General features: G+C 45.6%; 2 protein-coding genes across 3 annotated transcripts; one reads left to right on the top strand and one right to left on the bottom strand.

The window, feature by feature from the left end:
• Positions 1 to 15,991: 15,991 nt before the first annotated feature.
• LOC102569472 (b(0,+)-type amino acid transporter 1) lies at positions 15,992 to 38,119 on the top strand. Its single transcript, XM_006269354.4, has 6 exons — positions 15,992 to 16,750; positions 21,144 to 21,277; positions 29,012 to 29,141; positions 31,163 to 31,287; positions 31,763 to 31,850; positions 36,201 to 38,119. The coding sequence occupies exons 1-6, from the start codon at positions 16,007 to 16,009 to the stop codon at positions 36,432 to 36,434; spliced, it is 1,455 nt and encodes a 484-aa protein (XP_006269416.1). The 5' UTR covers positions 15,992 to 16,006; the 3' UTR covers positions 36,435 to 38,119.
• A 17,489-nt stretch (positions 38,120 to 55,608) lies between these two features.
• Positions 55,609 to 59,462, bottom strand: LOC102569103 (ras-like GTP-binding protein RHO). 2 transcript variants are annotated; one of them, XM_006269352.3, is made up of 3 exons: positions 58,153 to 59,462; positions 56,885 to 57,716; positions 55,609 to 55,904 (listed from the first exon to the last, which is right to left on the bottom strand). In XM_006269352.3, the coding sequence occupies exon 2, from the start codon at positions 57,614 to 57,616 to the stop codon at positions 56,930 to 56,932; it is 687 nt and encodes a 228-aa protein (XP_006269414.1). In that variant the 5' UTR covers positions 57,617 to 57,716; positions 58,153 to 59,462; the 3' UTR covers positions 55,609 to 55,904; positions 56,885 to 56,929. The 2 variants fall into 2 exon arrangements, with proteins under 2 accessions (XP_006269414.1, XP_006269415.1); XM_006269353.3 differs by having other exon boundaries at positions 56,885 to 57,593.
• Positions 59,463 to 67,245: the final 7,783 nt, after the last annotated feature.

Genomic DNA, 67,245 nt, shown 5'->3' with positions numbered 1-67,245 from the left:
TTGTGTCCATCCCCCTGCTATCACAGGCAACCATATTGCATAATCCTCTTCGTACATTTATCAAACTTCATCTTAAAAAAAACAGTTAGGTTTTGTGCATCCACTACTTTTCCTGAAAGGCTAATGTTGTATCTTGGCTCTCCCCTTTATTTTATATTTTAAGTTTTTATAGATTCTGGTAATTAAACTCGAGAGAGATTATTACCTTCACAAGATGATTTATTTAGTGCAGAAACTCCTTGTCTTTTGGTGTATTAACTTTAAGTACTTACTGGTAGCCAATTTAGCTTAAGTTGGTTACTTGTGTAACATAGAACTACTAGGAAGGGTACCTTGTGCCAAAAAGCTTGGCTAAGATCTCTCCTAATTGTACAGCTGGTCCAGTAAGATATCACCCAAAAAACCCCTCCCTCTCACAGACAGAAGAAACAATTCTTTTGCTTTAAATTGTATGTGCCTAAATAAAGATTTGCTTATTCATACATTTTTATATTTTGATAAAAGACAGGTATGTTGTTTGGCAACCTCTACCAGTTATTATCTTGTTATGTTTGTTTAGTGTGGAACAGCAAGTCTGTTTGTCTCTTCAGTTATTTCTTCCAAGACTCCTGCCTAATCCCATAGTTCGCAAATGGTTTTTTTTAAACAGTTTCTCTGCAGGCCTAGTAACATGAGAACAACAATTTAAGGTTTTCTGTCTTCTCCCTCACAATCTGTATTGCAAGCTGCTTTGGAGAAAAAAAGATTTCTTTTAGTTTCAAACTTTCTTCACGCTTGATAATGTGTGTAAAATAGATTGCCAGCAAGACAATCTTTGTATCTTGTATCTTGTACAATGCCTGTGTTCGGCATTATAATACTAAAATATAAAAGTTCTCTAAACATATCCAAAACTTTTATGCAAGCTCTAACACTTCATCACTTCTTTTCAGTCTGTGTTAAAGTTGGGTGTGTTCAGCAGTTGAACAAGACCTTAAAAAGTTGTGGTTTTGTACTTTTTATCTAAACTTGTGATTGTTGATATACACTAGTTTATTTTAGAGAAGCATTCCTTGTTACATGTCTTTATTAGGATTATATAATTTTGGTGGATATTCTTGTTTTTAATCAAAACCCTTTGGGTATTTGCCTTTGGCTTAATACATTGAAGGTATGAACAGGCTAATAAATTACACAGTTACAAGAAAGGGGATTTTCCCACAGAGTAGGTGACACATGGTTAGAAATGGACGTGTGAAACAGTTTCAAAAGACCGCCTGGTAAGAGCCCCCTTTTCAACTTAGTATAATTTGTTTGCTTATCCATAAATAAAATATCTACACTTATCCTTTTGGGTTACACTAAATGAATACTATGCCTTAAGAGTCACTGGTATCCAGTTAGTTTAGGTTTATAATACTACTTTTCAAACTGTCAAAATGGGGTTATACATCACCTTTTTAGTTTACTTTGGGATCTGTGATGCTGATTTTAATCCTGTTTTTTAATGATATACATAGTGTTTGGTTCTTAGTTACTAATATTAGAAGTTGTGTTCAATTTCCTTTTCACATATAGTTCTTGTTTGTTTGCACAGTGGCACAGCTTCAACAGGAGGGATGGATTGTGCCCTACCTTCCTAGCCTAGCCAAGACACTGATTCCCAGGGCATTTTTCTGAAAGATGAGCATTTCTGGATGTTAACCCCCTTAAACTGAGAGGGGCATTAAACCTAGGTCTCCCACTTCCAGGAAAAGCTCCAACTCCTGAGCTGCTATACAAGATGTGGACACCACTACTTCCTCCTCTGCATTTTTAAGAGAAAATACCAAGCCCATGTTAGTTAATTGAAAGAAGGATTATAGGTCCCTATTCTCCAGAGGGGGCTCCAGGCTCTGGATCCCAAGTGATTGGAGATACCTCCCTGTAGCCCTGACTCAGGCACCTATGCTCCCGGACGAGGCAGGATGACAGACACCCTACTGCTTAGCTTTGCCGGTCAGCTAGCTCTCGGTATGTGGACTCTAAACAATAGACATGTGCAAACAGTGTCATAAACATGGACTTTTATTAGAGCCAACACTTTTCTTTAACACTGAAGGATACTCACAGGCTAAAGCTAATATCCAGGCAGTAATATCACAGAAATATGTTGTGTGCATACGGGAGATGCACAAAGGACCTAATAACTTTCACCCAACCATCGAAGGGAAAATGTTTATTGCTGAAATAAGACATAGGCAGTATGGCAGTGTGGATTTTGCTACGTCTGATTTGGGAATTAAGCAAATGCATATCAGCACAAGTGAGAATAACATCAAAACCATCACATTTAGCTTCAAGAACGTCATTATAACATCTTTAAACAAACCACCATATAGTACTTTCCGGGGGAACAATCTACCTGACTGTGGCAGTCCCATGCCTCAGTCACCATGCTGCCGGGATCCAGCTCTGTTGTCTGCAGGCAGCTGGGCTGGCATCATGTGGTTGGAAGAGAGACTGCAGATTGCCCAGCTCCTGAAGGCTCCAAGGATAAGAGGAGCTCGCTGGTGGTATCTGGCGGGAGAGGAAAGAAGGAGGCATCACACGCACCTCCAAAAGCCTTCCCCACTCTGGAGACAGACCCAGAGTGACAGCAGCAGTGTCAGTTGCTGGGCAGCAAGGGCATTCAGACCACAGAGGGGAAAACTTTGTGGCAACTGAGTGCTTACTCACCTGCATCATTGGAGCTGAAGACTTGTCCTTGGGCAGGGAGACCTTGTGAGCCAGAGGACACCATGAACAACCAGATGCCAGAGTGAGAGGACCCAGGTATTTGCAAGGGAGCAGCCACAGAGGGACCAAGGGACCTAACCATGCCCCCACCTGCACAAAACCTCGCCAGCAGATGCACCCAGGGCAGCTGGGATGGGACCTGGGGAGCCCAAGGGGCATCGATGGGACCCATCCAAGGAAAGAACCCATCTGAGAGCCCATTGATTTGAGCTGCTATGTTTGAGCAGTTGGGGGCTCAAATTCCCCAGCAGGCAAGCATCAGGAGCTCAAGGGTTGCAGAGGCATGAGAAAATAGCCCTTAGAACATTATAGCACATGGCCAGGTGCCAGCCAACCCACAGCATCTGCCCCAAGGGGCCAACTGACAATGTGGGATCATGCAGGAGGTTGAACAAGTTGTACCATACGTGGACTGATGAAAAGCACCTGGTGCAGTGAGCATCGTTGCCCTGCTTACTGGCAGCATCTACATGATTTCAATTTGAGTCTAGTTATCCGTTTACCAATCAGGCACACCATAACCATGTTCCTGTCCAAAACTAAAGGCACGCTTTCCATGGAAATAGATGGTCCCTGTGATACCATTGAAACTGAGTCAGACCACCCAAGTGAAAAGGGGTGAGGTGTAGGGGAGGAGGAGCCTCACAGAAGAAGCACAAGCCAGGGCACCCAAGGTCACACAAAAATACTGGACAACCCCTTCCAGTAGAAATTCAGGTAACATCAAGTTATGGCAGGAGAGTTGACCCTGGTGCAGCACACCCAAGTAGGCAAGGCACTAGCAGCAGCGCTGTGAGTGTGGGTCTGCCACATTGACAGTAGCACATGTAAGTATAGCACTGTGATCGGTGATTTTAACTCCCATAATACAGCAAGGGATATGATAACAACAACAATGTTGGCATCCTAGTAGAACAATGGGCAGAGACCAATAACCTGACACTGGTACATGACATTAAACAACCCAAGTCATTTAACAGCAGCCACTGAAGACGAGAAGAGGATACAATCCAGACATCAGCTTTGTGAGCAATGGAATCAGCCAGCTGTGCAAGAAAGCAGTTCTGGAGCCAATACCTCACACCCAAAACTTCCCTCTAAGTATCAAGCTAGGGTCCCCAATAATGGTGCAAAACATTACCTTCCACAGACCTTTCAACCTCAAGAAAGCTAATTGGGCAGCCTTCACAGAGGCAATGGAGGAATCAGTCAGGGACATTATACATACCCATGAGAATTATAATAATTTTGTGAGGGCTGTGAAGAGAAGTGCCTGCTGCTCCATCCCAAGGGGCTGCCACATAAGATATATCCCAGGTATGTTGAACTCAGCATCTGACCTGTACACTCTCTATGAGAAAGAATATCACCTTGACCCCTTGTCAGAATCTACCACTATGCCAGGAGAAATCCTAGTAGACAATATAGGAGTAGAGACCTGCAATGTCTGGAAAGAAATGATCAAGAACACCAATTTGGCACATAACACCAAGAAAGCATGGGTGACTAAGAAAACTAGGAGGTGACAATATTACACTTCCAGCTATATCAAATGTTACTGCCAACCAGGTTGCATAACAACTGCTCGACAATGTGAAGCACTCTCATAGAAGAAATACTGGAGAACACCATCACTGCATTATACCATCTGACAAGCAACCATTTAAAGACCTAACATCCATTTACTATGGAGGAACTGACAGTTGGCACAGGCCTACTGAAACATGGGAAGGCAGCAGGAGTAGATGACATACTGGTTGAGATGATACAACACCTAGGACCCCTTGCAAGGCAGTGGCTCCTTGATCTTTTCAACGCACGTATGATGAGTAAACAAATACATTAGTATGGGGGCAGGCAAGAGTCATAGCTCTGCCCAAACCAGGGAAAGGCTTTTCATCACCAAAAAAGTTATAGAGTGATCTCCCTCCTCAGCATCACCTACAAACACTACAAACATCTGCAATGAATCTCACTCTTGGTAGATTCTAAACTTACACGAGACCAAAAGGGCTTTACACCAGGTCAGTCCTATGCAGGCCAACTATTAAACCTTATACAGCAGATTGAAGATGGTTTCCAACAGAAGTTGATCACCTGCTCAGTATTTGCTGATATATCTGTTGCATATGATACTGTCCAACACTGCATCATTAGCCACAAACTGTACCTCATGACTGGCAACTTAGATCTAAGCCAGACCATTCATAGCCTCTTGGAGAACAGGCATTTCTATGTAGAACTAAATGGCTGGAAAAGTAGATAATGCTCCCAAAAGAATGATTTACCATAAGGCAGTGTGCTTGCCCCACTTTTATTCAATATCTACATTAACGATCAGCTGCTTCCTGCCGAAAGTCAGTGTTTCATCTATGCTGACAATCTCTGCATTGCCACACAGCAGAAGAAGTGTGAGGACACAGAGAAGACTCCGGAGAGGGCACTGAATAAGATGTCAGATTACTACCTAAACAATTATATCAAACCCAACCCTAGCAAAACTCAACTTTGTGCTTTTCTTCTGAGAAACCAGGATGTGGAAGACACGTGAAAGTCACCTGGGGTGACCACAGTCTCAAACACCAGAAACACCCAGTCTACTTAGATGTAACACTGAATCCTACACTTAGTTACAAAAAGCACATATTAAGGACCAAAGTGAAGGTCATTCTGCATAAGCTCGCAGATTCCAAGTGAGGACCGCATCCATCCCCCTACACACTACTGCTTTTGCACTTTGTTTCTCGGTGGCTGAATAGGCCTGCACCACCTGGGGATGCTCAAGTCACAGTAAACATATTGACACAGCCCTGAATGATACATGTAGAATTATAACAGGCCGATTAAAACCCACCCTGTTTGTGGCCTATAGGCACTATCTGGCATAGCATCCTCCTTTCAGGAGGAAAGTAACAGGCAACATTGACCAGCGGTATAAGAATCAAATGACTGACACCTGCTATATGGACATCAACCAGCGCACTGTCGTCTCTCATCGAGAAATAGCTTTTTGTCCTCTACCATTCATCACATCACTGGAATCAGCCAAAACTACTTTATGGCAAAAAGAATAGGATAAACTAGGCAACAAAGCTGTTGAGTGGAGCCAGCGAGGAATTACCCCCAGTGGGAATTTAGCATCCAGCTCCAATTACAAATGGCACACATAGTAGAGCCTGAACAGGTTGAGAGTGGGTCTCAGCAGATGCAACTTTTCATTAAATCATGGGGCCTCTACGCAACTGATCAATGCGTTTGTCAGAAAAAGCAAACAATGGATCATCTTTTGAGATATCCTGTAGCACCGCAAGGCACCCCACAAGATTTGGCAACACTAAAACCAGAAGCAGTGGTCTGTGCAGAATATGGGGAGCAGATAATATAGAAAGGGTGGACAGGAGACATGATGAAGAAGAATTAGAGCTCTGGGTTGCACCTAAAAAGTTAGGCATTGTTTTTTGGTTAGATGTCATATCTTTTATTAGACCAACTGAGTAGTTGGAAAAAAGTTCTTAGCAGGCTTTCGAGAACAGTCAACCTTCATCAGGAATAGGGAGTCTCTGCTGGTCTGAGACTCCAAGGAATGAGAGACGCTAATAGTGTGGTAGGATGTCAATGAAAATGTAAATTCTACCTATGTATGGTCTCACTCACATCTTGCCACACTTTTAGCATCTCTCATTCCTCAGACTAGCAGAGACTCCTTATGCCTGATGAAAGGTGACTGTGTCCAAAAACTTGCTAAGAACTTTTTTCCAACTACTCAGTTGGTCTAATAAAAGATATCGCATCTCACCAAAGAAGCTTGCCTACCTATGTCCTTAGACCAACATGGCTACAACCAAAAACTTACCTAAAAAGTTAAGCATTGCAGCACTTAATTTTTAAGTGCTCAGGTTCTTTATTAGACCTAGTCTCTTGTGTCAGCATTGTCCCTTAATTTATTCAGGACATTTTCCTTCCTATTGTTCACTGCCTCTGAGATGTAATTATGGAGAACGATCATACTCCCCCTAACCCCCACCTTTATTTTGCTAGACTAAACAAGCCAAGCTGTTAGGCTCTTTCCCCTTCCCACTTATCTTCCTGTAGCCCTTTCCTGCACTTGTTCCAGCCTGAGTCTATCTGTCTTGAATATGGATGAACAAAATGGCATATAATATTCCGGATGTCATCTTACCAGTGTTGTGTACAATGGCATTAATAATTCTCTCTGTGTACTGAAAATCCCTCTCCCCATATATCCAGAGTTGCATTTGCTGGTTTGCAGCCATTCCGTGATATGGTAGTTCATCCAGTCATTTACAATGAATGAGCTTCCAGCCTAGAACAGAAACTATTGCTTTAAATCTCTAAGTACGAGACCTTTCACTTGGTGCAACTGAATTTCATTCTATTCCTATTGGTGTATTTTCATTCATGCACCCAGCGTGCATGCCTACAGGCTTATGTCTCCTCACTTCAGGCAGTGTAAAATTAGGCAATGTAGAAGACACACAATAGCAAAAACCACAACAACAAACAACCTCTCCCCTCCCACCCCACAAAAAACCCAGAAAAAAACAAAAACAGATTTAGGAAACACCATAAGTTCTATGACAAAGTTGTTCTACCATTAGAGTTACCAGTAGATGGCAACAGCTCACAGAGATACTGGACCAGGTAGATTATAGTAGGCCTTAAGATGCTTAATGCTAAGAGTTATTTGCTTCTGCATAACCATCATTTTCCTAATAGAGGAACATGCAAAATAAATGGTCAGCTGAGAGAATGTCACAAGGTGTGAAACCATTTTATAGAACTTGAGTAAAATGCATAAACAAAACTGGAATAGAGGTTGCAAGGACTCCGTGAGTACATTTGTTGGCTGGGTGATAGACAAAGCTAATTTTAGACAAATTACATCTTATATAGGAAAGAAGAATAGCCTTAAGAATATTAATAAAAGTAGCACCTATTAGGAACACTTTTATTTTTTTTTTACCTGATTTCATGAGCTTTTTTGATATTTTAGCCAAGCCAAAAAATATAAAAATCTAGTTTCATCTCACAATCTTTGGTTTTCAGCCTTGAACTACTGTTCTTGAAGAATACCTATTATGGAGCTGAACTAAAATAAGAGCTGTTTTAAAATTTAATTTGACACCTAGACAGAAAGGTCCTTTTCCTAATAGTTTGGCCACCTGTTAGAAGCTTTTTAAGACTTTAAGGCTTAGAAATTTGAAAATTAAATTGCTTTCAAATATTGATAAAATTGTTAGGCTTTGAGATAAATGTGCATTTTATATGTTTTATAAGTTTTAATGATTTACTTGATATGCCTTATCTGCACTAGTATGTCATTTATATCTTTTCCATAGTTTGTTATTGAATTTACTATTAAAAATCTAGATAATCTTATGTTGTGAGTATTTAAATTTGGCGGGACTGGCTTTTCAAACCTTTCTTGGTTTTTAGAATCCATCTGAGGGCCAATAAATATCAAAGGTAAATGAAAGCAAATAGGACTATGTTGTCCAGATACTAGTTTTATTAATTACCAGCTTGACTAACAGTTTTGCAAGAACCTCCTAATCCCTAAAGAAGAAAAGAATAATCTGACTCTCTTTTACTACAGGTTTTTAAAAGCAGAACAATGAAGTAGCAGATCTTTTTAAACTTCGTTTTTCACGAAGTAGGTTAATAATTGTTGGTTAATACATAGACACAGATTTCATGGTCCTGATTCTCCATTGCTCTGCACACAGAGAAAGCCTCTTGAAAAAACAAGAGTAAAAATTCCAAGACAGTTTTTACACCTACATTGCAGAGGTGGAAATAGTTGATTGCTTTTCCACCTGAGACAACTATCAGGCCCCACATTATTAGCACTGCTAGATACCTTAATTAATCACTTATCATGGGAATGCAAATAGACCTCAATTTAGGTACTGTGAAAACAATTAATATACTAGGTAATTCATATTTTGGTACCCAGTGCTTTTACAGAAAAGTGTTTAATAAACTCGAATTTCAAGATTTGATTCTGTCTCTCTCATTTGAGGTGGGGGGGTGGTAACATATTTTTAATAAACTTCAATAATTTGAAAGGTTGGCAATGGAGATCTCTGACAAAGAAAAAATGTTTCTCATTTCATCCTTAAGGCCTTAAATCTCCAACACAAAGCAGGAAAGAAGGAGACAAGTACAAAAAGAAAATCCCCATGAATTGCACACCATTAGTTATGACATACCCCACTTCCCTGGGACCTATACAGAAGATCCTTAAACAATTGCAACCCATACTAGAAGAAGACCCAATTCTTAAAGAGCTCTTTCCAGAACCACCCACTCCAGCTTTTAAACAGGCACTGAACCTCACCAACCTCATCAGCAGAAACAAACTTCCTATAGCCTAAAGCACGCTGAACAGATCTAGCCCAGGGGTAGGCAAAATATGGCCCACGGGCTGGATTCGGCCAGCCAAGCAATTCCCTCTGGCCTGCAGGACCCATCTGTAAACTGAAAGAATTATCACAGGTCCTAGCGGTGAGCCACCCCTCTGAAAGCCAGTGCCTCCATGCAGGAGATGTGGCTCTGGTTGTTAAACAACCAACCCCCACCCCGGCCTGGCAGAGTTTTTTGCTTGGAAACCCTGTAGTTGTTTCCCAGCCTCCCTCCATGCTTCACAACCTTCCCTGTGAGTATGAAAATTCAGGTGGGGGCCCTCCTGGGTTGGGGGCCAGGGAGTCCCGTTATGGGAAAGGGAGTCCAGAGTGCAGGGACCTGCATGCTATGGGGCTGGGTCAGGCGGGCCCTGCACACTGCCACTGCGTACAGCCGGGCACTCGGGCGGGAGTGTGGGAGCTGCACCCTATGGGGCCAGGTGGGGGTCACCCCACATGCTGCTGCCATGTGTGGCTGGGGACTTAGGTCAGAGCGCTATGGGGCTGTGTCAGGCTGGGCCCACATGCTCCTGCCATGTGTGACCAGGGATTTGGGCACACACATGGAAATGCATGCTACGGGGCTGGGTTGGGCTCGTCCTGCTTGCTGCCACCACGTGCAGCCAGGGACTTGGGCAGGAGTGCTATAAGGCTAGTATGGGCTGGTTCTGCTTGTTGCCGCTACATGTAGCTGAGGACTCAGGCAAGAACATGGGAGCTGTGCACTATGTGGTGGGTCGGTTAGTCTCACTCACTGCTACCACATGCAGCTCTGGGGACTTGCACACTCCAGGGACTCCACGGGCCCATTTCCTGACACACATGTATACCCTCCCACACCCCTCACCATACCCCCTCTACACACACTCCCACCACCCACCATACCCACGCACACATCTCCCACTCCAGCCACATGTCCCATTCCCACACCCCCCACACTGACACTAACACCCTCCCCCCCACACACACCCCACACCTCCATCCTTCCCCCACACACTCATGCACACACCGCACACACCATACCCACCCCCGACACACACCCCACATACACACACCCCAACCACACCCTCACATTCCCCTCACATACACCCCTTTAGTCTTCCCTGCCCCCCCCCCACACGATATACAAGAGTAAGACTGTATTTTGAGCTACTATGCAGTGGCCTCTATATACACTATGGAAATAACACATAAATCAGGACATATTTTTTTTAATAAAATGAAATTAAGTTATAGTAGATGTTTGATTTTTTTAGTATATGATTTGGTTTTCTTTTCCAGTTCCAAGATGGTAACCTCCTCCCCCAAACGAGTACTTCTGGGGTAAGGGGTAGGACTTCAGGTGGCAAAGGTCAGGGGTTAGGAGCAGGACTTCTGTCCCAAAATGGCATCCAGGGGGTCGGGCACCTGTCAAGGGGTGGGGCTATCTGTGTGGCCCTCAACAGCTCAGCAAAACTCATTAAGCAGCCCTCCAGCTGAAATAATTTCCCAGCCCTGATCTAGACCATGCCAAGACAAGAAATGTAAAACCTACCAGCACATCTCCACCATCAGCACAATAACTATGCCCCACAACAGAATCATCATCCTGAATCTTACACCTGCACCTCCAGAAATGCTATATATCTCATTCATTGCACTAGTGGATGGAAACTATGCTAGAGAAAACAAGCAACTGTGTACCAGAATGAACACACATCAGAAATCTATAAAAGATAAAAATACCCAGTTACCTCTGGGTGCACGTTTCTCACAAGATAACCACTCTCTCCAATCTCTCAGTTCTAATCCTCAAAGGGAATTTACAAAGCACCTTTTGTAGATGAGCCTATGAATTTCACTTCATAAATCCACTAAATACAAAAAATCATGGACTAAATATAGACATTGGATTTATGGCACATTATAACCTGTTGGCCATCTGATAACCCCAGGCAACCTCTATATTTCTCAGCTGCATTTTAGCACCTGTCAACATTTCCCTCTTCTGTTTCCCCACCTCACCAAGCTAGCTGTCTCATACCTATTAACTCCTATTCCCTCAGATCTTCCCTAAGCATGTATTTGCATTTTCACTGATGCATTTTGCATATTGACTTAAGCTTCTATTCAGACCTTAGAGAGAAGACAAAGAGCAGCAGACTTCCTTTGCCTGAAGAAGGGTGCCTGTGCCCAAAAGTTTGCAAAGAACAATTTTTCCAATTATTTAGGTGGTCTAATAAAAAATATCACATTTATCCAAAAAAACTGGTCTGCCTATATCTTTAGACCAACCAATACCCTCCTCCCTTTGGGTATTTGCCTTCATAGACAACCAATACCTCCCCCCATTTTCCCTGAGACAAGAAGTTAGCACTTCCAAAGGGAAGTGACAAGCCTATGGATACCTGTTGCATAACAGAGTTACAAGTCGCTGGACGCGATGCTATTCACATTGCTTCCCGGTGCAACAGTATTGGTTGTGTAAGCTGGCATGCTTTGACCATGCCTTCTTGATATACTTTTTATACTCAAGTGGATTGTGCCTCTATGACTGATGTTCTACCTTCCCACCAAACTCCTTAATTATATGCAGATATATATGTCATCATCTAGATGATTTTCAGAAAAAATTCAGAAAATTAAATACAATTTAAATAATAGCCTTTATTATTGCTTTACATATAACTTGATGCCTAAAATTTGTGGCATGGCCACATTCTATAATAAAATGATTAATAAACATCTGATGCAGGAATTGTGATCTATTAGTTAGAGCAGGTGTTGTATATACTTGATTATGCCCCTACTTTATTGAGTGGTCTAAGGGAAATACATTTTCTACCTCTTGATTCACTTGAGTAATGACTTACATTTTTCATCTCACAGAGGCAGTAGGAAGCTAACTTAATGTTTGTGATGTACTTCTATGAGTATATGGAAAAGGCCTGCAGGAGTTTATAATAAACAAATACTCATGCTGAATTTGGCAAACTCTGGGACTTTGGCCAAGTCACTTAGTCTCTCTAGGCCAGATTTTTAATGATAATTAGGTACATGAAAGTACAGACTACCATGCTATACCTTGAAACAAACATGGGTGCCAAATCCTACGTCCATAATTGCAGACACCTAACCCTGGAAGTGCCTAAAGTTCCTAAGTGCCTTCCTGTTTCATTTGAGATTTCCCTAGATGCCTGTGGTGAAGCCCATCTCTTGCTTCAGCCCAGTCAGCCGCAGTATGCGAGAGGAAGTAGTGCAGGGGCACCCCCAGGGCATCTTTAGTGCCTCATTTCTAGGTTTGGTGCATGTGAGCAGGAGTAGGTTGTGCAGGGTGTGCTCAGAGCATCCCTTCCCAAAGGGTCTGGGGACATAGGGTAGACATACTCTAAGAGTCCCAATCTGGTAGGCATGCCCTGAGTGCACACACACACACTGGTGGGACTGGAAAGTTCACCAGATGCCATTGTGACCACTTTCTTTTCAAAACACAGTGGGAGAAGGAGGGGATAGTGTCCAGCTTTTATACATTATCTTAGTGGTTAGAGCACTCATCCAGGAAGTGAGAGGCCTGAGTTCTAGTGCTTGTACAGCTTGAGTGTGTTTTTACCCTGTTCCTGCCTCCTAGAAAAGGGCCCTAAGTACCAGGCTAGAGGCTAGGCTTGGTGTGGTCCCCTCCATCTCTCTTGTTGAAGCTGATCTACTCTGCAAAACTGAACGCAGGAATGGAGGGGGGCCAGAGATAGAAAGCACAAGAGAGTGCATGCTTAAGATACAAGACAATATGGGCCCCAGAAGAAATTAATATAAACTGGCTAAAGTCAGGATAGAAATGAGGGCAGCAAGGCCATGGAACTGTATTCCAGTCAGAACCATGGGGTCAGACAGCCTAAAAACTTTTAAGTTAAGAGTTCAGAATATTTATGAGTGAGATTATATGATGCAGCGCCTGGAGCAGCAGGTGACTTGGTTTCATGACTCAGGAGGTTACTTTCAGCCCTGTCACTCTCTATGACCTGCTAATTAAGGCACTTAGCTAAGGAGATGAGCATTCTGGGTTCTGTTCCCAGGTGTAATAGTAGGGCTCTTTTACTTTCAGGAAGAAACAGCCCTGGGGATTCCCCAGGTACAGGGGGAACGTTGCACCTAATGAGCTGGCTGCAAGGAAATAGGCAGCTGTGGGCCAGAGACTATGAGGAACGGTATATATGCAGCTGTTCTCCACACTACTAATTTGCAGCATAGGTGGGGAGGGGAGTTGACACTAGGAAATTCTGGTGTCAAAAACACTTGTGCTAGAAAAAAGCAGGGTAGTGCACACGGTGGTAGTATGCAGTGCCCAAAACTGGAGCCTGGCTGGCCAGAGCCAAACTTCAGCTGCTGGCCAGGGTCCTTGCTGCTAGGTTGGCATCACTGGGGCCTCAGGAGGCTTCTAGGAACCCAAGTAAGGCTGCTGGGGCCAGCCTAGCTGCTGGGGCCAGCCTAGTTGCTGGTCCCAGCCTCCCCTATCCCATCTAAGGCAACTTGCTGCACACCAGAGTGTAAATGTAGGGGTGTTCCCTGAGGATAAGCAGCAGTGGTACATATTTGTCCCTGGAGAAATGCCCATGATAGCTCAGCTGGATGAGTCCTGAGTGCCTATTGTGGAGCCAGCTGCTCTGCAGTAGGACAATAAGACAGAGCCGGCCTGAGCAGCAGAATACTTATTGCAGAGCTCTGCAATAGTACCATAGGGCAGAATCTTGCTTGAGGCAAGGGAGGCACTGCTACAGACATTCCAACACAGTGGCGACAAATAGGGGGTGCATGGGGGTGCATGTGCACCCCCTGAGAGCGCTGGTACATCCTCTGTCTGGCCGCACTCACTACTTAGGTAATGGAGGGCGGGAGGCATGCAGGAGTGCCGGTGCTCGCCCTGCGAGCACTGGCTGATTGCTGCAGCCGATCACAGAAGCAGCCACAGCCACTCCAGGAAGTGCCTGCAGCAATCGGCGGCAGCAATTGACTGTCGCAAGATCAGGTGTGGGGGACCCCCGCACAAGTTGGTGGGATTGGCTATGGGGGGCACCCTCCAGTCAGTAGGACTGGCCACATGGGGGGGCATGTGCCCCCCCCCCCTGACTAAGGTGGCACCGATCGCCCATGATTCAGTAGCTGTAGGTTGCCTTGAGGGCTAGCCAGCAAACCTAAGCAGAACCAGCTGTGGAAGCTGGGGGGGGGGGAGTCACATGATCCAGAGGGGCTGGGCTTAAGTATCAGATAAACTCAGGGTTTGAGGTGAGGAGGTGGTTGGACTCTGTGGGTTGCTGGGGAAGGAATTACTCTGTGCTGATTGTGGTTGAGAGGCTACCTGGGGATCTCACTGCTTTGTAGGCTAAAAGTAGGGAATTGAGAGCTTGTAGACTTGCTAAAGATTGGTGTGGAGCCAGAGTGCTTCTAGTTTTAGTTACAGCCAGATGGTTTACCCTTTTAGTATAATTTAATCTGATGGACTGGATTAAATTATATTAAGGGTTTTCATAAGTGGAGATGGAGGTCCTATTAGTGCTAGGAAGGCACAAGGAAGCTTGAACCTGCTGGGACAGGGTACAAGCTACAGTATGTCCCAAGAGGGACAAAGATTAGGGAGGGCCGGTGAGCCCACAGCCCAGAAGGGGCAGAGATTTTAGAGGGTTAGCCCACAGAGAGTAGAGAGAAGGCCAGGGGCTCACAGTCCTAGAGGGGTGGGACTGGAGACCTAAAGCCACAATGGCATGATGGCACAAAAGAAGAGCTACCCTGGCTTGTAGGGTAAGGAAGCTGCTAGATTTGTTTTCATCTGTTCCATGTACTGAACACCTCAAGAGCCCTGGATCAGTGCCTTTTTATATACTGCATGTGTTGAAGCAAATAAGATATACAATGAATGTGTTATATGAGAAACCCACTAGTCCTTCCTCGGGCAACATTCCTATTAAACCCAAGAAGGTGTTGCAGGAGTTGGTTGTTCAAGGGACCGTAGCGGTGCCTGGAGGCAGGCAGAATGGCCCCAGGAATTCCAGGTGAGCAGAGGCAGCCGGTGTTGCCGTACCTTTTACAAGAGCTTCAGCTTTATGGAAAATGATGGCTACCCTTGCAAACGCTCCCTCCTCCGCCTTGTAAACTCAGGGGGAGCTAGAATATATCTCTGATGGTGGATGTGTGTGGAATTTACCCATGATGTGTGTGGCCTCTGTTGGAAGCTTCCGCCATTTCCCTCACTCCTGTATTGAGAAACTGAGCCCAGTGCTTGTCTGAGTAAAACCATAACATGGGAGAAAAGCTTACTCAACATCTCCCTGGGATGATAGGAAACACCGAGTCAGCAGATCCAGCAATGCTCAGGGTCTGTGGTACCAGTTCTGTAAACTGCTGGAATATTGAATTTTAATCGGCCTCAAAGAATAAAGTACAGATTATTTTTTTATGGGAAACTTGCTTATCTGCAGTTTGTCCCCAATTCCACTTGAAGCATAAAATGCACTGCTGTTAGGTAATCTGGTGCACAATCCTGCGAAGTGCTGAGTCTCTTCTGTAAGAGGTGAAGTGCTACCAATACCTCTTATTTGTAATGGGAATAGAAGGTGATCAGCACCTGACTGGATCTGAGCCCTGATGAAACAGGCTAACCTGATTTTCTGCTTTAATAAGATAAGCTAGTAATAAAAAAATAAAGTCCGGAACAAAAAAAGGTAGTATCTTCCAGTCCATAAACTACTGAACAATGACACTTCAAGTGACTTGTGATTGCTATAATTATTAACTTAATAAAAGAAGCCAGAACCTCACAGTCTTTCTCTGCAAACACCTCTACTACCAGCACTAGCATGTCTGAAAGGAGGACAGCTGGCTCATCTGGTTTGGCTGCAGAGCGAAACAAAGGGATGGAGACTTTAAGGTTGAAGCGTGAGGTTGGACTGATTAGTGCTGTGTCATTGATTGCAGGCACCATGATTGGCTCTGGGATCTTTATGTCTCCAGAGTGGGTGCTGTACCATATGGGTAGCCCTGCCGGCAGTCTCATCATCTGGGCTGCTTGTGGTCTGCTGGTGATGTTTGCAGCACTGTCTTATGCTGAGCTTGGGACCATAATTAAAGAGTCCGGAGGAGAATACATTTACATTTTGAGGAATTTTGGTTCTTTTCCTGCTTTCCTTTTTGCGTACACCTCTGTCATTATGGTGAGGCCTGCTAGTGTGGCAGGTGTCTCTCTAAGCTTTGCTGAATATGCTGTTGCTCCATTTTATCCAGGATGCTCCCCACCTCAGGTACTGGTCAAATGTACTGCTGCTACCTGTATCCTGCTGTTGACCGTTATCAACTGTCTCAATGTGAAGTTGGCTACCTCTGTTATGAATGTATTTACAGCTGCCAAACTCCTGGTTTTACTGGTCATTGCAGTGGGCGGAATAGTGTTGCTCATCAATGGACAAACTCAAAGTTTCCAGAATGCCTTTCAAAACACAACAGCAGGTATTGGGCCGGTTGGAGTGGCATTTTATCAGGGACTCTGGTCTTATGATGGATGGAACAACCTGAATTATGTGACTGAAGAGCTTAAGAAGCCTGAAGTGAGTGAACAATGCTGGTTTTCAATGTGGCTTCTTTATTTAACTTTTCAGTAATTCACATAATTTTATATACAATATGTCATGAGAGGGGCAGTGATTCTAGTGGCTGGAGTAAGAGGTCTATTCTTAGTTTGCTTTGTGATCTGGGGTAAGTTCTTGAACCTCTCTGTGCCTCATGCTTGCCCTTTCTAATTTAGGATGATAATACTGACCAAACCTCAGCAGCCCAGAGCCGTGAGAATGCAGAGCATGCTTCATACAAATGTCTAACAGAACATGACTGAAATATAGGTAGCAGTCACGCTGAATAGCAGCCTTTCCGAAACATCATGACTATTCAGCTGCATCAGGCTGTAGGATGGAGGGTGATACTCTTATGGAAATGCAGCACATCATTCAGTCAGGAGAAAGTAGACGTGCTAATTGCCACTTTCTTAGGACACATTTTGTATTCCAGCTAAATTGTGATAATCATTATTTAGTCAATCCTTAACTTTCTTAATCTTTCAGCTCTGAAAAGATAAGGGTTGCTCATAAGCACTCTGTAGATGGCCAAGATATTAGCAACAGAAAATCCCTTTCCTGAGCAAATCTCCCTTATGCTTTCTAAATATTTACTTGAATGTGATTGAATCCTTTGCCTTGTTGAGTGTGCTGTGCCACAGACTGCTATTTCATCAAATTCAGTGGAAAGTCCAGGAGATGGTCCAGCAATAACAATCAAGAATCAGGCAAGAGGTAATAATCCAAGACACTAGAACCTCAAAGTCCTTTGAACACATTTTCTTTACAAAGCTCTCATTTGAAATGCAGTTTCAACCTTTGGTTTACAATATTTTTATGCCGCATAGTGCTTTCTGCTAGCAAATACGAGTTGGTAATCTTAAAGATTGGGGTCTAAATAGAACCTTGAAAACTTATTTTTTGTTTGTAATTGGGCCTTTGATACAGGCAATAAGAAAATGCTTTATGATAATGAAAATGCATTGAGCAGTAGTATTGGCCAAGGTATCTGAAGATCTGGATTTTGTTCCTAGCAGCCTTTGGGAAGTCGTTTCACCTTCCTTGTCCTCAAATGCCCTCCTATCCTCTGTCTCTTTCCTCTATTTATCTTCTCTAATGTCTTTCAGGGCATGGACTAGTTCTAACTGGGTGCATGTATGCAGAGTTAATTAGTTTAGTGTGCCCCAATAACGTTGCATTTGTAGACTGATGTTTTACTGCAGAGCCAATTGGCCAACTCCTGCAGTAAAGTGCATGTGTAGATGTACCCAGTGTGTTTGACAATAGTTCCCTGACTTCAGTTGATATTTCCAGCCCATATTGTGATCCAAGTATAACTGTAATGCACTGGCATCCTGTGATCAGCTCGGGGCCCTGCCTTAAGGTCATGCTGGGTACCAGCAACAAATGAGCCCCTGAACCCTGTTTTGCTTCAGACAGACCCAAGGGTGCAAAAGATGCGTTGTGCAGAAGTGTAGTAGTACTAGCTGCAAAAAAACCTGCACAACAAACCCTGGAGGCAAGCAGTGTTTGTATAGCTATACAACCATGTGGCTGTCTGATGCGTTGGTGGGTTCCCTCCCTGAGGAGTCAGAGGTCTATAGTCTTAGTCTGGCAGGCAGGCAGGGAAGGAAAGTCATGAGTTAGTGGGAACGTGGGGTGATTCAGGGAAAGGCATTACACAAAAGTGAATAACGCTAACCAGTGGTCCCGCTAACTCCTTGCTGTTGTCCAGTCATAACTGACATTGGCCCCCATGCTTCTTTGGACATATCACAGACATTCTTCCAAAACTGGGCTTGCGCGTGCTGCAGAGGCCTCTCCTCTTTGTCCTCCACATACCCCCTTCCCTGATACGAGTCTCCCAATGATTCACTCCTTTCACAGCAGACTTGAATTCAGCACCACCAGAAGTTCCAGGAGAACGAATGGCTTGTCAGCTTTGAGGCTGCTGCTGTTGTACCCATGTGAGCAGAGCTGGGGTGGTAGGGCCCACTAGTAGAAATGGGGCTTTTCTGTTAACATAACCACACCAGCAGCTCCAGTGACCAAAGCCGAGCCAGCAGAAGCCCTCTTTGTCTCATAGCTGCTTCCAGACTGGGGCTTTCACCAAATCTGGACTGGAGGTTTTGCTGTGTTACCTGAGGGAAATGATCTTTTCCCCACACCACAGCCAACAAAGCTACGTTGGCAAAGCTTGGAGGTGCCAACAAAACCTCAGCCCTCCCTCTTCAGCCTTGACCTGATGTGGCCTAGCTCCCTGTGCTGTGACCTGGCTCCGCAGCAAGGGGATGGCTCATAAAATGGGCTCTTTGCAGCTCTGTTTCCAGGCTGCAGGTCCCTTTCCTACATACTAACGTTGTTTAAATAAGAACAACTCTAAACAATTAAAAAGCACGTCTAGTACAAAAAGGAGAGAGGCTGCTATTCTTATATGTATCAGTATTCATACAGTCTATTTATGAGGCCATAGACAGATAAGAATGACTATACCAGTGGAGGCATTGTGGGGTAGGTACTAACAGTGCAAACAGAGCTGCCCCAACCATCACTTTCCTCTGTTCCCTCAACTCCACTGCTGTCTCTTCTTTGACATCTCCTAGCACTCACACTTGAATTGTGAGCACAGGGTTGGGGAAGAAAACAGTATATTCTTGTAACCTGTACCTGCACACTAGGCTGAGTGATGTGCTGGACTGTGGAGCCTCAGGGTGCCAGTAACCCTGGGAACCCCCTCGAGCAGGTCTGCTGACTGGAGGTGTCCCATACAAGGGCATGTGCCTCGCCCTCACCACCCAAGAATTTACTCCAAACCCAGTAAACACATTGGTTTACTTATTATGTACAGTTATATACAGAAAAAGGGAAGTGATTAAATCAAGAGAAGAAGTAATATATATAAATAACAGACATCAATAGTTAATAATACAGCGAACAACTTGAATAACATTTACAACTGCAACATTAGGTGAATAATTCCACTGCACTGGTTGTCTGATGCAAGTGGGACCACCCTCAGTGGATTATATTCATCTGGTTATAATCCTTTAAAACAGTTTCCTCCCATAACCCAGGTTGATTTCCCTCTGGTCACAATCCCCTTCCCATAACAATAAATGGCAACACAGCATTAACTAGGATTCACCACTAGATGGCAGAGGCTTCTGCTGCTCCAGGGAAGGTGGACTCCTTGCTGCTTCTTGGTAACTCAGCAAAAACAAGTCTCTGATCAGCCATTGCAGGTAACAGGCTTCTTTTCTTTAGTTTCCTTCTGAAAAATACACCTCCTGCAAACACTAGGGGTTAAGTATCCCCTCACATACCCATACAGATTTGGGATTCTCACAGCCCACTCCCTCTCTGGGCTCTCTCTCTCTCCCCCAGCACCTTCACATGCAGACAGGGGATTCCCTCTACAGGTCTGTTCCTGCAGTACAAGTCTTTTCAGCCCAAAAAGAGGACTTTCCTCTGCAGGTCCTTGACCAAGCAGCTTCTCCCAGCTCCCAGTTAGTTTGCCAACCCCTCTCCACTCTTTCCCTGGGTACCTGTGTCCCTGATTGCACAGCTCTGCCCCAGGTGGGGAATCAGCTTCTCCTGTGATGACTCAAGCTCTCCTCCATCCTGATGTCTGCTTCCCAGCAAGCCTCATCTTTGTTCCCTCTGCCAGGAGGGAAGGGAAAGGGGCGCTACCCCTTCCTTCAGAGCAGTGCTACTCTCCTCCAGCTTCTTTCCACTCCCTCAGCTTTTTATGCTCCACAGTAGCCAGTCGGAGCCCAGGGTTTGCAGTGGGGCCTCTGGTCACAGTTCAAATGCTCCAGTAACAAGTGTGCATTGTGCACAGCGTAGCCTCAGTTTGGAAAAGCTATTATAACATCTGCAAACTTTTGCTGCTTTTCTTGCAAAGTTCTTAGGCACAGCTCACCCACTCAGCTTGTAGCGAAGCAAGCCTTTGCAGCTGTTACATTCTGAATAGGCTGAGTTGAGGGCCTATGTCTTGCTCAAACTGCCTAGCCTGTGGGAATGTGGAGTCGGGGAAAGTGATTTGCCAGATATCCTCCCACCACAGATCTTTCATCACCTCCAGCCTGAGCAAGAAAAGACCTGTAAAATGGTGGACAACTACAGTTATACTGAACTTATGCCTTCAAGGCCTGGCCTACACACAGGCAAAGCACACTCAAGCACAAAGGGCCCAAAGAGGCCCAGGTCCTCAGAAGTACTTAGGGGCATGATTCCCACTGAAATCAATAGGAGTACGGTACCAAAAGGTCCTTGAGGATTTGGGTCTGAGTCCATCCTCCAGAGAGAGCTGGGCAGCAGTGGGAGAGCTGTAAATATACTTTGTGAAGGTGATGCTCTTATCCTTAACCCTTCTTTCCCCTTTTCCTAGGTGACCCTTCCCAGAGCTGTGATGATTGCCATTCCTTTGGTAACATGCCTGTATTTGCTGGTAAATGTGAGCTACTTTGCAGCCATGACACCAGCTGAACTTCTTTCTTCAGGTGCTGTGGCCGTCACCTGGGGGTAAGTTACCTCTCTATTAACATAGCCAGTATGTCTCACTCTATCAAGTGCCAAGCTGGAATTCATGAGGCCTCAGTTCTGGTTTCAGATCAGGTCAGCTGATTGATCTAAGGTAGGCTCTCTTGCCTCTGTTTTGCCACCTGTAAAATGGGGATAATGGTATTGATCCTCTCTGTAAAAAGCTTTGGTATGTATAGGTGGAAAAGGATTTTATTATTTATATTAGCCAATTGCCTGGCATGAATGACAGAGTATTTCAGAGAGCTCTTACATGCCCCCCACCACTCACCCTTTGGGGCTGGCCATATAAACTAGGAGCGGGCAATTATTCCAGGTGAAGGGCCATTTACCAAGTTTTGGCAAGCTGTCGAGGGCTGCATGGGTAGCTTCGCCCCTTGGCAGGTGCCTCACTCCCTGGTTGCTATCTTGTGATCAGAAGTCCTGCCCCTAACCCTGACCGTTTCCACCAGAAGTCCATCCCTTGCCCCCAGAAGTACTCCTTTCAGCAAGGGCTTGTGCCATCTTGGAACCAGAAAAATACTAAATTATATTCTAAAAAGGAGACATCTACAGCGTTCATTAACTTGATTTCAAAAAATATTTTTGTCGCAATTTACATGCGTTTGTGTAGTGCACGTAGAAGTGATTGCACAATAGTTTAAAATGAAGTTTTACTCTTGTATATTGTGGGGGTGGGGTATAGGTTTGTGGGGGGGCTGTGGGTGTGTGGGGTGAGGGAGCATTCAGGTATGTGTGTGTATATGTCAGGCATGGGTGGGTAGGGGATGTGTGGGGGGGGAGGGTGCCTGGGCTGTGTGAGGGTGTGTAGATGTGGGGCCTGCGTATATGGCAGTGCAAGGGGAGTGTGGGTGAATGTGTATGGTGGGGCGGGTGTTTGGGACTCATCCTATGAACACACACACACTGCCCCTGGCTGCATACCCACCCAAGCACTCTGTCCCTGGCTGCACCTCCACTCCCACCCATCCACTGTGCTCTTGGCTGCACAATCATGCCCACCCACCCAGCTAGTCCCTGACTGCACACTCACAACCATCCTCCCACTCTGCCCCAGGCTGCACAGCCACATTTACCAACCCACCCAGCCACTGGCTGAACAACCATAGCCACCAACCCATTCTGCCCCTGGCTCCACAACTGCACCCACCCACCCACTCTGCTCCTGGCTGCACACCCACACCCACCCTCCCATTCTGCCTTTGGCTGCACACCTACCCACCCACCCACTCTGCCCCTGGCTGCACACACAACACACACACACATACATGCTCACACTGTACACCTCCACACACCCCCATGACACACACTCACACCAGACCCACACACACACCCTACCAGTGGCTTCATGCTCCCCACTCTGGCTATGCAGCCAGGCCACATGGTGCCCACTGTGCTGGCAAGCAGAGAGTGCAATTGCCAGGGGTGGGCAGTTGGGCTGCTAAGTTCTGCTGAGGCTCACCCTGGGTCCTACTGTCCCTTTCATCTGTCAGCTTTGACAGGAGCCAGGCAAGTCAATACAGTTTTAAAGCCTAAGGCTCCTTCTGCCTCTGGCTCCCTGCCTGAGGGGGCGGGGCCCATGTAGCCAATTGCTTCCTGCCCTCTCCAGGGTGCATGCATAGTTGCCCCCCACCGTTAGGGACAGATGGATACAGACTGAAATACTAAGCCTTTTATTATATTAGAATGTTTATCTCAGTGCAAAGATTTCCAGACTATCTCACAAGCGCAGAACCAGTTACGTGCAGTCAGTTCTCGGTTTGGATGGTGCCACCTACCATGGTACAAAACAGATTTTATGGCAAGAAAGGGCCATTTTGATAAGCTATTCTGGTCCCTTCATACACTGCCCATGTAGATCCACCAAGTGATTCCTACATCCAGATTATGATTTCCAGCTGAGCCAGCACATCTGGTTTTGAAAGACATCCAGCCTTAATTTGGAGCCTTTACGGACAGAGACTTCACCACAGGTAAGTTGTTCATGGGACAGGATGACAAATTTTGGTCTGAGGCAACCTCTGCTCTAATTAAAAATGCACCAGGCCCTTGACCTTCCACGAATATTAGACAAATATTAAACTTCAGGTTTTCAGAACTAGTTTAGACACTGGTATTTCTGATAATAGCCCTTCATCTGATTATAAGGAGGAGTTTAAAGGACCAGTGAACACAAGTTACCAAACCCAATTTTGCGATCATGTCATAAACTTTTGTCTACACTTCCTTTCTCATTGCTCTGGATTAATGACTTATTTCTGAGTTTCCTCCTTTTTCACTTGCTTCCCTTTCCTTTCTGATTAACCTTTTCACCCCTGAGAACACAGCCTGGGAAGAAGGACAGCTCAAGCAACCAGGATGTAGGTCAGAGGAGGCATCCCCAGCAAATGGCAGGAAGCCTGTGGCAACCGGGAGATGATGAAAGCAAGATCCCTGAAGGGTAGAAGTGAGGCCTCTAGCGACTAGAGTAGCCCACCCATTGTCACTCATGGTGCTTTGCAGGAAGCATGATGAGTTAGTGATCCCCTGGACCCAACAGAAGTAGGCTGTTGAGTCGCTGGAGCTGGGTAATCCAGCTGCTGACTGTGCGCCTGCAGTCATTTTCCCCTAGCAATACCCCTCCTCCCCCCAGCCTTGGTGCTGATCTCAGAATGGGAGGGGGGAAAGGGAGCAGACAGAGCTCCTCTGCGGGTTCCCTCGCTGTGCTGGAGGGTGGGGTGGGTGGATTGGAGCCCCCCACCTCATGGGGCTCCAATATACCTGTTCCACCCTCCAGTGCTGGCTGAAAACCCCCAGACCAAGCTCCCTCTGCCCCTTTACCCCCCTCCCATTCTGAAAACAGTGCCGGGGTTGAGAGGCAGTGAAGACAGAAGTTGCTGAAATTGCTCTGTTTTGGAGCGTTTTGATCTGAACCCAAGATTTTTGCAGAATTGGGCCCTTTTAAAGTGCTCTGCAGCTGTGCATTTCTGTTTTGTCGTTGTCTGGCCACTTTTAGGGGCCAGATTGGCAAAATCTTTCTTCTCTTTGTCTCTCGAGAGCCTCTGCAAGCCCTTCTGCCAGCTGTGGATGTAACTGCCTGGGGGTAATGTTAACTGTGACAGAGAGGCATTGTCTAGTGTCAGTGTGGACTGGAGGGTCACGCGCTCCTGAGGTTCTGATCCTGGCTGTGACAATTAGGAGTGAATGCCAGAAATGTGGCATAATTTGCAATCACAAAATCTGCCTCAGGGATTCAACATCCAGTGCAGGTGGGAGAAGCTGTGCCTGTAGGAAGCAACTCAGTTCGTACCTGCAGCTTATTTGCTGGGCCCAAACACTCAGGTGCCAATTCTGCAGGTACAAAACAAGCAGCATTGCTACTTCTTGTGATCGTATTGCCAGTCTGAAGTCATACAGTTATGTAAAAAAGGACTTACTAGCCCCCCTGATTACAGAGACAAAGCTGAAAACAATTTGGAGCCTAGAGGCTCCAAAACCCAGAAGCCAAATTAGAAAATAGTAAATTTATTAATGTTTGAAAACTCATGATGTGAATGCAATCCCACGGTGTTGGAGAGGGAAGGTGTCCGAGTCCTAAGCTTTAAATTGCTACTGCTAAAATAAGGGCACTGAGCCTTTAGCGGGCAGAAAATGGTTCTTAATCTGGCCATTTCCAGGCTTGTATTTTTGGACCTGTCTCCCAGAATAATGAACTGCTATGTGAATTGCCCCCCCAAGCCCCCGCCCACCTCTGCCCATTCCCTCACACCCTGTTCTGCCACAGCTGCTGCCACCTTTCCATTTTGTGTCCTGTTTTTTTCTTATCCTTCTGTTACACAGCAGTAGAGATGGGCATAAAACATAAGATACAGATCAGGTCTTCAAGTATCCTGAACTCCAAGGTGGTTTGGATCTGGGGTGCTGGTCCATTAAGATGCATATGCTCACACATTCATTTCCTTGTGAGGCTAATGTTATTACCTCAAATGTCGTGCTGTTGATTTCACGCTCTGTTTCCTCCTCAGTCTCCTCTCAAAACATAGAATTTGATTTTAAGTACCATTTTGCAGGTGGGAAAAATAAGACATCCTGCCAGTATCTGTCCACAGACACACATCTGCCAGCCTGACTTTTTGGGAGGGTGGAATAGAGCCGCAATGTCTAGACCCAGTCCAGATCCAAAATTCCATTAATTTGACTTCAGATCCATTAGTTCAAGCCTGCCTGTGTTTTCCTGGTTCTGACTTTCCTCTGGCTCGTTTCAAATCAGGATACTCCTATCGGCAGATGCGGAATCACTCCTGATTTACCGTGGTGAGACAGGAGAATCAGGTCCATTGTGTCTAGTAGCCTTTCTTGGGCAAGGCTCCATATGCTGTTTCCTGGACTCAAAGCACTGAAACTATCAGATGTCTTTGTAGAACTTATTCTGTTTTAGCAGGACGGTTGTACCTAAGGCTGTTTCTACACTCAGAACATATCACTGTTCCACCATACTGTAGCTGAAAAGCACTGGTAAGGTGGAAACAGCTATATCATAAAAGGCGTGTTTTGTAACAGTATAGTAAACCCACCTACTGCAAGCAGAACAAGCTATTACAGTAAAAGCATATTGTTGCCTGGTAGAACTGCATTGACGCAAATGACTTCCATCAGCCCAGTGCGTCAGTCGGGGATCACACCGGCACAGCTATGAGGGAAAACATCTGCATCACGCCGCCTGTTACTGAGGGGCTGATAAATGTATGTTGATATAAATTTGATATAGTATAAATTATATGTAGCAGACTTGCCTTTTGAGCTCTGGATGAGTCCTGGGTTCAAGATACTGCAATTCCAGTTGGTGGAGCCCATCTGCTAATCAGAAGCAAGCCTGGGAAAGCAAGGCCACACCCTTTCCCTGAAGGGAGGGGGCAAGGAGCAGTCTAGACCTGGTTCCAGCCTGCACCCTGCCAGGTCTGGAGAACTTCGGGGGTGGAGCCCCTTAAGTGTATAAAAGGGGAGCGTGCTTGGCATGCTGAGAGGAGGACACGCGGCGAGGGATGATGAGCTCTGGAGACAACTCTCCTCAGGACCCTGCCTCAGCCTCGACAGCGCACAGATTGGTGCACAGACTATAGGAGCCACTCGAGGCAGCTTGAGCCTGTGAATCTGGCAAGCGGCTGGGTAGGCAGCGCATGGATCGGCGCATGGAGGGCTGGCCCTGGGAGCAGCTTGAGGCTGCTTGGGCCCCACACAATGTATGGGTCAGCGCATGGAGAGTCGGCTCTGGGAGCAGCTTGAGGCTGCTCAAGTTAGCCCCCACTCTAGGCCAAGTAACTGGAGCCCCGCAGTGTGGCTCTACATTAAACTAAAAGACCCCCCGGTGCCCAAAGCAAGGCCCAGGAAAGGGAAGGACCCCTGGTGTGAGGCCAGGGAACCGGAGCCAGGAAGGGTTTGGTTCCTGTGGGAGTGCCTTGGGTGTCCAGTGCAAGGCACCAGGCCATCAAGAGGAGTGGGAGGCACTGCCGGAGAGAGGCCCTTGTGGGACTGGCCGCCAGGGGACAAGCCTTGGCTGCTTCAGAGAGGAATCACGAGCTGCTGGGAAATTCGCTCCCACAGGGGAGATGGGCTGGGGGGAGGAGGGTCCGCCGCCTCCACCCTCCTCCATTGTGGGAGGGGGCATGTCCACATCCTGGGGCCCTGAAGAGGGGGAGCACCCCAGGAGATGAGATACTGAGTGCACCCCCTTATTTTGTGATTGTTGTTTCATATTGTGGAGGTTAATATAGTTATGGGTACTCCTTAAGGGAGTTTATATGCGTTTATCTGTCTTCATTGCCCCTAAGTGTTTATTGCCTATTATCGGAACATACCTGTATTGTTGCCTGTGTACATCTATGGTATTGCTACCTCAGCGTACCTGGGTTATCTAAGTTGATGCTCATATGTGTTTATTGTGTTGATGCCTTGACTTACCTGTTCCAAAATGTTAATGCTTATTCTGTGCAGAGGGGTTAATTATTGTATATGCTGTGAATCGCTCGGTTTATGTTTTTGCAGTGGTACAATATGTTGATTGCAGGTTATTGTATATGGTGTCACATAGTAATTTTACTGTAAATATTTAATGTTTCTTATACAAATTTATTGCTACAATAAGTAAATATGAATATAGTTAAGTGCTTGGTCTTGGCCTGGCTCTGCAGAGAGGAGAGGGAACTGCTCCCAGGTGGCAGGCCCCTCTCTCAGCGCTCTTGCCTGACCTCCCCATCCCTTCCACTGGCAGACAGGGCACACCCCTGGGTGTACCCGGGTTACATAAAATATAAATATTTATCCAGAAGCATGCATTTTAGTCCTGGGATGTCATTCATGGTGTTCCTTGCATAGATATAGTCTCATATGCAATCTTTTTCTTGAAAGGAATGGTTTACCATTGCTTGTGGAAGGCTCTGAACTTGACCACCTCTGTTTGATATAGGGTTGAATCCTTGCTTAAAGATGAATTAAAGAAGGGAGGGTGTTGCAGTGTATGGAAAGAGGGTATTACAATGGAAATTACCACATTTGAGGTGGAAGCAACACTCAAAGAAGGCCTGAATAATCTCTATCCCAGTATACTGAAAGAATCAGCATGTAAATCCATTAGCGAGGATCTTTAATAAATAAGGTGCAACTGGTACCATCGTCTTGGAAATCAGCAAATGTAGTACCTCCTCTAGCAGACCTAGGCCTCATGGGCGGCATTGAAATCCCCTGGTGGCCAAGTAATTCCCGCACAACTCCGGTTCCTTGGAGTACCCTCCCTTTTTACCTCTCCTGCTACATCTTGATGGAACTTTTATGATGTTTAGGAAGGCTACCCCAGGGTCCCACAGTGAGCCCCAGTTCAGTTTGGGCAGCTGGTCTTGCCCCTTGGGGCACTAAGTTATGGCCCACAGCCAGAATAAGATGAATTGAGGCTGGGGTAGGTGCAGAGAATGGAGATGCGAATGATAGGGTGCAGAGAGGGTTGGTCTTGCAAGAAAACGCTGGAAGAGTTTGGCTTGTGCAGCTTGGGAAAACAAAGGGTGAGAGAGGCTATCATTGGCCTCTTACAAATACATTGGGATGAAATGCTGAGGAGGAAGAAAAACTGTTTAAGCAAAAGAAAATATCACAGGAATAAATAGAAATAAACTGGCCGTAACTTGTTTTCAGCTGGAAGTTAGACAGTTTCTAACCAACAGAGAAGCAAGGATGTGGAGCAGCCTTCCAGGGGGAGCACCTGGGGCAAAAAATATAACTACTGCTAAGACAGAACATGTTCGCCTTATGAACAGTTATCTGACGTAGTTGCCTGCAACAGCAAGGGACTGAATTTAATGGCCTAGAAAACCCTTCCAGTCCTCTGCGCCTCTGTGATTGTTTCTTCTAACTCAGGGGTGGCTAACTCACAGCCCATGTGCCATAAGTGGCACAGGCAACCTCTGTGTGTGGCACATGGCAGCTGGGGAGGAAACAGGCAGCACAGTGTCAGACAGGGTAAGAAGCAGAAAACAGCAGCAGATTGGCAACACAAGGAGGAAACAGATAGCAGAGCAGCAGATTGGGCAGGGGAAGGGGATCAGTGGCACATGGGGAGGGTGCGGGGCTACTTTGTGGCAGGCCTACCAGAAAGGTTGGTGCCCACTTTTCAAAATCACACTTAAAATTCTTTGCTCTCACATGACCTGTGGCCGCACTGTTATATTTCTCTATCATTTTTCTTCCCAGGAACAAAGTCCTGGGCAGCTGGGCCTGGCTGATCTCCTTGGCAGTTGCCATGTCTACATTTGGGTCTGCAAACGGCACGTTCTTCAGCGGAGGCCGCATGTGCTACATTGCTGCCAGAGAAGGTCACATGGTAAGGGAGTGGAAACCGTCTGCTTAGCTTTGCCTTTTACCCTTTCTGGTGCCACAGGAAGCAGAAAGGAAGACACTGCAGGTTTGTCTGAGCCCTTTGCTGGCATATCAGTGCACCCTTGTTACTTGATGGTTCCCCTGAAGAATTTTTTTCCTGCTCATTTTCACACGAGAGATGTTTGCTCCCAACAACCCCTCCTTTCACACCCATCTGTAGTGGGAGGTGACACCAGGTGGCACAAGGAGATACCTTGCCTGCCTGGCTCATTTACTGATTCCTGGATTTAAAGCAAGGTAGGCACAGTCGTGTAGTGCTGCACACCGCCCCAGGTGCTCTGCTGCGTGGCCTTGCCTAGCCCCACACACGTACAGTTACTCTGCTTCTGGTCTGCATGGGACAGCACAGCATGTGTTAGCATGGTGGTGCCTTGCACAGTATCCTTGTACTCACTGAGCCTTAACTAGTGCATCGTCTCTCCCAATGAGTCTGCTCCCAATTGGCATTTGGCACTTCCAGGAGTGTGAGAGATGCGATTCCACATGTAGCTGGCAATGCGTGCAAGAGGCAGTAGCACAGGCGCAGCATGGGCTTTTGTACTCCATGTCACTACCAGGGGTGAAGATATCTGTGCCCTGGCTCTATCTGGGCTCCTTCTCCACTTGCTGGTGCTGTACATAGATTGATTGGGGAATATCATCACAAATGCTTAGCACAGATGTAGCCTCCATGTCTTTCACTTGTAAGAGCTTGTCCAGTGATTCTAGTGGACTGAGACAGGCTGAGACAGAGGACCGGGTCGCCCAGGAAGAAGACGGGGAGCTCTTCCTTTGCCTTCAGCAGAAAGATATTCTTCAAATTGCTCACATAGAAAATCACTTATCCTATCAAAGACAGATATCAGGCTAGTCTGTCATAGTCTACCTTTGGTAAACCCATGAGAAAAGGCTGAAAGAACTAGTGTTATTTAGTCTGGAGAAGAGAAGTTTAAGGAGGGATTTAATAACAGTCCTCAAATACCTGAAAGGTGATTACAGAGAGGATGGAGATGGGTTTTTCTCTGTGGCCATAGGGAACAGGACTAAAAGCAATGGTCTCAGGCTTCAGCAAGGGGAAATTTCAGCTCCTATCTGTTCTCTCCCCCACTTTCCATTTCTCCTTTCAGCTGCCTAAGTGCAAGGATTCTGCAGCCCCTGCATTTTCACACTGCTTTGGCCATTGCAGAGGAGTGGCTTTGTGGTTTCTTTACTGCACAGTTCCTTTTAGAAATAGAAGTTGGTAGCACCCAGGCATAGAGAGATGTGAAATTTAGCAGGCATCTGTGCTGAGCAGTTCAGGATCTGAAAGCACAGAGCATCTGAACAGTTGCAGTAACCAGTTGTGCAAATATTGAACTCTTACCCAGATTTCCAGGCACTAGTGCTGAATTTTGTCTGGGCATGTAATGTTTTGGGGGTTTTTTTCTCCCCAGAAAGTAAGTAAAAAATACAGTCTGTCTCAATGAACTCTCCTATTGAACCAGGCAGTGAAATAAGCCAGTGTCACTCCACGTTCTGAAACAATTCTGGGTTTGTGTTAAATGCATGCACGGCAGCGGCCTTTCGTTTCTGGGTGGCTAGTTCCTCAAATGGTCCCACTAACAAACCTGCCATAGAGATACCTGAGGGCAGAGCTGGAAAACAGCAGGGGACACGGGTGTAACTTGGGGCAGGATTTTCTTTCAGAATCTTCTTCATGATCCACAATAGGGGAGGGTCGGCTTGACTCGCAGCCTGGATTTGTGTAGCCAGCAGCTAGAAAATGTCATCTTTTCCTTGCAGGCTGAGCAAATCCAATATGAAATCAGTGAGAGACAAAAAACAGTCTTGAGCTCTGCATTTACATTCCTCCAAGTAAAGCTGCTTCTACATCCTGGTCCAGTTATGAACTAGGGTTTTGTGCAAAACTCTCTCTGCAGTACACAGGAGTAAGCGTTTTTGAACTTGTGCTTAGGATAGTCTGTTACCTTGTGCTTTGATTTCCAGCCAGATATTCTGTCTATGGCTCATGTGCGATGCTTCACGCCTTCCCCTGCCCTGATATTTACATCAGCAATGTCTTTACTGATGATAATACCAGGAAACTTCAGCAGCATTGTCAACTTTTTCAGGTATGTGAAGCATTCCCATTGCCCTCCCCAATCCTGTTTTTGACACTCTTTATAAATGGTAATGCTTTCTGTAACCCAGATTATTTCCCAGAAAACAGGTGCTGTAACAAAAAAAAGGAAAAAAAAAGAAAAAAAGTGCTTGCTAGCTGGCAGGGGTATGAGGTGTGACAATTGCTATTAAGATTTATTTGCTTGTTAGAGAGGCTTCAGATGCACATACAAATGTATATAAACCTGCTGCTTTAAAGTTCTGATCATTGTAATTGTGGGAAATGGAGCACATTCATGGGTCCAAGAAGTGTCAGATATAGGAAAATAAAAAAGAGTTTGTTTATGCTAAATGGTTATGAAGAGCCCCCTTTTTAGGCAGTGCCTATTCTAAAAGATGCATGCAATTGGTGTATGAAAAGCCAGACTCTCATCATCAGCCAATCTAATTCTTGAACTTGCTATTATAACTTTATTTTTTGCTCAGTTTTGTAGCTTGGATTTTCTATGGCACAACTATTGCTGGTCTCCTGTATTTAAAGATCAAGAAACCGGAACTGCCAAGAGCTTATAAGGTAAATATTTAAAATAATCACCTTTATTCTTTTATTCTCTGCCCCTGGAGGGCAGGATGAAGTGCATCCATTAAAGACTTCATTTAAACAAATGCTTTGTCTCATCCCACCCTGAAGGATGGAGCAGTGGAGCCTTATAAGAACAGATGGCTACCGGCTTGACAGCCCACCTAGCAAAGCAGCACAGAGCGTGTCTTCAGCTACTACTTCTTGCTAGGAGCACAAGAGAGGAAATGAAAGGCAGTTCTGATCTCTAGAGCTGCTGCTTCCTTTCCTGGCCCTAGTCACCCCACTTCCTCCCCCAGTCTGTCAGTAAAAGCTGAAGGAGGAGGGGAGCTCTAAAAGGACATCTCCCCCACCTCACTGTGGCACGGCTGGAGGAATCTCCGTGGTTTGCCTCTAGGGAACTGTCAAGCAGTGACATCCCAGACATTGCACAGGCCATAGCTTTGCTAGGAAAGCTTGTGCTGGAGTCCCACCATTTCCCTTCCCAGTATCCAACAGATGGTGCTGCAGGCCTTCTCCAGTTAGGCAGACAACTCATCTGGAAGGGGAGTTCCCACACAGAAGAGCTGGCGTTAAAAGGCATGCAGTACAGGCTGCATTCACAAACCCGAGGCTTTTCCTCAGAGTGACAATGAGTCCTAAATCGTGGCAGTCTTCCTGAGATGGGGGTGCAGAGGCAGTCTTGAAAAAGCACAAGTGAACGCCCAGCTGGGCCCAGCCACTCTGATGGAGGCTGATGGACTTGATGTCCTGCTGTGATTTTTCCACCTCTCTCTTCTGTGATTCTGTCTTGACATTATAAAATTACAGAATCCAACCCCCTGCTTGAGGCAGAATTTTCTCTATCCAAACCACCCCATATCTGTCCTTGCTACTTATTACTAAAGCTGAGCAATCAACCTTGCTGCACAAGGCATATGGCCCCAAGACACCAAAACCACTGTAACTTGCTGCAGGTAAAGCTGTGGGGACAAGAGCGGTCAGTGTTCTGCTGCTTCAAGCATTGCTAAAAAACCCTGAATTCCACCTTGTTGGCTGAACTGGCACTAAGCAGTGGAGATGCAACCCTCTGCTCAGTGTGCATGAAATGCAATATCTGTGCCCAGGCCAAACTGCAGGAGCTATCAGCCTGCTACGGGTCTTGTCTTGACAGCCAAGTTCATTAGTTCCGAATGTAGAAGCTCATGTCTCTAGCACCTGAAGTCCATGATCTTGTCCAAGGGGGCCAGAGCCATAAAAGAATCTGGCTGTGTGATGTGCCACTGTCTGTAAGAGACTCACTTTCACACTCCTGGTGGAACAGCAGTTTCTATTAGAACTGTGCCTAACTGTTTAGAACTGGGAGACGCAGACAGCAAGGTCCCATCGCTCACGCAGGTTTCTAACCTGTGTACAGGACCTCCACCTGACACAGGAGGTGCACGGTCCCACTAGGGGGAATGCCATACTGGATCTGGTATTGGCAACAGGAGATGACATGATAGGGGACCTCCAGATCGGTAGCCATTTGGGAGACAGTGATCACCTAATAATAGAATTGAACATAAGACGGTGAGTGGGTAAGGTAACTAGTAGGGTGAAAGTGCTAGACTTTAGGAAAGCTGACCTCAATGCACTCAGGCGATTAGTCAAGGAAGCACTGCAGAGTAGGAGTTTTGAAGGGATGGGAGCCCAAGAAGGGTGGCTGTGCCTAAAGGAAACGATCCTTTGGGCACAAAGCAAGACGATCCCCGAGCAAGGCAAAAAAGGGAAAGGGGCCAGGAGGCTTCCATGGCTGACCAGAGAAATCCAGGGCAGCCTAAGGGACAAAAGGGGAGCACATAAAAAGTGGAAACAGGGTGAGATCACTAAAGATGAATATACCTCCTCTGCTTGTGCTTGTAGGGAGGCAGTTAGACGGGCCAAAGCTACCATGGAGCTGAGGATGGCAACCCAAGTAAAAGACAACAAGAAATTGTTTTTTAGATATATTGGGAGTAAAAGGAAGGCCCAGGGAGGAATAGGACCACTGCTAAATGGGCAGAAACAATTGGTGACAGACAGGGGGGACAAGGCTGAGCTCCTCAACGAGTTCTTTGCCTCAGTGTTCCTAAGCGAGGGGCATGACAAGTCTCTCACTGGGGTTGTAGAGAGGCAGCAGCAAGGCGCCAGACTTCCATGTGTAGACCCTGAGATGGTGCAGAGTCATTTGGAAGAACTGGATGCCTTTAAATCGGCAGGCCCGGATGGGCTCCATCCGAGGGTGCTGAAGGCACTGGCCGACATCATTGCAGAGCCACTGGCAGGAATATTTGAACGCTCGTGGCGCACGGGCCAAGTCCCGGAGGACTGGAAAAGGGCTAACGTGGTCCCCATTTTCAAAAAGGGGAGGAAGGAGGACCCGGGCAACTATAGACCTGTCAGTCTCACCTCCATCCTTGGTAAAGTCTTTGAAAAAATTATCAAGGCTCACATTTGTGAGAGCCCGGCAGGGCAAATTATGCTGAGGGGAAACCAGCACGGGTTTGTGGTGGGCAGATCGTGCCTGACCAACCTAGTCTCTTTCTATGACCAGGTTACAAAACTCCTGGACACAGGAGGAGGGGTGGATGTCGTATACTTAGACTTCAGGAAGGCCTTCGATACAGTATCCCACCCCATACTGGTGAACAAGCTAAGAGGCTGTGATGTGGATGAGTACACAGTCCGGTGGGTGGTGAATTAGCTGGAGGGTCGCACCCAGAGAGTCGTGGTGGATGGGTCGGTCTCAACCTGGAAGGGTGTGGGCAGTGGGGTCCCGCAGGGCTCGGTCCTTGGACCGATACTCTTTAATGTCTTCATCAGCGACTTGGACGAGGGAGTCAAATGTACTCTGTCCAAGTTTGCAGGTGACACAAAGCTATGGGGAGAAGTGGACACGCCGGAGGGCAGGGAACAGCTGCAGGCAAACCTGGATAGGTTGGACAAGTGGGCAGAAAACAACAGGATGCAGTTCAACAAGGAGAAATGCAAAGTGCTGCACCTAGGGAGGAAAAATGTCCAGCACACCTACAGCCTAGGGAATGACCTGCTGGGTGGCACAGAGGTGGAAAGGGATCTTGGAGTCCTAGTGGACTCCAAGATGAACATGAGCCGGCAGTGTGACGAAGCCATCAGAAAAGCCAATGGCACTTTATCGTGCATCAGCAGATGCATGACGAATAGGTCCAGGGAGGTGATACTTCCCCTCTATAGGGCGCTGGTCAGACCGCAGTTGGAGTACTGCGTGCAATTCTGGGCGCCACACTTCAAGAAGGATGCGGATAACCTGGAGAGGGTCCAGAGAAGGGCAACTCGTATGGTCAAGGGCCTGCAGACCAAGCCCTACGAGGAGAGACTAGAGAAACTGGACCTTTCAGCCTCCGCAAGAGAAGGTTGAGAGGCGACCTTGTGGCTGCCTATAAGTTCATCACAGGGGCACAGAAGGGAATTGGTGAGTATTTATTCACCAAGGCGCCCCCGGAGGTTACAAGAAACAATGGCCACAAGCTAGCAGAGAGCAGATTTAGATTGGACATTGGGAAGAACTTCTTCACAGTTCGAGTGGCCAAGGTCTGGAACGGGCTCCCAAGGGAGGTGGTGCTCTCCCCTACCCTGGGGGTCTTCAAGAGGAGGTTAGATGAGTATCTAGCTGGGGTCATCTAGACCCAGCACTCTTTCCTGCCTGTGCAGGGGGTCGGACTCGATGATCTATTGAGGTCCCTTCCGACCCTAACATCTATGAATCTATGTGCCATTAGAGATGGGGCCCAAAGGGAAATATCCAGCATTTATGGCAGGAGGAGCAGTGCTTTCCAGGAGATAAGGCTGGGGAGCTCTAGGAAAGATGTTCCCTGTGTCTCCACAGTGCAACAGGAAGAGCATATCCCCTGGCATAATTCAGACTCTTGTATTCAGAAGGGAATTCAGAGAAGTCAGGGATGAAAAAGACCAAATGGGGCATCTCATCTGTCCCCTGACTCTGGAGGATCGTTCCTCTTGTACATTTACCATCGCTTGATGGAGCTGTTTTGAATCTTAAATGTTCTTAAGGCCAAACATATGGAAAGAATATCTAAGCTTGGGCATCCACCCACCTGGGCAAACATGCCCGACTACCAAGTGCCTGTGTACATGATTCACGCATACAAACGTGGGTGTAAGTGCAGCAGCACTTGTGTATGTGGAGGAAATGAGCAGTGATGCAAAGACTGGCTGGAATTCCATGCACTGAGGCCCAATCCTGCAAGGTGCTATGTCCTTTCTGTATTTCAGTGCTGAGGTGGGAGTGGCATTTGCCAAGTCCATGGATTTTTGATCTTTTAAATTGATGCTTTGCCTTCACAGGTTCCAATTTTTATGCCGATAATTATGCTGATTGCATCTGTGTACCTGGTGCTTGCACCCATCATCGACCAGCCCCAGATGGAGTTCTTCTATGTCATCCTGTTCATTCTCAGTGGGGTCATTGTCTATTTCCCTTTGGTTCATTTTAAATGTCACCCCCGGTTCTTACCAGGGGTCACTTTGCATCTCCAGCTGCTCCTGGAAGTTGCTCCCGCTGCTAAGAATGTGAACTGATTCAACATTAACCCTATGGCACTGCTGGCTGCTCCCACTTAGTAGATTTTGCAAGACAGGTGTAAAACAGCTTGTTTGTAGGGAAGTTGTTCCCAAAATAGGGGTTGTGACCCCAAACAGGGCTGCGGCACTTACAGACCAGGGTTGTGAATCTGACAGAAATTCAATTGTGCAGGTTAGGCTTGGACTGGGAGTGAGGTCACAAACAGACTGGAAACTGCTGCTGCAGGAGAAAAGGGTGAAAATGGCACCAAAACGTCAACAAGAAAGGGGCAGGAGGGGCCAGCTGAAGATTTCTTATGCATTTCCTTGGGATCTCTTTAAATAGCGGGAGGATGCCTGATGACCTCCACACCTGTGCTTCTCCCACTACAATTCCTGAGGCAGCAGACTACAGACTGTACCAGGAGGGATCGACTCTTTCATGAGAAACAACTATTCCCCAGAGAAGTTGGTGGTTTTATTTCATAATGGCATCCAACCTCGTGACTGGCAGTGTGCCGTTATTTCTGTAGCAGGATGCAACCTCCATCGGTTTCCCATAGTAGGCCCTTTAAGTTATTTCCACCACGAACCCCCATCACATAAATGCAACCTGCAGGGAAAAAAGAAACTTTCATGACAAAATCAACCATTTTCTGCCCCAGGGCATGGGAATCCAGAGACTCTTCTGGATTAAGTCTGGTTCAGGGATTTCATTTTCACTGCTCCTTATCTAAGTCTCAACAGAGCAGAGTGCAGGAATCACTTTCTATACAGACACATATGGCAATTGTAATTGTCACTAAACCCTAACATCAAAAGCATTTGCTGCAGTTGTCAGGTGTTGCCTTGTTGTCTTCCCTGTTCTTCAACCTGCGTGGTATATGGAGAGGATCTCAGACCAGATGGTCTTGTGGTTAAAGTCCTGGCAGGCCTCAAATCTTCCCTCTTCCCGGCTCTGCTCCAGATTCCCCAGGTGGCTCGGTGGAAGTCTGTTGGTCTATCTGTCCCTGAGTTCCCTCTCTCTAAACATGGGGACAACGTTGCCTTTCTGATGGTCTGTTAAGACTGGCAATTGTTTGGAGAAGGGGCTGCTTCTCCTTCTGCATGTGTGCAGTGCCTTGCATGCTGGGATTGGGAGCCCTACCTGTTTATTTGACACTCCTAAGCGAAAGTACAAATGGCATCAGTACGAGGTAGGGAATTCTTATCACTCATTTGTGGTGGGGAACCACTGCCAGGCTGCATGTTACGGCCAGCTGAACATCATATAGGAAATCTGTGGTTTATTCGGACAGCATGCTGCCGTCTTCTGAGTCCTGCTCTAGCCTTGCATTCAATAACAAGCCATGATTTCTCCCTGTAAGCTGCTTTAATACAAATGGTAAATGGGCTTGGCAATAATGATGAATAAGGCTGATGCATCAGCACTGTTTAGATAACTAGCCTCTACCTTGTTTTAGTTTGTGTGGGAATGCCAGGGGTGTGGAAAAACCATAAGCGTCATTCCTTTGGTCTGACTCTTCTCAGCAGCAGTCTGTATGCAGCATTACTATTGTGTTAGCATTTTTATTTATGCTGTCTGGGGTTTACAAGTACACTAAAATGTAAATTGCTAATGATGTTTACACAGCCAAAAATAAATTGCTTCGTGCTTATAGCATTGTAAGATAATTACATTAAAAACAGGACATTAAAATGGAGTGAGATTCCTTTTAAAAGATTTGTTTTTTTTATTCTTGAACAAAGAAAGATAATTCTAGGGTAAGTTCCAGCTTTCCCTCCCCAACAATATTAAATCTTCTTTAATATTACTCTACCAGCAAATTTTGCAGTTTAATTTCTCTCCTTCCAATCCTTTTGAAGCTGGAGGCAAGAGACTATGATTATGATAGTATTTCTGTTACCAGGATTTTATAGCCAAATAGGTTCCATCCCAAAGAAATTAATTTGAGCCCCTCTGGAATGATCTTTCTCTGATATCCATGGCCCTTTACATCTCACTCTGTTCCAATCATTTTGCAATGCAGCGATACGACTAGCAGCTCCCATTGACTTCAGCAATTCATCTTCACTGTAATGTATATAGAGTCTCCTTGTCATGTATTTTTTCTTTATGCCAGTGAGCAATCACCACTGCTGTATGCCACATCTTCTGGAGAAGGATGACCTGTGACTAGGGCATGGAAGATCTGGCTTCCCTTTGTAACTGTGGAATAATCTCATTGTGTGACCTTTGGCAACTGTCTCCCTGACCTAGCCTTTCTCTGTGTAAATTGGGGATAATGAGATGAACCAACTTCACCAGGCTGTTGTGAAGAGCAGTTCATCCACATTTGCAAGGTGTTTAGAAAAGCTCTTATGGAAAGTGAGACAGAAGGGCAAACTATTGCTAATTAAGCTGGTCCTCCCTAAACCAAATGTTCCTCTGACCCATTTTCAGTGTTAAGATTCAAGTAGCATGATGACTTTTCTGTTTGTAATTCTAACCATATGGCTATTATTATTAGTCATATTCAGCGGAATTGCTGGTTTACCCTGAACTGAGGCTTGCTCCTTACAGCCACTTGAAGAATGAGGTATTTTATCAGATAAGATTAGAGTGACCATAATAATTTTAGAGGAATCTGTGACAGGGTAAGAGAATCTGAGCTGGGGGTGCACGTGCATGCATGCACACGTGTGCACACGCACATACAGGCACACACACACACATGTACCCCCACATCCTGCTCCCCATGCAGATGAGCACACACAGCCCTGACCCAATGGCTCCCAGGAGCCCTGATGGCAGAGGGGTCTGGGTAGGACAGGGTAGTTGCCCATGACCAGCCTCCATCTCCATATGCAGAGGCTGGATCCAGCCAGAGGCAGCCTCTGAGCCCTCTCCCCAGGCTCCACCAGCCCACGCTGCATGGCCACATGGCACTTCCCCCCTGCTGCCAGCAGCTGTCCAGGGTCACCAAATGCAGCCTTGGCAGCAGCTGCAGCAGCAGGGCATGAGGCTGCTGGTGGTGAGGGGGAGGCACTGTGTGGCCATGCAACACAGTCTGGTGGTGCCCAGGAGGTGCCACACAGGGGCTGCTTCCAGGTGGTCCAGCCTCTGCACATGGGGGATGGAGCCTGACCATGGGTCTTGGTGCTGTCCCACCTCATCCTACCCTGCCATCCTGGGCTTGTCCTGCTCAGGTGCCTGAGCCCCTGCCCCAGCCTGCCCCAGCTTGCCCCAGTGGATCCCCACCCCCGGCAGGAGGAGCGGTGTTCAGCCCATCCCACCACCCACCTCCAGCCTGCTCAGGAGGAGCTGGGCCAAGCATGTGTGGGCAGGGTAGCAGCAGTCTGGGACATTTGCTTCAATTCTCACCAACCAGCCAGGACACTGGGATAGCCTATGAAATCCAGGACTGTCCCGGCCAAACTGGGACATATGGTCATGCTAGGTAAGATGCAGCCATCCCCAAAACTATCTAGAATGCTAGAAAGGCTCTAATCAATGGCCATCGCCAGCTAGTGTAGCCCAGAATCTCGGTGTGCTTAAAATTAAAACAAAACAACAAAATGGAGGATGGTTTACAAAGCCCTAAGCCAAAGGGAGTGCTTGTGAAGTAAAATAAATGAATGTTGGAAGCCCAGAAACAGCAGTTCTGCACTGGAGCCAGAGGCCACGATATTGCTTTGCTTTTAAAATATACTTTACAGACCCAGCCTTTGTCTATCTTGTTTGGTTAGATCATAAGGCCTTTGGGCAGGGATGACCTCTTGCTGTGTGTATGCAGGCTGTCTTGCACAGTGCACCCTTATCTTCCTTAGCGTCTGTAGAAATCTATGATCATGCCAAAGTCAGTGAGCAAAACTGATCTAATACAAGGTGATTAGGACCCGTTTCATTTCACTGTGTGGCCAGAGTGCAACAAAATATGCAAACAGCACCAATGGTGGAAGGTAAATTGCATTTGTCTTTTCAATAGCCTAATGACATGGGTGAAGTATTGTGAAATGTATGTATGTATTATTTGTACCACAAAAGTGTCTAGGAGCTCCAGTTGTGTACCAGGCCCTCACTGCACCTGCCCCTGCATGCACACACAAGATAAAAAGTCTCTGTGCCAAAGATGCCTTACTCAGAAGTGCAGAAGGCCCTGCTCAGTAGGTGAACAGTGCCAACAAACACAGGTTCCATTGTGAGTAGCTGACAGTTCAAGAACCCAAGCCAAAGACTCCCGTTGGTGTCAGCAAGCTTTTGATTAGGCCCTAAAGGCAAGCGTGTACTGAGCAGTAGAGACGGGGGTAGCCATTCTGACTCTTTATGCAACAGGAGGGTTGTCTTTCAAACTGATTTGAAAGAGAAGAGCAAGGGAATTAGCAAACAAGTTTCCCCTCCTAGAAGTCCCTCGGGAAGGAAAAGCCTGGAGTTTGTATGGAGGCCTCCCTGTTTCATTAGTCCAGGATTTCCCAGGGAAGATGCTTTGTAGAACTGCTGAATTGTTAGCTGTCACCAAAGACATGTAATGGTGAACTTTCCCCACCCATTCGTATGACTTCCACAGGTTTCTTCTTGTTCTTTGGCTGGGGCACGCAGTAATGGTACAGTAGCTGCCACGGGAGTTAGTACCATTCTTACAATTCTGTTAGCCCCTGGCTGGTTTCCAGTCCACAGAGATGGTGGTGGGAAGATCACAGTGTCAGCAGTAGGCAGAGACAAAGGGTCATCTCTTCTCCTTTGCAGCGAAATAATAAAAATGCAGACAGGATAAAGATTTCAACAATCTCTGAAAATGTGCTGCACAGATTCATCCTGTCAATACAAAGCATTAGCTGCAGTACTGCAGGAAGGGACCTGGGGTTTATAGTGGGCCACAAGCTGAATACGAGTCAGTAGTATGCTCTTGTTGCAAAAGAGAATAGCCAATAGCATATTGGGCTGTATTCATAAGAGTGTCACCTGTGAGTCAAGGCAACTGTTCTGTTCAGTCTGTTCAGCCCTGGCAAGGTCTCACCTGGAGCATGTTGTCCTGTTTTAGACACTGCACTTCAAGAAAGACATGGACAAATTAGAGAATTCAGCAGACAGCAGCAAAAAAATGCTGCAGAGACTTACAAGAAAATGTTGGAAGAACTGGAATTATTTAGTCTGGAAAAGAGAAGACCACTGGCCACTAACTGATGCTGCCCTCTTGCTAATAAGTCAAGGTGGTTCTCCAGAATCTAGTGCACTGTCTGGCCTTCCTCCAATTGCTGCCATAACACACACCCTACCATCTGCACCTTTGAGGGTTGTCTCCGTGGGAGTGTTCTTGCTGTGTAAGCTGGTATGGCATCACGCTGTGTGGGCAGCTTTGGCTTCTGCTCAGGCTCCTGCCTCAGGTTTTGTTGTACAATTGCTAGCTTTTCAGTATATGAGCTACAGGAACATATGGTTGGAAGAAAAGAGTCAAGAGAAAAGTGAGGGAGGAGCACAGGGAGTGGGCAGGTAGGTAGGAGGTGACAAGGCCAGAGCCACAGAACACTTTGGAAATGCTTGGATTTGAGAGACTCAGTGCTGAGACTCAAAAAGAGGAGCAAGAGCAGAAGGCAAATTAGGCACAGTGGGTGCTTTGGTACAGAGGGGGAGATGGTGGCCAGAAAAGGAAAACAGAGACACAGCATACAGAGAGTCTTGGCAATGGAAGGAGAGGGGACAGACTGGACTTTTCAGCTCCTAAATAGAAAGTAGCAACAGAGTTTGGTGAAAGTAGAGGTCTGGGGAGATGAAAGAGAAGGGAATTGAAAGCAAGGTGCAAATGGGATTCCTACTACAGCATCCTCTGAAAACGCCGCTTAATGTTTAAGAAATGCAAAACTCTGGAACTCTTGGTTCAGAGATGATACCTTTTATTAGACTAAGAAATTGCAAAAAATTATCTTTCTTTGTGAGCTTTCGGGGACACACCCACCTTTCTCCAGGATGAGGACAAATCCTAGATGTAAAAATCCTCTTAGGTATAAAATAAACTTTATTTTGCACAGGGGAATTTTGCGGCTGGAAGTCTGTTCCCCTGGGTCTCTGAGAGTCCTTTGTGTGAGTTGCTCCTTGATGTGCAGATAAGGTTGTTCACATCTGTGGAGGTGTCAGAAAGGCAGGGAGACTCAAAAAATTTTTCTTTTTTGTTCAGCAGTGAAGTTTATATTTCCAAAATCGGCTAAAATATAGCCTCTTCCATGTTTCAGGGATGTATTTGGCATTAAAACATGAAGGGATTTGTGGAGTTTCCTATTCAACATCACTCTGTTTAGGATTATGCATTAACCCCATCTGAAAGTGGCACCCTGCTGTGACAGGTGTTGTACAGACACACAGACTAGGGACAGAAGTTACACATAAAACGGTGTGGGAACACACTGCCCACTCTCCAAGAGAGGCCTGAGAGAGGGCCAGCAGAGAGAAAGGTGCTGGACCCCGAGAAGAAGACGGATGGCCCAGGAAGGGCCGCGGGAGCTGCTCACTGGCAAAAAGATGCATTGGTAGCATCAGAAAAGCAGCAGACGAGCCCAGTGCCGCCTCCTGCATGCTTTAAAAGCGCATGCTGGCTGGCAGTGGCAGTCAGATGCTTCCAGTCCAACTGGAAGTGGAAAGCCAGCTTTAAAAGAAACCAGGCAAACAGCTGGGAAGCCAGGGAAGACCGGCAGCAAAGAGACGCTGGGGAAGATCAGCAAAGCCAGCCCCGCCTGCACACCGGAGGAGAATGGCAGCAGAGCAGGCAAGCCAAGGAAGACCGGCAACAGAACAGGCAGGCCGAGCAAGACCAGCCACGGAGAGATGCCAGGGAAGATTGGTATGAGTTTGAAGCCCCAGAAGTGGAAAGCAGCAGGCCATAGGACCGAGATTGGTCTGGCATAAGCAGTTTAAGCCCAGTCTCTTGGAGAAGGGACTGGCGTGACAGGATGTTGGGGCAGGACGCAGGGAGTTGCAGAATGTTCCCCAAGGAGTTGCAGAATCAGAAATAAATATATGGAACAAGAAAACATCAAATTGTGAGTCCTCTAAGAATACAGTTCCCTTTAAAAATTATGATAGGACCTTATTAAATTAATGAAAGATTATTATTGACATGAAATTCACCTAAAAAGACTAGGAGTGTATATGACGCAACATGTGGTTGGTGAAAGGCTGGAGTGACAGGAGAGGTAGGTGCCCCGAGAAAACAGTCATTAGTCTTGCCCGAAATCCTTAACCTTAACTGGTGGAAGCCTCCCGAGATAAATCATTAAAATCAAAGTCGTGGCAGGAGAGAACAGAGGCCTAGCAAACAGGCATAGATATTAAGATAGACATTGGTTGTTAAACAAGCCCTAGAGGGTCAAAACTAAAATAATACTGTACCTGGTTGCATGTCACCAAAGGGGCACTGGTTACAACTGGTTTAAGTGATCAGAAACTGGTTTAAACCTGTAACAGAACAGAAGCTCAGTGCACATAAACCAGTTTCAAAATGGCTGAAACAGTTTTAAGATAAACCTGGTTGAATGTAGTAGCTGATTTAACTGATTTGGGTCAAATTGGTTTATGAAACTTCTGTTCCAGACCCCTTCCTTGTTAAATCTTACTGTATCTCTTTGGAGATCGCAAGCTGTGTGAGGAGCTGAATCTTCCCTACTATGGCTAGGTACAGACAATCAAAAAGCCCAAGGCAGAATCAATTCAGTCTTTGCAGGTTAGTCTAAAATGCACAGATTAAATTGAAATGGAAGTGAACAGACATTTACCTTTGATTCAGAAAATGTAGCCACATGCCTGCAGTGGCTCAGGTCAGAAGCTGGGGGTGCTAGAGCAATGCCCACCACACTAGTTTAACCCAAAATGTTTTGCAATTTAGTTCCAAAGGGTGGATACCACTCTGATGTCCAGGGCCTGGATTCTTCTGGTTCATGAAAAATAGGTGCACGAACAGACTGATTTAAGCCAGGCCACAAACACAGGATGCCAGAACTCATATATGTGCCAGTTTAACTAAATTAGCTTGAAATCACATCTTCAGTTGAACCAGTGCAACTCTGTGTAGCTCAGGCCTAAACCTTCCTTTGCTGTGGCCTTGTTGCCTGTACAGCCAGAGCAACACACCTTAGGGAAAGTGTGGGGCTCAGTGTAACCTCCCCCCCAGGGGAAATTTCAGTCACCGGGGTGCTCTATCAGTCTGGTCTGCATAAAGCTAAGCTGAATGCAGTCTTGGAGCTCTTCCAACAGACTTCAGGCTATGTAAAGTGGGCATATATTCTAGTATGTGGGCAGAGACTGGAGACTAAATGAGATCCAGATGTGTCCATCAGCAAGAAGCTTGTCTTCTGCAAAGGTTTCCCACAGCATTTCTCATAGATCCACTTACTCTGTGTACCTATACAAATGCCCTGGAGAGTATGAGCGGCAGAAGCAATAACGAACTTGCATCAGCCCTGTATTGAGAACAGTAGTGTTCTCCTCTTCATGGGGATGTGTGTCTGGAGGCCACTTGAGCCTGGCAAGCTCCAAGGAGAACGTATCAGTTTTCACAGAGCAGCCAAGGCTGGTGTTTCTATTCACTGAATACCACAGCACTTGCTCAGCCAGTTCTATCTGTGTGTCAAGTGGCCTGATATGATTTCAATTGACATTATACATTTTTAAAATATCATTTGGTTCAGTGCAACTGTAACAGGTCGTGGCCTTCTCCTGGTGCTGGCACCCCACATTGTCCACAGGACCTGTGGTACTCTGGCTCCCTGTGCTACCTTTTCCTTTCATGTGCCATGACTTTGATGTTGTTAATTATAGTGAATTTGGGAGGCAAATCTCAGAGAGCTGGAATGACACCTTAGGTACCTATTTCCCACTCCTCATCATTGGGCTGCCCCTATCTGGCCCAGTCTTCCCCTAGGCCTTAATTGTCTGGTCCACAGTTCTATATTTCATTTCCCCTAGAGACTCCCGAGGCAGAATTTCATTATTCCTAAGGTGTGTGATCATCACATCTTCTAGGGGTTAGATGGTGAACAAGACACATTCTTATTCTAACCAGTCTTCAGTAGGTTTTTTTGCCCCCCCTGCAATGGGATTTCCAAAATCAAGCAAAACAAGCAGATTCCAGGTAATTGAATATTAACAGTATATCATTTCCTACATTTCCTTGAAGAGCTCAGATGACTCTTCACAGATAACTAAGAATAGCGGGGAATGGAACTTGAGAAGGAATAAATGTGAAGGGAAATATCTGACCAAGATTTTGAAAGGTTCCCATCTAAGTCTGCTTGAATAACTATAGAAGTTAAAATCTTTTGATTTTCTTTTTGGGCCTCTTAATTCAAACTGCTACTTAAACTAAACACATTAGTGAAACAGCCTTAAACCCCCTGGGTCAAATTCATCTTTGGTGCAACTCCAATGACATCAGTAGAGTTACACTAGGCACGAGGAGTCTGGCTCAGTTCTGTTTTCTGTGCGCGTTTGTTGTATCTGAGTCATCTGAAGCTCCAGGCTGAATTCATTTGTGGCACTTACTGGAACTTAGAGTTGCAATCATACTGAAATAAATTGTTGCCCAAATTTCTTAAGCAATTAGCAGATATTACCAATTAATATATATGTTTATAGAAAAGCAGTTAAATGCTGCTTAATATTGAACACAAATAATTCAGCCATTGCTATTTTTTCTTCTGATTTTTTTCTTAGTTGGGTCCAGCCCAAAATTCTTGAATCAATGGGATTCCTGCAGCTTCCTGAATACAATGAAAGCTGCCAGGCTGCATTTTTGAAACCCAAGCGTGCAGCAGACTACATGTGAAGGCCATGTGACTAAACAGAAGTCTGTGACTTATTTTGCAGTCTACTTAGTTTGTAAACTCTTGTGGGGCAGAGGCTGTCCCTCTATTCTGTGTTTGTACGGCATGCCTAGCACAACTGGGTGCTGGTCAGGCCTGGGTGCTTCAGCTGTACAAATACACAGTGATAATACAATAAATTGTAGAATCATAGGAAAGAGGGGCTGGAAGGGCTCTCCAGAGGTCATCTAGCTCAACCCCATGCTCAAGCCACAATCACCCCTGTCTAAGCCACCCTAGGCAAGTGTTTGTCTCACCAAGGGGTTCTCAGATCTTCCCCCGCAGTGCCATGTGATCTAGCCTGTGGGGCTTCCCTCTGAGTCTGAAAATGTGGCAGCACGGAGTGGGTGCCACCTGTGCACTGGACCAGGCAGGCAGGGCACCAGGGGGCCGATCTTAACATGCAAGATTGGCAAGGATGGCACAGGGTCTGATCCCAGTGCATGGGGTTGGGCAAGGGTGGCACAGGGCCTGGCCCAGTGCAAGACCCAATCCCAGCACATGGGGCCTGAGCCTGGTGCAGGGTCTTAGGCCAATCCCAGTGCATGGGGACCAGCCAAAGCCATGTGGGGCCTGATCCTGATTTAGGGGGCCTGATCCAGCCTTCAGGCCAGCTCCACACCACTCATCTGGTCCATGGAGCCAAAAGATCGAACACCACTGGTCTAACCTGCTATTAAAACTTCTGTAGCCCTGCCTATGGCCCTGTTTGGAGTGGACTGTGCTACTCCATGCTGCTTGTCCATGTGGGCATCAATGATGCTGTACGCTGCTGGAAAGGCACACAGGAGCCACAGTAGGAGGGAGCTTCTCACCCTTTCTGAGCATGGGCACAGTCATAGTGAGCACTGAGGACTGAGGTCAGGGGCCTAGCTGAAGTTTTCAGCATAAGCTTCCCTCGCCTCTACCAGGAGTGTTCCAACATGAGTGAGTTTCCATGCATGCTGTAGAAGTATTTTCAATCACCAAGAGCCTTTGAATGGAATTTCTGGTGGGACGCTGGAATATTTTACGGTGAGTTTTGTCAAGAGGTTGGTTCCTGCAGTCCTTTACCATCTGCAAAGGTGCCTGCAACTTGAGTGAATCCATGAGAAGCTTTGGCTCAATGATATTCTGAGCTAGGCTGCGTTTTGTGCTATGCTGTAGTCCGATATAACCGTTAGGCATTGTTGCTACACATTCCGGTCCTACCATGGGGTACAGGACCGTTCTATTGTGTGACGGCATTTGCACAGATGGTGCAGTAATGATTAACAATTATGAACTTGGTTTGCCAAGAGCCAATTTATTTTCAGGAAGGATGACATATTTACTCCTAAAATAGTAGCAGTACTTGAGGCTCTGGAGCACCCTGGCATCTAGTTTGAGAGGAGGCAGATATCAGTGCAATTTTGGAAAGTTTGCATTTCTCATTAATCCAAATGAGAGCCAACAAAATCTTTATTCCCCCCCGCCCACACACACATCCAGTCCCATGTACTGCATGCCAGAACTGATTTTGAGTCCATCATAACGGCACTACTTGCACTTTGGAGTCCAAGACAGGGTCTGGTGGCAGGCAGAGAGGTTTTCTACCAACTCTAACGCATCACTGGTTAACCCAGAATCCTGTCTATCACCTGGGTGCCTAGGAATGGGGATAGAAATGTACAGGGGAAGTGACCGTGGTGTCAGTTCCACTGTGGAGACAGGGGCCCTTCCTCCTCCCAGTAGGCTAAGGAACTAGAAGAGTCTGTAGTAGCTGTGATTTGGAGTGCCTTGGATTTTCCTGGATGTCTTTGTTTATGAATCAATCAGAGAAAGCCCAGAAGGAAGAAATGGAAACTGCAGCTGATGAGAATCAGTCATCTTCCACGGATGCTGTTTGCCCATGTATGGACAAATCCTATTGTTCCAGGTGCTGTACAAACACCTAACAAAAACACATCCCAAATGCCAAAGAGTTTGTAGCCTGCTTGCCAGTTGTCTTAGTCTTACATACATTTTGAAATGTATTACCATTATACTCTTTATCCTTCTAGCAGTAAAGCCAGGTTCCTTCTTACTATGAATCTTACCTCCTGAGTCTTCGGAGAGAGACATAATAAGAGGGTTTAGACACATGGGACATCACTTCTGCGAGAGCCATCAACTTGCCTTTAAAGGGGCCAGAATCCCACCAAAGGCCACTCTCAGCTGTTGCCTGAAAAATGAAGCATTGGGTCTACCTCAGCCAGCTGGAGCTGGTATAACAATCACGGTGAAAGTTGGCCAAAGCTTACAATACTTGAGCCTATTTGCTCGGAAAAGTGCCCATGTACCCCTTACCACAGGGTTAGACTGAATGGGAAACAACAGGCCAGAGTGCACGTCAACATCTGTGAGCAATTTAATACTAATGTCTCACATAAGATGTTTATAGTGGGCTATTAAAATGTAGCTGGAGCCATTAATCATGTTTTTAAATAATAAAAAAGCACTTTAAGTGGAATGTTAATTTCAAGTTAGCCTCCCAAAGATAAGCCAAATTAAACTATTTAACAGGAATGGGAGAACCTTCCAAGAATATTAATTTTTATTAGCTTTCTGTCTCTACATATGGTTGACAATAAATATTTGATTTAGATGTTCCGTTAAAAAGTCTAGAGCACAGACACAATTCGTTTCCTTGCAGGCTTCAGTGTTTGGGAGTACGGGTGGCAATGGGGAGGGAATATCCAAAGGTGAACGTGAAAGCAACATTTTTTTTATTCCAGGTCAGGAGACCCACATTCCAGCAATGAGGTTTGAACCAGGGAGTGTCTGCGCAAACCAACACAGCCTGAGCTAAGGCAGTGCTGGACAACTTCTCAGTGGCCAGTGGCCAAAGGCCTCCAGGCACAAGCTGCATGCACCATACCACATGCCCCACCATGCCACAACCCCTCCACCCCCCTGCTGCTACACATGTTGGTGCCCCCATGCCTTACCACATGACCCCTGCCATTGCACTGCTTGCACTGTACCGTGTGCCTCTCCCCCCACCACACGACTCTGGTGCCCCCAAGTGCTCCTGCCCCAGGTGCTCCTCAACCTCCCCAACCACAGGCTCTGCCAGCCCTGAAGGCCACACTGCCCTGCACCATCCCCAGGGATGAGGGCAAGCAGCAGGAGGAAGGAGGGGGATCACAGAAGCTCCAGCAGCAGCAGAAGGAGGGTAATGGAGGAGCAGTTTCTGGACTGGGAGCCTGGGGACTGCAGGTTAACTCCTCAGGGGCCAGATGTGCTCTAAAAGCCATGTGTTGGACAGCCATAAACTGGATTAAGAGCTAGACCTGCTAGGTAGTTTTGACAGCGAACTGCCACTCTCAACACCTGTGTCCCAAATTCAATACCTCCGAACCCCAGGTTAGCTGTGGCCTGACTGCAGAGGCACCTACATTTGCTTGGCATCAAAGCCTCTATCACTGAGGTTCCCTAGGTGTCTAAATTCCTGTGGTTGGACACCACCTTTATCTTGAGCTGCTTGGTGCCTACAGCCTAGAGGGATTCAAAAACTAAGGGCGCCTATGCAGTAAGCCTGCTCCAACGCACTGTAATTACAGCACATCAGAGCAGACTCAATTAATTGAGACTCCAGTGTCATGTGTATCAGCATCCCTGGGCTGAAAAATGGCAGTGGGGATGTTTTAATTAATGCATGTGATGCTGATGCATGTGACGCTGACGGAGCCTCTCTAAGTAAAGCATGCCCCTCACTCCCAGAGCATAGCTATAAATGCCCTAGGGGCTTGTCTCTACTGCTGCAGTGCGTACCAGCAAGGATGGGGCTGAGCATGCCCTGCCCACACAAGTGTGTTGGCATGCTCCAGGTGAGGCTCCAGTGAGGCTGCTATGGACACCAGTGCCCATTCCTCAGTGCCCATTCTCGAGCCCTCAGTTTCAGATGGGCCTGACACTGGGCATTTGGGATGAACCTAGCTTGATCAACTTTTGTGTCTGGACAGTGCCCAGGGATATCATTTTTCTGCTCTCTCCCTTCTAGGACCTGCCACTGCAGTGATACAGGCAAGACCTAAATGCTCCTTGCAGCAGGCTGCAGCAGGCGGCAGGGCCAGAGGCTCCAGCCCAGCTACAAGTGGTGACACTAATTACAGGCTGCTCAGGAGGACTGAGCCAGCTGAGGAAAGTAATAAGTGGCCACAGGAAGTCAAAAGGCTCCCACAGAGGCAGACTGACAGCCTGTGAGAGAGAATAAGAGAGAGAGAGACCAGGCTAGCAGTGGCAGGACTGAGCCCAGGTACTCTTGTAGGGTCTGGGAAAAGGCCCCAGGGCTGCAAGAATGGAAGCAGCAGCTGCACAACAAGGAGCTGTTGGAGCCTGCTAGGAGAGACTTCAGCAAGGAAGGAGAGGCAGTAAGCCTGGAGCACCTTCTCAGGGGCTGAAGAGGACACAGACCTGTGAATTAACCTTTTATGGACTGTGTTTGGGTCAAAGTTTGAGGACTGACTGATATAGGAGGGTGCCTGTGTGATGGGTGTGCCCTGGGAATACAGACTGCATTGTGTTTACAGAGTGTTTGAGCTAAGTGATATAACCCTGAACCTACTATGCCCCACCATTGATCTCATACCTGGGGCCCTGTCTAGTAGACTTGCATAGCTTGTGTTCCTTACTGCACTGTGGCCAAGCTTTAACAGGACAGTGGGAAATACTATCCCCATAATATGCTAAAAGCTGTTGGTGCAGCGACGCTTCTGGGATGCCTGCTGAACTGGGCCTCACAGGTGGGGTAAATGGGTTGAGAATCCTGCCAGGACTTAGCCATGAACAAGGACTAGGAGCTATTCTGCAGTGGCAGGACTTGGGTGATGCCGATGCCAATGCCCACCGGGGAAACATAGGGACCAGAGAGTCAGGTGTAGCTGAGTGGCAGTCCCAAGGATTTCATAGGTACCTAAAATATGACTAGGCATATAAATACAATTTTGTGAATTGAATCTCCAATCTCTTTACCTCTTTAGAATAAGTTTCCACAACTTAAAAGATGGCAATTAGTTTCCCTGTATGTAAAAGCCATCTGAGTGGACCATAAAGGTATTTGCTACATGTTTCAAGAAACGTCTACTGGTTTGCCTAGGCTTTTTCATAGGAAACGGCAACTGATCCTCTGTGCACAGATGATGATCATGGTTATTCCACATATGACTTGGCCTTTTATTTCCATTTAACTACAGTGATATTAATTATTTGAGGCTGGAGTGGTGTGGGTGTTAAGGTGCATGGTTGATAGCCCAGCGGTTGCAAGTTTAAGGGCAGAGCGGAAGCACTTGTGCTGAATTCTGCAAATTCTGTTAAAGCCTTGTAAGAAGGATAAGAAAAACAAAAGGAAAATCTGACATTGCATCAGTGTTTGATGTTATACAGCAGTGGGTCTCACCCCTTGGAAAATGACAGCTCTTAGTTTTCACTTGCTTTTTTGCCTGCAGACAAATAACAGCAATTCATCTAGAAGCTACAAAAATTCAGAAAGATCAAAATAGGCCATATTTTTTTACAATAGAGATTCCTATTTGAAATCTTTGGGTGTGCTTTGTAAATCATGTCTTTGTACACTTAACGGTGCCAATGTTGTGTGACACCCTTAAAAAGGATTTTGCAGCACCCTGGGATGCAATGACACCTTTGTTCAAAATCACAGCCATGCAGCATAAGCTATTTATTGGCTTAAGAAGATGTAATACATCTTAACTGAAAAATGAAGTTAATTAAGTGTCAAGTTATCTGGAAAAAATGGGATTTAAAACACATAAAAGTGTTTTAATCAAACATTAGGTATATCATGGACTGTGACAATTATGTAGCAGATATACTGGTCACTAGAGGGAGCCAGCATTGTTCCAGGAAAGTAATGGAAATCCGAACTGTGAAAAGCATATGAAGCTTAAGTCTGTGATGTAAAGAAGAAATAAAGCACTTCCCACCTCCTTGTTCACATCAGAGTCGATACACATTCCAGATAGCCTACAAAAGTGAAATAGTTTCTGTATTTTTTATTGTTTATATTAAAATAAATAACCCCCCCTTTCTCTTCAAAGTCATTTCTACACTGAATAATTTACCAGCATGTTCAACATCTGTAAAACACCAGTTAAAATGCCTTTTTTGTAGATGATGTTAAAGTTGCCAAGTTCTCCTGAATCTCTAAAGAAAGTTTGACTGTTTGTTGTCATCTCCCGGTTCCCCAGAAAATATGTAGACAGATATCAGACTGAAATTTCTCCTACGCAGCAGCCTATTAATGCTATGTACCATTTTATTATTTCTCCCCGTTGTTTGTCTCTTGCATATTAAAGGGCATGAGCTACATTTATTTACAGGATTGCCTAATCAGCTATTGTTAGAGCTGACAGGAAAACAAGAGCATTATTTCACTCCAGAAGTTGCATTATTTTAGTGGTAGCTCTCGTCTACTCCCTCACTGGAAGCTAGTGCTTTTTGAGTGACAAAGGCTGTACATTTATGTAAATGCAGAGAGTTTGAGTGCTTCAGGAACAAACCATATGCAGAAAACAAATATAGAGAGGATTTTATTGCCAGCAGCTCTAGAAGAAATGGTTGTCCAAAAGGATCCATGGACTGGGCACTCCACAGACTTTGAACTTCAACAGTTTAAAGTTGTATAGTAACTATTACAAGAGTGTAGGCTGTAGCCATGTTGATCTAAGGACAGGCAGACAAGCCTATAGTAACTATTGTCTTAGTCTGCCTATAGTAACTATTGATTTTTTGCTTTAGGTTTCAGCGCTGTCCACCTATCTTATACAGTCTTATATGCCCCCTGCCCATTACCCTAGTATCTGAACACTTCACTAGCCTTTATTTACCCTCACAATACACATCATGAGGTAGGAAAGTACTATTGACCACATACGCTGGATACGTCTACGCTGCAGCCTGCAGCATACTACAGAGCTATTCAATCTAGCCTTAGATGGGAAACAGTTACCCCTCCCAATAGCTTTGTGTTGCAGCAGCTATACTGTTTCTGGTACCTGAGATAGCTCATGTGAAGTGAGTTTAGGTATTTTTATTTTTGTGTAATTTCTATATTATGTTGCAATCTGCCATGTTGACATAGCCAGAGAAAAACAAAGCCACTTGCCCTGGTCACATAGGAAGCCCGTGGTGGAGCAAGTTCCCAGGTTTCAAGCAAGCACTCGAACCAGTGGTCACTACTTCCTTTTCTTTTCTGAAACCAATTCTTAAACGCAAAATGAGCTCATTTTGCTCCGGTCTGAGGATTTTTCTGGGATCTAGAAGACGGACCCCACACATTTCCAAAAGGAAGCCCTCCTATGAAACAGTGCAATGAGCCAGATAAATAGAGAAATATATTGTGTTTTGACAAAACCCCTTCAAGTGAAGCTTTGGTGATGTCATTTCTAGGGCACAAGTAGCGGAAAATTGGAGGGTTAGATTTCTAGTTGATGTGAAACGTGACAATAGCCTGAGGAGTTACTAAAAAGACTGATAAAATGTTCTCTTTTTCACTTACATGAGTGAGCACAGTAGGAAAAGATTGTATATATAAAATACTAGCTATTTAAAAGCTAATGTTAGGTGGTAACTAGCCAGAAGGAAGAAAACCCTGAGGCCAATGCAAGTGTTAATTAATTCAAAGGTAAATACAGACAGAGAAACAAAGATGAAGCTACTCATACCCTGCAGCCACCTACTTGTAGTTTTGGACTGAAAACCAATGCCAATTTACATCTTGTTAAATAGATTTAACTGAGAAACCAACTGATGTATCATGGGTAACCTTGGATCACTGAGGCCCAATTTTTTAGAAGCAGCCTTCAAATCTGAGTGCTTCTATTTTTAACGTAATGGGAGCAAAAGAACCTCAGCATTTTTTGAAAAATAAACTGCATGTTTCATAGTAGACAGCCCAAAATTGAGCTGCTCAAAATACAGGCCGTATCAGAAAATGAGTAGACAGAAGTAATGGGGTATTGACTACAGACACTCATTTCTTTCTGAACCAGTTAGTCTCTAAGGGCTGCCCACCCTGCCTTCTATCAGAAAATGGATATCTTAACATTTCTGCACCCATTTTCCCTTCTGCCCACTGCAGAAAGGGGATTTACCTAGCTTCATGAGTAAAGCTCTTTGGCATGTCCAATGTAAAGGCATGTTGGCCATGATTCAGGAAAACATCTAACCATGAACGTGACTTAAAACAAGCTGAAATGTCCTCCCCAATTAGGGAAGCCTTCCTGCTATTTTAAAAAGATGGGGAAGTTAGGAGAAAAAGAGCCTAAATAGTCAAAGAGGAATAAGAAAAGGGGCAGAAAGGAGGAGAAAGAAGAGCGAACAGTGGAAGGCTGTGCAATGTAGATGACTTGCTGTTACCCTAGGCATCTCACTTCCTCTGTGTGGCACAGCTTCTCTAGTTTTGACCAAGGGAATGATACATGACAATCACAGAGGGGCCCTTGGTAGAAAAGTGATTCAGAGGTGCAAAGCATCAGCCCTAGAGCATTTGGATGTAATTTCCTGTTGGCGTAGGTGAGTTTTCACAGCCATGATTAGAAAGTGACATTAAATGAAAGTAGCATATTTCATGTATTCAGGAACAGCAGTCATCGCTATATAATAGACATGCCTTCTGTCTTTACACCACCAACAAAACCTCTTCTTTTCCAAGCACCTTCCTGATTTGTCTCTTTCAAATAAATCATTTCACATGCCATTTGAGTACTTTTGTATATGGGTGCAAATGGTTGGTACTGGCATCATGTGTTGTGCTAAGTTTAACCCTCAGCATGAGAAACAGCAATAAGAGCGAAGGAGAAAGAGGGAGGACCTATAACAGGAAAAGGAATGGAGCAAGGAACCCAAGCACTTCTCAATACTAATTAAAATTAAAAACAGGAAGTGAGTGCAGATTAAAGAGAGAGAGAAGAGGAGACAGTTGAGACACAAATAGTTGGCTTCTACTGAAGATCAGCTAGTGCATATGTTTAAGGAACAGAGTTGAAGGCAGATCACTAATTTCTGCTACTAATACCTACAAAAACAGCCCTGCACAGGGCCATGGTATTACACTATCCAGTGTCTGAATTACACCAGTACTGCTCCCTAGGAGCATTATCAGCCAGAAAGAATGGGTGAGAAAAAATCCAATGCAACTTAATGGAAGAGCTAGTCTGTTAAATCAAGAAATCCTGACAAAGATTTTCTGTACTCTGCTTGATTTTTTTTCTGAGGAGTAGAAACCAAGATGCCTCAATGACTGAGCCAACACTGAGACAACAAAGAGACCTACTCACTTCATGTTGTCCTGCACAACAGGCCATAATATGCTCAATAAATTACTTTGTGCTTCTTTATATCAGGATTTTAAGGTATTTATTGAAGTACCGCTTTCCATTCAACTCATCCTGTATAGAGCCTTTACCTCTGTAGCCAGAACCCAAGTCTCTATTTCCAGGACTGACAGCAAAGGTCTTCATGCATCCTTGATAGTGAGGAGGCATGCATGAAGGCATCCAACACCAGCTGCATCCTGCCACTACAGTTCATCTGCACTGGCTTCTTGACAGTGGTTCCTGCTGAGATGTCTCCATCTTGCTCTGCCTAATTGATGTCATGGTCTCTGGCTTTCTCTTTACTTCATTGTTTTGTCCACAAATACTAGAGAAGGAGAAAAAGATATAAGTGCAGAAATGTAAGGAGGTTTAGATGACATCAAGGCACAGTCTCAGAAGAGCCCTCAAATCTCTTCCTCCATTTATCAGAGCCAAATCAACATACAAATTAAGTAAAGAATTATTTGGCAGACTTGTGGTTTGTGGAAGGGATGGACACTGTTGCCTTCATAGCAGCTAGCATACTAGGTTTGTAATGTTGGGGATACAAAGAGGGGAAATGTTTGACCTTGTGCTACAGGCATTGATCCCACTGGACACCTGGCAAAGATAATGCAACTCGCGCTTGTATTTTGCATGTGGACCCCTGATCCCATAGATACCATCCCTTCTGTGGAAGCATGTAGAGGGGAGCTTCAAACAAGAGAAGCTTTGCCACCATGTTTCCTTAACACCAAATCCATGCTGACAGGGTTGAACAACGGCCACAGGATAAGAAGTAATGGGTGCGTCTACACATGCATTAATGCGCTTTTCCTAATGTACATTAAATTTAGTACATTCGATGTGGGATACTAAATGCACATTAGGCTGTCCTAATGTGCAGTAATGCAAGCACATGCTTTTTTAATAACACTTAATGTGCAGTAGCTTATTTACTGTGCATTAGTGCAATAGCATGTGTTCTTTACACAATGCTTTAATGTCCAGTAAAATAGGCTACTGTGCATTTAAAGCGTGTGTGTAGATATGCCCAATATAGAATAATATAAATCACATAGCCTTAGTGGTGAATTTTGGCTTTGGCCTGCTCTGAGACCCATGCAGTTCTGGCATTTTTATCCCCAGCTGGTTCCTGAGGGGACAGGAGGAAGCAAATCCTACTTACTTCCCACCAGAATGGCTTTGTGGAGTTTCTATTAGAGGAATACTAGATTTTTGTTGGTTATATGTGTGCTTCCATAGAGGACAACCATTTGGTCCTATAAGAACATTTGTGCAAAATTCATGGAAACTCTCACATACCTTTTCACTTCAAAAGGTTAAAGAGCAAAATAACTTTTGCTTTTCTCATAGCACTTCACAGGATGTACACTGTGTTCTTGTTGCCTTTGCTCCATCCTGTGTTGCAGCTTGGCCAATTACTTCCAAGAGTCTCTCAACTCCTTCTTTTGTCTTTGCAGAGCACTCCAAGTAGGCATATGCCCCAATGCTAGCAGCCAAGGCCTTTCCTTCCGCAGACCTAATCGGCTCTTGTCTCATCACGGCAAGTCTTTTCTGGACACTCTCATCATTTCTTAGTTCTTTCTTAGTAGCCACCAAGACAATGGGTGTTGTGGGGCAGAAATGTCTGACTTCTGGAACCCAAATATCAAGGATATTCTGCAGTGAATTTGGATTGTCCACTGAGAAGCACATTAAGATGACATCAGTGTCTTGATAGAACAAGGAGCGGATGTGCTGGACATTGATTTGTCGCTGCCCTGCCACATCAAAGAGCATCAGCTTCACCGGCTTTCCCTCAACTTCAATGTCAGTGACATAGTTTTCAAACACTGTTGGCTCATAATATTTGGGAAACTGCTCCTGGCAGAAAGCGAGCAAGAGGCATGTCTTGCCACAGGCAACATCACCCACAACTGTTAGCTTTTTTCTAAGCGTAATCATCTTCTGGAAGATAGAATGGGTGCAAATGAATTCCTTCAGCTTCAAGCTTCCAATGTTTAGCAAATACCTTTTGAGAGGGGAAAATTGCATACATTTAGCATCTTTCCCGCTGCATTGTTTTATTCCATTGCTAATTTTTGAAGTCCTTTTGTATCATTTGCCCTCACAGTTCCTCCATGTGTAGCATCACCTGTAATTTTCATTGACATTATTTATTCTGTCTTTTAGACCAAAGAATAAAGATGTGGACCTAACCCAGATCCCTGCATGGCCCCAATACAGAACTCCATTTCTAACTTAGGATATTGCCCCTAACTCAATATATTGCTGTTTTCCTCTTCCCCTATTTGCAGTCATTTGGACAGTTCTCACTCCATAACAGTGTTCATTTTCTAAATAGGATGATTTCATTTGAAAGTGTGATGGAGCTTGAAGTATTGTAGCTAGATTACATCTCCTATTTCCCCCTGCATCTATGAAAAAGTGACATTTTATTATCACTGACCATATCTACCCTTTACAAATCAGTGTTCCTTAGGAGTCTGTTACCACTGCAAACTTAAGTGATTCTCCCCTCTTCATCCACATGTCATTATGTTACTAGAGAAAAGAGTAGTGAGACTTACCAGTTAGTGATTTCAGGTTTGCTCTTCTTTCCTTCCTTGTAGACCAAGGCTATAGTAATTTCTCGAATCTCATTATCTCCCAGAGGTTCTTTGGGAGACAGTTTTCTACCACTCTTTAGAGACAGTCATTATCGGTACTGCATTTAAAGGAATATGCTTGTGTTTCTTAATTTAGCCAGCCAATCAGCAAAGAGAAATGAATGAAATCATTGTTTTTAAAAGCAGCCTACTTTACTGGTAATAATGTACTGAGGGTGGGGAATATAGGTTACACAATCTTGTGACACACCATATTGAGACCGCTTGGTATACTTCCTCATTTCTATTGCACAAGGCTGCTGCTTCAAAGCCTCGCTGTGGCTAAACAAATTGTGTATTATTAAGAGTTCCAAGATAAGATAATCTGGTTCCTAGAGCTGACTGACAGTCCTGAAGACTGACATCCTCTCTGAAGCTATGTAGGTAGAATGGCATCAATGAGAGCAACAGATCAAACTTCCCCATAACCACACCAGTATAGTTCTCTCCTATCTGCTGTGACAGATGTGGAGTTAGCTCAGTTCTTATGATCTACCCAAAGAAAAGAAGAAAAATGCCTCAGTGGCAAGATGGCTGATCTGGGGTTTATGGATTGGGTTTCTATTCCCTGTACAACCTCATCCTGAAAATAAGGGTGCTAGGACTTTTCAAATCCACAGGGGTAGTTAGAGGAACAGTGCATTGAAGAACTGGGTTTGGTGTGTACATAAAGTGTTCACTAGGCCTGGAGAAGTAGGTAGAATAGCTTGACTTTGCCCCTCTGATGAGAGAACCACTGTTAATGGTATCATCAGCTAACACCTACATACGGCCACATTATTCATTTCCAGTAGATAGTTAGAGATTAAATTGCAACAGTGATTTTAGTTCTAAAATATTTTTGGCCTAAGAACATGGAATTTACTGCCTTGGCTTCTTGAAGCTAAGCATATTTGGAGGCATGAGGATGCTCTGATATATACTTGCTTTTCTATGATTAGATCATTTTAATTTTCATTCCATATTTTTCCTGGGTGCCATTGGAAAAGATTTCTAGGGCTAGGGACAGACATTCAAAAAGCTGGAGCCTGAGTTATTCAACCTTTGCAGGTCAGTCTAACCTGCCTAGGTTGAACCAGTTTGTAACAGCACAGACATTGCCCTCTGGACTAAGGCAAATGCATATGCCTGCAGCTGCTCACGCCAGGAGCCGGGGGGTGCCAGAGCATCCGTCTGGGGAGTGGTGCTGTGGGGGGACCATGGCCAGCCTGGGCTAAACTGGCCAGAGAGGGGTTTATTCCCTCCTCCCTGTCCCACCAGCAGGGACCTAAGCTGGGTCTGCAAGGCACTTCCCTCGCTGCTGTAGTGGCAGGCTGGCATGGCCCCTGAGGCAGAGGGGGGCAGGGAGGAGGATTATTCTCCCCTCTACCCCCACTGCCCCTGCAGGACTGCAGCCAGCTCTGCCTGCCACCACCGCCATGCTCGCTCCCTGCTTGGGGCAGGTGGTGGAATAAGCTCCTTGGTGTCCCCTCTGCCAGATGCTGGAGGCAGGGGGAATAACCCCCATTCCTAGCCACACGTCCACCCAGCCACTGCATCAGCAATGGGGCAAGGTCCTTGATGGGGGCAGCAGCCCCTGTCATAGTGTGGGGGAACACGAGGCCCTTCCCAGCATGGGCCCACGCTGCGGGGCAGGCAGAGCTGTGGCAGACTGTGTGTGGCAGCACAGGGGCCTGGAAGGGGCCAGAGCTCCCCCCGCCCCAGCGCTGTGGTGCATAGCAGCTTTCCCTACCCCGCAGCACATCCCCACCCCCCACCCCAGGAAGGGGCTTGCACTCTGTGAAACTGTGATGTGGCTGCTGTCTCCATCATGGTCACCCCCTCTTCGCTGCTCCAGTGACCCGGTGCCAGCAGGGCCCCTTGTGGTGGGCTGGGAGTGGGGTTATTTCTCCCTTTGCACCCGGGGCACTGCAGTGGGGTCTACCCACCGTGGCCACTGCTGCTGAGCAGATCCTGCTGCAGTGCCCTGGGGCAAAGGGAGGAATAACCCTGCTCCCTGCCCCACCCAGGGGGCCCTGCCAGTGGCGTCTGGTCCCCACCTCCCCACCCAGCTGCTGGATTAACAAGGGGGGAGTGACCATGATGGGGGCAGCAGCCCTATCATGGTTTCCTGGAGTGTGAGCCCTTTCCTGAGCGGGCAGGGGGGAGAGGCATACTGTAGGGTAGGGGAAGCTGCTATGGACCAGGGTGCTGGGAGGGCTTGGAGGGCTCTGGGCCCCAGTGCTGCTGCATGCAGTCCACTGCAGCGGGTCCCTCCACCAGGAAGGGGCTTCAACTCCTCAACACTATGACAGGAGCTGCTGCCCCCATCAAGGGACCTGCCCCCTCGCTGCTGCAGTGGCCAAGCAGGGCCCCTGGGGGAGGAGGGCAAGGACAGGGGTTATTTCCTCTCCCTCCAGGGTCCAGTGGAGCAGTGGAGGGTGCAGCAGCGGGTTCATTCCACCGCTTGTCCCAAGGATGCAGGCAGACCCGGCTGTGGTCCCCTGGGGGCAGTGGGGGTAGAGGAGAGAATATCCCCCACCCCTGTCCCCTCTGACTCTGGGGCCACGCCACTCTGCTGCTGCAGCAGTGAGGGGGAGTGCCCAGCAGACCCAGCTTGGGTCCTTGCCAGTAGGATAGGGAGGGAAGAGTTAAACCCCTCTCTAGCCAGACCCCTGCCCCTGCCTGTCCCTGCTCTACTGGGGGGCAGAAGGCCAGGGCCAGCCCTGCTAGGCAGGAGCAGAGAGCCCAGCCCAGAGAGCATGCCAGGATGCTGGGGGACTCTGGTTTAAGTTAAACCAGCAAGGGATCTGGGACAGACATTGCATAAACTGGATTGAGCCAAATCAGTTAAGTCTGATGCTACATTCACCCAGATTTATCTCTAACTGGTTTTGGGCATTTTGAAATAGGTTTATGTGCACTGAATGTCTGTTCTGTTACAGGCTTAAACCAGCTTATGTGTAATGTCTGTCTAGCCTAGCAGTCTAAACACTGCAACTCAACATACATGGTGATTTACTAAAGTAAAAGTATTTTGACTGTAGATTCCTGCCAGGACAGTTATATATGGTTGTAAACGCTTTGTAGAGTTGGTGTCTACACATTTACTGACAAGCTATTAAGCTCGTTCTCTCTTGTACGTTTCCTGTGCTTTTACATGTACTGCCTCTATTACTTGTGTGCCTTTTCTCTGAGAATACACCAGGCATGTTCATTGCCTGTTTTGAGCACTTGAATCCCAGGAAAACGTCTAATTTATTCCTCTGTTTTCAAATATTTGAGAATTACATTTTGCCTTCACAGGGACCACTGAAAGCCATGACATAACGAAATGGGCATTCTGGTAATTAAAAATCCCATAAAAGCTTCTCTTCTATCAAATATCAATGTACTAATTATCTTGCCCTGTCTTTCTTTGGGTACTCAGAAATTTTTTAGTACTAGGCTGAAAAATTATTTGCATTAAGCCAAATGCTCCATTACTAATTCACTGAGATTTTGCATTCACCAAGTTTCTTCGCATTGTGGAACTCAAGTTAGCACAAAGAACTCAATGTGCAAGTATTAGCATGTATGATTTCCTTAGCACACATTACCCCACAGCAGGAAATGAGTTCTCTTGCCTAGTCATTTGCAAAGTGGGAAGACACTGCCTTCCCTGTGGGCTTTTCACACTTTTGGTGTACATTTATACTTGAACACAAACTGTCTGGGTTATATAAATGCTTCTAATAAAACCTGTCAAAGGAAAGAACAGTAGGAACCAATATTATCTGAAAATGGGCTCTCGATAATTTCATGTGGGTTTTCATCTCTAAATCAAGCATGGCCAATTAGAGTAAATCACTGAAATAAAACCAGAAAACTGAATTTTTAATCTTGAGATCATTGCATAAGAGGATCGGAATTGGTATCATATTGTTATCTCATGCTTTATCCATCTGTTGATCTTTCATCTTCTGCTTAAGCAGAAGGCAGGGAAGAGTGACACCTTTTATGGTAATTCAGATGCAGGTTTCCCTCGCTTTATGCAGATTCTGTATGTGCGAATTTACTTTTATGCAGTGACCCTTTTTATACCAAAAATTCATTATACGTGAAGTAAATTCACTCTTATGAGATCGGTGTGACGGGAGCCTGCAGCCAGCTGCTGTGTGCAGTGCATTCTGGGAGTGACACGCACCAAAATGTAGTCTCCTGTGTGGATCCGTGCTCCTCACTTGTTGTCTGTGACCCGTGTTTCTGTAGTTGCCATCCCCATTATGACGTCTAAGCATCCCGCTAGCTTATCTCCTACCCCTCTTCCATGTTCATCAATGAAGCACAAGAGAACTTCACTAACAGTGGAGACAAAACTGGAGATTTTGAACCATGCAGAAGCTGGTGAGGGGCCCTCTGCACTTGGTGCGTATCAAAATTGTCTTGTAAAAGTGGTAGAAATGGGTCTGGGGGTCAGTACAGTCGAGGTCCTGGAACATATCCCTATTTGTTACATTGTAAAGTAGGTTCCCTTTATGCGAATTTGACTTATGAGCTGTTTTCCAGGAACGCATCTGCAGCATAAAGTGAGGGAAGCCTGTATACGCTTTCAAAAGCAACCTCTTACTTGGTCAGATGTTATGACTAGGGCCTACTTTAAATTACAGGCCCAGCTCACAGCACGATGGGCTCCTTTAATCTTGGAGTTTGGTAGAAGGGCCCGCTGGCCCCACTGCTCACGGCTTGCTCCTGATGGCCGGGAGGCAAAAACTGTGGTTTAAAACATGCTGTGTTTTTTGCCTCCTGTTCGGACAGCAGCACGTGGACCGATAGACCAGTGGTGGGAACTCTAAGATTAAAGGAGCCACCATGCCCCAAGCTGGGCCTGCTATTTAAACCAGGCCCTGGTTATGACAAGGCAAGCTGCTGCTTATGAAAGCTTGTGCCTCTCTGAATTAGTTAGTCTACTAATTAGGTGCTACTCTGCCCTGCTTTCTGCCTGACTTCAGACTAATGTGGCTAACTACTTCTGTCTTCTATTTAGAGCGTGCCAAGCATTATCCCTTTAGCTCGGTTTCCTAACATGGATGGAGTTCCCTGTTTTCCTGCGCTCGCAGAGTTCCGACACTGATCCCTCTTTCTATTATTTCCTTCAATGCATGGTTCAAACAGGACATCACAACATGTATACGTATTTCCACTTGCAATTGCTGTTTTCTTGAAACAGTCACATTTTTCAGGAATCACCTGAATACCTTAAGCTCCAAAGAAGTGTAACAAAAAGAAAAATCTCTATTTAGACAGTCAGACAGTTCAGTGCAGGTACCACAAGATAGCTTCAGCATCTTCATCTCAGAATCAGATTCTTTAATGCCTCAACCTAAAGATAATGTTTATAGGCTGAAGACACTGATGCACATTTCCGCAGAATATGGACTATTGATTTTTATTTAAGTTTCATGTTTAAAGGTACACTATCTTTAAACTAATTATATTGACAGGGATGTTCCCTTTGAGAACTAATACTGCAGTCTGCTCCTGGGCAACATTCTCAGTGATGTCATTAGAAATTTTACCTAAACCCAAAATTGTGTTAGATTATAAAGTTGAGTCTAACACAATAATCTACCTTATTCACTGAAATCACTGGCTACTTGAGCGGGGGGAGTAGTAATTTTAGTGACTACTGCACAGCTTCTTTAAGGTGTGAGAGCAGAATCAGGCCTCTTGACTTCAATGGGACTATTCAAGTGAGAACAAAGCCCTGGGGTAAAGCTAAAGGCCCAGAGATAACCCCTGCTGGCACTCTGGAAAGAGCATAGACCTGTGTGCTTTGAAATTACTAAACCACATATTTATATACTCCTTGTTTCAGCTGATCTGATCTAAACACATGACTATTCAGCTGCTTCCTTCACTCTCTCTAATGTATTCCTTTGCTGACAAAATGACAAATCCTAACTGGAATTAGGCTTGGAAATTAAGCAAGTTAAAAACAAACGAATTACCTAAAGAGTATTCCCATATTGTTTTTCTTCTCACCCCCTGTACAAAACTTTCCTTTGCTGACACACAGGAACAAAGGCTTTGACGTAGCTGAGCAAATTGTTGGATTTCCACAAGATGGCACTAAACTGTAATGGAAACATCAAACCTAGTTTTTGTCTCCATTCTTGAAGAGGTTCAGGATAGATAACGTGGTTCAAGAACTACCAGTATACAACAAACAACTTCAGCTTGTCTTTGAAAATGATATACAATTTTCTACAAAAGTGCTCCTTACAGTACGAGACGCAAGTGTTTGCTCCACTGCTAGGAGGATGAGTCCTCATGAGATGCAGGATCTTTGTTCTTCGAAAGTGCTGCTTACTCCTGATGAAGAGTTAAGACATGTGAACTGTTACAGTTGGTTTAGCAGGGTCCCACCAATTTGAAACCTCATCAGTTAAATGTAAAAAGGCATATCTGATACTAAGGCAGGCAAGATTTTTTGAGTAGAGGTGATATCTTTTATTAGACCAACTGAATAGTTGGAAAAAAAAGTTCTTATCAAGCTTTCAGGTGCAATCACTCTTCTTCAGGCATAGGCAGTCTCTGCTGGTCTGAGACACCAAGGAATGAGAGAAGCTAAAAGTGTGGTAGGATGTCAGTGAGCATGTAAATAGGTAGAAATTTGAAAGACAAAAGGTAAAGTAGGGAAGGGAGGCAGATGAAAAGGGGGGGGGGGGGGGGAAGGCCAAAGGGAGACATTACAGTGATAGAATACAAGATAGAAAAGAGGCTGTCTGTGGAAAAGGAAATAGTCCTTTTATATCCCGTACTAAGGGTTTCTGCCCATTTTTGTAATTTCACAATCATACTTTTCTGCTTTTTAGAAAAAAAAAAAGGGTTAAATCAATGTTGTTCCAAAATGATCCTAGTGTCAGTCAAAGTGAGTACATGACTGCACTCTGCTCACAAAGTGAAATCTTTGTGTGTTTGTGTGTGGGGGGGTGGGGCGGGGGATATATTTGTAATATCTTTAATGCAAAAAATTCTATACACAAATCATTGTGAGTAAAATTACAGACAGGAACAAAACAGGATCATATAAATTAGAAACAGAAATAATCTACTAAATCATCAAATCCAACACCTTGCAACAACAAGAAAGTGTCCCTCGACAGACAACAGGAGAGGAAGGGAGAGATCCTTGAAGATTAATTGTATTCTAATGTATAAACTTAAATGAACCATAACGTCTTTGTTGCCTTGTTGAAAATATGCTGCTGTAATAGTGTATAATGCAAGTAACCTGTCAAACCAATTTATATAATTAAATGTTTTTTTAACCATGGTCTTGGGCTAATGCATGTTGAATCCTGACATACAGGAAGTTAATTTATGCTCTGCACAGAGGTCTGTAACAGTTAGCATGTGGGTATTCTTTAGATCCAATCTTGCAATGCAAGTGTCCGTGAAAGGACTAAGTTATGTGAAAGATTTATCAGGACAAGGCCTTAAGGTGATACTGGACAAGGAAAATGGACTGCAGTGAGAGCAGGATACAGCAGAAGGGGTAACAGCAGATGACCCATCACCTTGTAAGCTCATATTAAAGTTCCCAGCATGATCCATCTGTCTGGCAGAGGATTTACTATGGCACCCATCATCAAAATATCCAAATATCTTGCCCTCTGCTTCCATTTACATTCCACATTAATTTTCTGATTATTCTGCCTTCCAAATACCACTATAAATTAAAACTCGGAGGGCAGATCAATGACAGTCTACTACTTGGAGGGTTTTATAATTCCTCAGTAAAAATACTGCTTTTGGGCTGAAACTTGACATCAGAGGGATTTATGCTAAAGGAGGAAAAACCCAGCATATTTGAGAAAGAGGCGGAAATGGCTGATCTTGTTTTTATTCCACGAATCCCCCTGCTTTAACTGACCACTCTCAATAATCCCAGAGGATTCCAGCTCCATTTGGTTTAATCTTTAAGGATCATATCTGGTAAACAGTGGAGATATATATATATTTGAAATGAAATCTTCATATTTTCCCAAGCAGGAAGCAACTGTGACCACCTGAAACCACTGGCTGCCCCAAGGAGTTTTCCATCTATTGACTCCTCTGTGAAATCCTATGAAATATGAACTTTCATTTCTACCCAGGAGAACTTTTACAATCTTTTCTCTGATGCCTGATGAAGGGTATTTGTGCCCAAAAGCTTGCAATGAAAGAATTTCTTTTGCAAAAGTCTTGTTGGTCTAATAAAAGATATCATCTCTACTACCAGTCTTGATTGCTTTATACACACACACACTTATGTCCCCTGGGTGGCTTCTTAAGACCAGTGTCACTCACTCACTCACTCACTCACTCACTCACTCACTCACTCACTCACTCACTCACTCACTCACTCACTCACTCACACAGAGTTTTAGAGTAGCCAGGACAGGCCACTGCCCATCAGTTAGCTTTGGGCAGTCCTATCACAGACTTACGATGAAGGGAGTTTCAGTTCACCCTATGTGTATAGACTATGTTTGTGTGTGTATACCAAGGTGCATGTGTGTGTATACTAAGGTATGTATGCATGTAGACACCAAGGGGGGGGTGCGTGTATACTGAGATGTGTGTGTATATACCAAGGTGTGTATGTATGTAGATACCGAGGGGGAAGGTGTGTGTGTGAACACACATGTGCCTATACCAAGGTAGGCAGTGTATGTACCAGTACCAAAGGAGGGAAGGAGGGAGGGGTGTGTGTATTTATGTGTGTGTATACCGAAGTGTGTATGTATGTATTTACCAAGGTATGCCTGCACGTAGATACTGAGGGGGGTGCTTGTATACCAAGGGGTGTGTATACATGTGTGTGTATACCAAGGTGTGTATGTATATACCAAGGCGTATGTGCACGTATACCAAGGTATGCATGCATGTGGATAGCAAGGGGTGCGTGTATACCAAGGTGTGTATGTATATACCAGGGTGCACATGTGCATCTACCAAGGTATGCATGCATGTAGATACCAAGGGGAGAGGGGGTGGTGTATGAACACC

Source organism: Alligator mississippiensis, chromosome 1 (genome assembly GCF_030867095.1).
Source record: "Alligator mississippiensis isolate rAllMis1 chromosome 1, rAllMis1, whole genome shotgun sequence".
Lineage (NCBI taxonomy): Eukaryota > Metazoa > Chordata > Crocodylia > Alligatoridae > Alligator > Alligator mississippiensis.
Note: the sequence above shows the minus strand (reverse complement) of the source record. Positions and strands in the feature narration are given on the sequence as shown.

Bases quoted from the DNA above. Each gene is read 5' to 3' on its own strand.
- LOC102569472 (XM_006269354.4), top strand. From the start codon at position 16,007: ATGTCTGAAAGGAGGACAGCTGGCTCATCTGGTTTGGCTGCAGAGCGA. The intron at 16,751-21,143 runs GTGAGTGAACAA...CCCTTTTCCTAG, and splicing joins AAGAGCTTAAGAAGCCTGAA to GTGACCCTTCCCAGAGCTGT. The intron at 31,288-31,762 runs GTATGTGAAGCA...TTTTTTGCTCAG, and splicing joins AGCATTGTCAACTTTTTCAG to TTTTGTAGCTTGGATTTTCT.
- LOC102569103 (XM_006269352.3), bottom strand. From the start codon at position 57,616: ATGCAATTTTCCCCTCTCAAAAGGTATTTGCTAAACATTGGAAGCTTG.